Raw genomic sequence first — 71,450 nt, 5'->3', positions numbered from 1 at the left:
ACCTCTAATATTTCCACTTTTAACCTTGCGACGTGGTAACGTTTTAAAATGTCCTTAATAAGCCTAAACGAGTCCAGCTTGGATGAGCTCGAGCCGTCCTAGCTCAAATTCGAATTCAAAGTCTATTAAATCAAAATAGTATCATTTTAAAGGAAAATTTAATTGATTTTGATTTATTAAGATAACCCGTGAACTGGACTCTTCCATAAAGCTAGTTCATAAGCTGGCTTGAGAACTCAGCTCAATAAAACTGACTTGAGAACTAATAACCCGAGCTCAAGTTTGACTCATTTATTAAATGAGATCAATAGTTTAACTCGAACACAGCTCGATAAGCTTAACAAATGAGCTCAAGTGAGCTTTTACCAAGTTGAGCCTCGATTTGAGGACAAAAAGGCATGGATTCCAAGGAAAAGTAGTCGGTTTCTAGCATTCAAAAAGGTACTTCAACTTTTAACAAAGATTTGAGGATAAATCTTTTCGAGAAAATGGGAAATGATATGGATCAGCCATTGCTCAACCATGGAACTCAAGGGAGCATGGGTAACAACTTGGGAAATCCATTGGTGCTTCATAGTAGGCCAATCACAAGACGTTAATTTTAGGCTTTTGTAAAAGCCCTATTAAATTACATGGCCTTATTTAAGTTGTTTTGGGCTGATTTTATTATGCATGTAATTGGGCCTAAACTAACTTATTTATTTTGGGACTGGAAATGACTTTATTTCTGTGTTTTAGTTAAGCCCATGTGTTTGGGTGCTAGGGCAGCCTAGTTAGATACTTTTCTTTAAGATTGGGTTTGTTTGAGGCATATAAATAGCCTCCTTAAGATGTAAAATGAGATAAGTTGGATTTTATCAAAATTGGTAGTTGTTTTGCCTTCCTTTGATTGAGGAGCTTGTCTCCTTCAATTTTTGCAACAAAAATGGATTACTTATCAAGATTTCATCTTATGGCGTTTTCTTTCTTGTTTAAGTCTGCCCTATAATCCATGTTCTCAATCCTTATTGTTTGGGGGTTTGGTAGGGTTGCATCAAGAATCAAGGTAAACTTATCAACTTGTTGTGGCGTTTATCTTATTCTTCTTTACTCTTTTATTTGTGTTCTTGCTTCCTTAAGTTTTGGGTGTCATCGAGGAGGAGTTTAGTTTGATCTTTGAAGCTATTCCAATCTTGTCATAGAATTCTTGGAATTAATTTTCATAGGGTTCCGTATCACATTTTCCTTAACCTAAAATCAATATTTCTATTTTTATGCCTCATCTAAATAGTTCTTCTTAAGATTACATAGACACATTCTCACCTTCACTACCTACTTTTGTTTTAATTCCACCTCTTTCTCATTCAGATTCTTTGTCCATTCAAATTGATTCTTCAGCCTTACCTTCTATTTTTGCAAAATCAATTTCACATGCACTTAGAAAATCTAATAGAACCAACAAACAATCTTTTTATTTGCAAGATTATCACTGCAACCTTCTAATCACCAAAGTTGCAATTAATCCTTCAATTAAGTATCATATTTCTGATTTTCTTTCATATACTTCTCTCTCTTTACCTCAATTGCATTTTTCTTTAATCATTTCTTTTTTTATTGTACCTACGACATATACTCAAGCATCTAAAGATCCTTTATGGACGGGTTATGACTAGTGATGTTGAGTTATTGGCATTAAAACAAAATAGCATTTGTACTATTATGGATTTACCATCAAGGAAGGTTTCTATATATTATAAATGGGTCTATAGGTTTAAATACAACTCTGATGGTTCCCTAGAGAGTTATAAGGCCAAGCTTGTGGCCAAAGGGTACACACATGTGGAGGGAATTGATTTTATTGAGATTTTTTCTTCTATTATCAAAATGACCACAGTTAGAATGTTGTTGGCTCTTGCTGCAATTAAAAGGCTATCACTTACATCAATTAGATGTTAGCAATTGCTTCCTTCATGATGCCTTAATCAGAAGAAATTTGTATGGTTTCACCTCATGGAATTTAGTGTTCAGGTTCTAGAAAAGTTTGCAAACTACTAAAAATCATTGTATGGTTTAAGGCAAGCTAGTAGACAATGATTTACAAGATTATCCATAGAACTCATTGATTCTGGTTATTCTCTATATTCTACAGATCGTTCTATGTTTAGTCTTCTAACTACTACTTCTTTTACGGTTCTCCTTGTATATATGTTGATGACATCATATTAGTAAGAGATGATCTCAATGAAATTGCCAAAATCAAGTCTCATCTTGATAATCTTTTCAAAATCAAAGATCTCAGTAATCTTCGATACTTTCTTAGGCTTGAAAATCAAAGATCTCCTATTGGTATCTATCTTTATTAAAGAAAGTATACCTTGGAGCTTCTCTCTGATGCAGGTTACTTAAATTCAAAGCCTATTGATACACCTATGGATTCTCATCTTAAACTTACTGATTTTTCTACTGCAAAACACTTTTAAATTCTTCTGTTTATAGGAAGCTTGTTGGTCAATTACTTTATTTGACAAAAAAAAAAAAACAAGACTAGACATTCATGTTGTGTTCACTCAATGGAATCAATTCATGGATAAGTCCAATTCCATTCATTTACAAGCTTTGCATCATATTTAAGATAACTTAAAAATGCTCTAGGCAAAGGATTGTGGTATCCTTCATCTCCAAAATTACATTTAAACCTTCTCTAAGTTAAATTGGGTTAGTTGCCCTGAAACAAGAAGATTGATAAATAGTTAACTTAGCATAAAATATTCTTTGTTTAAATATTATCTATGGATACTTTTGGTTTAAAATGAGAATTTTCATTTGATTTTCATATTTTCCATAGATTATGCTAAATTCATTTGAAAAAGAGCTTTGGAAGTCAATTCTTGGAGTTCTAAAGAAGTTTACCAAGTTGGAGTTGAATTTCTAGGATGCTCCTGGAAGTTTTCAAGTTAAGCTCTGGCAAGCTTAAAGGGAGACGCATCCAAAGCGGTTTGGAATTGAGATGCTTTGCTAGCTAGAAGGAAATCATTTAAAGCAACTGGTCCACTATTTAGGGGATTAGGAAAGATACTCAGATTTGAATATTTGATTATAGGATTTTCTAAAGATATTCAGATTTTGTTTTCCTAGTTAGGATTTCTTTCCCTTGCTATAAATAGATCCTTAAGTTATTGAATAAAGATAATCTCTTTCTCATCTTTAAAAACAATAATGATTTTAGGATTTACTTTTCTTTGTGTTTTCTCCATGGCCATGCATGGCTAAATATTTCGTTTCAGTTAAAGGTTGATTTCAAGTAGAAATTCCTCAATGATTGTGAGATCTTAATGCAATATTATCTTCTTCTTTAATTTCAATTGATCTTTGTATATTTTCTGGACTTGATGAGAAACTCCATCTCTCTTGTCTTCTTATTATTTGTTCAATATGGGCCATTGTTCAACTTAATAGGAATGCATATAGCTATCAATGAGATTAAAATTTGCAATTGTTTAATTGAATTGATTCAAGTAGCAGATAATATAATTTAATTACAACCAGGCTTTTGGATTATATTATGAAAACTTACAATCTAATTTAAATGAAACTCAATTTTATAGTTTGTTAATTAGGACAACGTCTTTCTAGTTTTTGTTGCTGTTAATAAATTAAATTTTATCGCTTGTTTTGGATTATTTGCTAGTTAGGATTTATTCTTAGCGCTTGTCTTATTTAATCTAATGATTTGAAAAGATTTTTCGACGATGCTTGTTCAAGGATTATAACCTGTCGATCTTTCGAATTATTGAGCAACCTCAGTATCCATGATCAATCTAGAAAATTTCATACTAAGAATCACCTTTGACTGAATCTTTTCCTCACTGATTTAAATCATTCATTTTTATTGCACTCTAGTTACTTTAATTGCTTTGTGATTACTATACATTCCTTGATAAACAACACCCCACCCCAACCCCCCCCCCCCCCCGGGTTTTCTTTAATTGTTTGATTTATTGTTCTACAATTAAAAATCAATTTGAATTAGTCTCTAGGGTTCAACCCTTCTCACCATATCTACAAATTACCTAGGTTAGGAAGAGCAAGAATTATTTTTGATGGCCGACACCTATCAAAAATCAATTGCAGGGTTTGGCATTTATCTTTTAATTCTCTTATCAGTTGGAAATCTAGGAAACAACCAACTATTTCTAGATCTTCCTCTATAGCATAATATAGTGTTCTAGCGGGCACAACTTGTGAAGTTCAATGGTTGTTTTATCTTCTTAGAGATTTACATTTACCACATCCAATTCCTTATAGTGTTGTTGTAACAATAGATCAACAATTCATATTGTTTTAATCCAATTATGAACACGCAAAACATATTGATTTGAATTATCATTTGGTGCATGAAAGTTGCGAACTAGTGTTATTATTTACTGCCTATTTCCATTACACATCAGTTAGCAAACATCTATACTAAACCACTTCCCTCACCACAGTTTCACAACATATTACTCAAACTGTCTAATTTTCAATTTCACCGCGAACTTTTTAAATGGTGACAATTTCACTCTAAATCGATCTTTGTATCCTGAGTACTCTGAACTTATCAACTTAATTGCAATTACACTCTAATTTGAATTATATCCAATTCATTATTTTTGCATCTTAAAATTAATTTAATTTTAAAATCAAATGCTCAATCTTAATTTTTTTTTATTACTTGAGTTTAATTTTATTATTTATTGTTTAAATATGTGGATATGAAGTCCATTTTTTACATTATTTTAATTGAATTTTCAACCTTAATTTACTTTTAGGGTGCAATTGCAATAAATTCACAAGTTCAGAGTATCGTAATTCTCTTTTAGGGTGCAATTGCACCCTAAAAGCAAATTATGGTTTAATTACAACTAAGTGATAAATTCAAGGTGTTCAAGGTACAAAGTTCGATTTAATTTGAAAATTTTTGGGTAACAATGAAGGTTAGACCTTACTCAAGCTGTAGACTCCATTCTCGAGCTTGCAGAGGGATGTTAGATGATAAAATTGTTAAATACTTAGTTGGATTATAAATTTTATTAGTTTGTTAGTTTGTTATACTGAGCTATTAGACAGTTTCTAGTTTCTCGATATTTTCTTTCCTTGTATATGAGCTGTAGTTTCTTCTCCAACAATCAGAATTTCAATTTCTTTTCAATTAATTTCTTGTTTTAATAATTTTATTTATCTAATCTACCTTTATTATCGCATGGATAATCTATAGTGAATTTTTAATCTTTTCATCAAACTGCATTTACCCATAATCTTATAATTCTACGAATTCTGAGTTATCATCATTTTGCAACTATGTTCTACCAAATCCAAATTTTACAAATATATGTTATTTTGTAAATTACATACCAATAACATAGAAGATAAAAAAACTTGGAGATCACTAAGAGTTTGCTCATGCAAAGTTAAAGTATTGATTGAAGTAGTAAGTAACATCAATTTCATTAAAGTGATAATACTAATTTAATTTTCTAGAAACATATTTTATTAAAAGGAAACGTATTTTATTAAGAGGGTAAAAATCTTTACATTTTACATTTTGAAGGAGTATACATCCCGGTTGTAAAAAAATTTAAAAAAAAAAAAAAATTGAAGTTGGACTGTCATTTCATTTTCACAGATAAATATGGATAATTAGAAAAATGGTCCATTTCCTATTTCCCAAATTAGTATTGAATATTGGTCCACTTTACAAGGTTAAACATTGTACATGTGTTGAACTTGCCTATGCGGACAAACACTTTAAATGCTGTAAGGTTACAATCCTTGTCTTTTTATTGCCATATTAGATGTAACTTGAATATATATATATATATATATATATATATATATATATATATATATGCTGGTAAATTTTAATTTTTACAGAATAAAAATAAAAATAAAAATATTTAAAAAAAAAACTATTATGGAGTTTCTATTTGCCCTAAGATTAAAAATACAAAATTCTATCGGAATATAATTTCTACTAGAACACCCTAATGATTGGGATTTGAGATCCTCTATAAAATCTCAAGTCCAAATTTTAAATAGGATAAAAAAAGGTTTATAAAGCAAAAGAGAATTACATATAACGAAAATATCCAACATACCGAGTGTTCTTTTTTTATTATGTTTAACTTGAGAGTAAAAGAAGGGAAGGGATGATATAGCTCTACAATTTTTTTTTTAATTAAAAATATTTTTAAATGGTTAAAATAAAGAAATGGAAGTTCACCCTCAATTAACCCCTCAATCTTTTATTTTCGCATTTAACTTCCTTTCTTTGCCTTCCTTTAGAGTTTGTTCAGCAAAATTAGTTTTTTTTTTCTAAATGTAAATTGTTTTGACAGCGTTTAGCTATTAGCAATTTGAATAGTTTTTTCATAAAACACTAAAAGTTAGACATTCTCTAAAAAACAGCTAGTTCAAACGTTATGTTACCGAACACTATAAAAAATAATATTTAACGTTTTGATGGGTCAAAATACTAAAATCTACTTAAAAAATTGTTGCCGAACAAATCTTAGTAAACTCTCTTTTCCTTCACCCCATCTAATTAGAGTGTTAGAAATAAAGTTTTCTTCATAGTAATTAGACTTTTCTGTTGATGACAAGAGTCGCATAATTTTCCATTTGACAATAATACTTAGTGCTCATCCTAACACCACAACTTTTACCGTTTCATCACTAATTATGTTGATTGGTGAAGAACAAGGGAAAATAGATGTGTTTGCTAACCTAAGTTACCATCATCTCTTTTATTCAGTAAGTTTAAGATTGCATATCTATACTGAATATATATAAAAATTAAACTCTAATCAATAAGATAAAAAAGCAGATTCATTTTGATAATTAAGGGCATATTCGATAAAATTAATTGTTTTGATAGTTGTTAGTTATTTCAGTAGCTAGTAACTCTTTGAGTAATTTTTCATAAAACTTTAAAAACTAAACGTTACAGTGATTAACATTTTATAAAACGCTGCCTTGTAATATTGCCGAACACAATGTAAATCAATGATCAGAAATCAAAATTCAAATTTAAACTCGCCTTAAAATATATTACATTTTTTAATAATTTATAAGGAAATGAAAAATTACATATGAAATAAGTGGAAATTAAGTACCCTTGTTTGCCATTTCTCTGGCTTTTTGACTTGGGTTCAAACTAGCAAAGGGCTCAATGTCTCTAAATTATGATTTTCTACATTATCAATAAAAGAAAAGAATTCAAAATCATATAAAATCCAAAAAGATTGGTATTTATATCTTTTGTAACAATGTTGAGATAGTGATAAATATAGTGAGAAAGAAGAAAGGTGAGATTGACATAATTAATTGAATTTGGAAAATTTTATTTCTTGTCTATTGACAATGATATTGATTCCACTACTCTATGCAATACAACACCTAGTACTTAGTATTTTGTTAAATATGAAATGTTTTTTATGAACTTTTTTTTTTTCTTCCTTATCATCTATTTCCTAAGCTATTTGCAGAATCACCCATTTCACTGACATTGCATGTGTTATTGCAACCTTTCTTTTCTATATTTGATTAAATAATTTTCTTTCCTTCCTCCAATAATCCCTTTCTTTGCCATTACTTTTCACCTTATAGGATTTTTGCTTTGCCTTTTTGCTTTTGTTTCCTGAAAATAATTATACACCCACTAATGATTTCTGTCACTTATGCTCAAAAAATAAATAAATAAATAATCTGCTCCCATATTTTTTTTGTCTTGATTATGATAAAACACTATTACAGATAAAATTTCCAACAAGTTTTATTTGGAAAAATAGTAACATGTGAAAATGTTGCGATAAAATCTAAAGATTTTTTACTCTCAGAATCTCAAGAAATGTTATTTGTGTATTTAAATAAAGTACAATTTATACGCGAAAATTATTAAATTTATTAATTGAAGTCTGAAATTATATCTATATAATATATAACATTATAATTATAAAATTTGTGGCTCTTATTAATTATTGGAGCTTGCAATGATTGATCTTCATTAATTTCTATTTTAAACCAGAAAAAATAAAATAAAAATCATTAAATTAATAAGAGAATGGTATTTGGCATAGCCAAAAAACACCACACATGCATGAGATATATGTGATTTATTGGATGACGCAAAAATGAGGGAAAAACAGTATTTTCTGAGAACCTAACGGTCCACAGCTATAATAAATTTGTAAACCTAGAAATAAAGATATTTTATTTAATCATTTTCTTTTGAGAAACTGAAAATTTGTATGCATAATAAATATTGCAATTGCTCTGTCCCTATTTCTGTAAAACCTCTCTCTATTCTTTTGGGTATTGGGCAATAGCCCTATCTTTATAAGGAAACCCTACCCTACAAGAGTTGGTTATACCCAGTTACAATTCCATTACTATTACACTCTGCTCCATCATCAGTTTATAGTTATAGCATTCCATGTGTGTCACTGAAACGGTATTTATGTTCACTTCCCTCTAATAATGGGCAATTGGAGACTAGAAAAAAATTGCAGACCGTTGCTTTGAATATGTGAACTCTCCTTCCTGTGCAATTATAAATTTATACCGTTGGAAATGTTTTATAAATAATGTCCTTAAATGCATTTTGCGATATGGAAGAATATATACTTTTAAGATCACTAAATAAAAGAATTTAGTTTTAATGTGACCTGAAATTACTTCTAACTGTGAGTGGAAAAAAAAAAAAAAGATTACGGCTGTTTGGCAAAATTAGCTATTTTGACAACTGTTAGCTGTTTTAATATGATTTGAGTAGTTTTTCATAAAATATTAAAAGCTAGACGTTTTATAAATTAACTTTTCACAGAATGCTACTTTAACCTCTAAAAGTTAATTCAAACGCCATATTACCGAACACCATAAAAAATAACATTTAGCATTTTGATCAACTAATTAAAAAATTGCTACGGAAGAAGAAAACTTGCGAACAAAATTTCTAATGGGAAAGGACTTGCGAATTGTGCGTGGTCTTTTTCTTTGATTTGAGACTTGGGTTTATGTTAATAATTAATCTATCTGTTGCCTAATGCTTAAAGCCTATTATAAACTCTCTGTCTATCATTAAATGTATTAATTTCCTAGTAGGAATTAGAGGCAATATAGGAAAGATACCCCATTAATAAAGGTGTATAACTGTCTTAGCATTCATTAATAAGAATAGGAATTAGTGGTCAAATTTTATTTTGCTTTACACTTTTTTTTTTTTCTTAAACACTGATATCCGGACCCTATTATCAGGAACTGCCTAATTCAACTTGGGGCTTAATCACAGTTAAGACTCTTCGTCCCTTTTTATAAATACATTTAATGGTGATCGAACCCAAAGTTATTTCTATATGTCCAACCTGTATTGCCAATTAAATCATAATTTATAGGTTTGATGTCTTTACACTTTAGTGATGGTTTGTAGGATTAAAGAGGTTGAAGCTAACATTGATTTTGAACACTTAACTGCTGATTTTCATAGTATATAATAGGAAACTATCATTTTAAAATTTAGGAATTAAAATCATAATTGAAATATTAAAAAGAAATAACATCATCTCAAAACGCATTTTTTTAGAAGTTCATGTGAGGAGTAACAAAATTTCAGTTTCAAGGAAAATGTTGTGAGATTTTTTTTCTTTTAATGTAAATGCGATCATGCAATATTTTTTTCTGTTGAAATTATAAGATCACCTACTTGCCTTTTATTTATGTAAAAATGAAAGTTATTATCTCAGTTCTATAAAATTTTATAAAAATCATTTATAATGCCATCATAATTCGTTTAGTATTCTACGTTTTTTATTTCTATAAAACTGATTATATTGGATCCTTGTTACTGGTTATTTGGTATAAATAAATTTCAAGTAAAAATTCACATATAAATGATAATATTTGGTTTAATTATGTTTTTTTTTTTTTGAAATTTAGTTTTTAAGATTAAAATAAATATTTTTATTTATATCAAATTGATATTTTTTTTTTTTTTTTGATGTACCTTTATCCTTTCTTTCTTTCTAGATGTACCTTTAATTGTCTTCAAGCGGTACCTAAGAGGCATGCAAAAGTGCAATGCTGTTGAATATTTCTTTTGGGACATATAATTATAACTTGCAAATAATTTAAGTTTGATGCAGAAGATGAAATAATTTTGGTTATTGGAGAAAGAAAGGTACAAACTACAGTAGCAGTAGGTGAGGGGGCAAAATCAAACGAAGCTTTCCCTCCTATCAAATGTTAGCCTCCAAAAGATATTCCCATCTCCAATATTTCTACTCTCAACGCAAAAGTCACATCTATATTCTAATCATTTGTAAATTCTAGTTCTTTTGCAATCAATCAAAATAATATAAAATAATTATAATAGGTCTATACCATGCAAAAGCCCAAACCAATAAAATATATGTATAAGTTGGACTTAACCCAATTGTTTTATAGTATATGCTAGCCCTCTTCAAAATTTTGAAATTGAGTCTATTCCGGTCCCAACCCATTATCAAAATTAACTTAAGGCCCACATGCCTTTTTGTGTCTCCAATTTCAATTTTTGCCTAAAAATAATTTAAGTGTTTTATGTTGTGTTCGACAACAGCTTTTTAAATAGCTTTTAGCATTCTGACCAATCAAAATGCTAAACACTATTTTTTATAGTGTTTGGTAACATAGCGTTTGAACTAATTTTTTAAAGATTAAGATATCGTTTTATGAAAAGTTAACCCTGGCAATATTTAGCTTTTAGCGTTTTATGAAAAGTTATTCAAACAGTTAATAGCTAATAGCTAATAAACAACAGACACTTAGTAATTAGTATATCCAAAATTCTTTTGGGAGGTTATTGCCAATGCTATTAAAATTATGAATATAATATTTTAGACCTTTTCTATTTAAAAAAATGTTGAAAATTTATAATTTTTTAAGGGAAATGTAGATTAAGCTAAAAAAAAGCATAATTCATAGTTTTTTTTCCCTTTTTCTCAAGAATAAAGCATATACTAATATAATATTCACATTAAAGCTTCTAAGAAATTATTAAAAAAGAAAAAAAAAACGTAAGAAATTGAAAAGCAAGTCTTATACAGTCCTTTGATCCTAAATGCTAGTTTCATCTTGAAAGTGATTATTATGCCTCATATTCCCTACAAATGTAGGGTTTGGTATTCCATCCCCACATTGCTAATAATTGATATGAAAACATTTGCATTATTTTCTAATCTATACAATTAAATATCATGTTGAAAGTAAGTAATTAGCATCTTCTAGACAAATTATCTCAATTTTGACACAAAAAGAGAAAAAAAAATGTAAACAATTAACAAGATGCTTGTGTTTAAAAGTTAGTTCAAGGTTACAATAAGAAGGAAAATGGTCTGCTAATACTTTGACATTCAAGTGGACTAGTGTCTTTCCTTTGGCCCCTTATGCCCTTAAAAGTTAGGGCTAAATGTACAATAACAAAGACATTATATATATATATATATATAATAGAACAAAACCCTATTGTTTATAAGCTAAAAGGATTCATAAATGAAATGAAGTGTCTTTGTTTGTGGTGTATCCCCTTTTGGGAACAATAGATCCGTTTTGGTGTAGTAGTTTAGTTTTATAGCTTATGTTTTAATAACACTAAGAACTATGCAGACATGTTACTTGTTCCTATGAAATTGTTGTTTAGGTTATACTCAAATGCACTAATATCCATTGTGGGATCATTGCGACTTTTCTTCTTCATTTTTTTTTTTTTTTTTTTTTTTATCTATCGGATAAAATTGGCTATTTTGCTAGTTGTTTGCTATTTTAGTAGTGTTTAGCTATTAGCTGTTTGAGTAATTTTTTACGAAACGCTAAAAGCTAAACGTTATACAAGTTAACTTTTCATAAAACGTTATTTTAACTTTTGAAAACTAATTTAAACGTTATGTTAGCAAATATTATAAAAATAGCGTTTAGTCAAAAAGCTAAAAACTACTTAAAAAGTTATTTCTGAACACGGTCTTTGTTATTGTCTACTCACCTTAATTGAATGATCGAATGTTTTTCTTATAATTTAAATGGTTAAATATTAAAACTAATTTCTTTAATTTATTTTTTGATAGCATGAAAAAATTATATTGATAGTATTATATATATAAAAGGTATTAATTATTAAAATAATATTGAAAATATATTTACTAAAGCTTATAGCCAATGGCTGCCACATAAAATATTGGACTAGTGGACCGCAAATTTTAGTTTAGTAGTTAAAGGTGAGACTTGTGATTTAAAGGGTTTAAGTTTGATTTCTACTCGCATTAAGTTTTGAATTATATTTATAATTTCTACCTTCACAAGTTTAATTTACTTTAATTTTATTGTAATAATATATTATATGCTATAGCAAATATTATTTCATTTAACAATATAAAAATAATATTCTAAAATCATTTCGTTTCAGATTCAATACTATCCCAATCAATCTTTATTAATGTGTAATTTCTACTTTTAGATGGATTTTTCTATCTTTATTAATGTTGCACACAGAAAATCTATAAAAAAAAAATTATATATTATAAAATATATGTCTTGAATAAAAAAAATGTCAGGGTAATAAGTTTTAAATTCATGATCCAAAAGTTATGGACCACATTTTTGGAGTTTGAGTACTATTGGCTGTGTCTGCTTAACTATATTAATTCTTTTTTTTTTTTCCTGCTAAAAAGAATATATAATAATTGAATTAATTAACAAATAAAAGTTGATTCTTCTGTGCATTTACACCTAATACATGATCATTTTCTTCATGGAATGAATATGGAGACCCCTTCGACAATTTTTACCCTACAAACATCTCAGCACTCTACATGCAAATTATTATCCTAGCTAGGCTTTATTTTGTTCATGTATCTTAATTATATTTTATTATTGTTAGCATTTTAATTCTAATTTTATAATGACCTTCAAAATGTTTTATCCATATTTAGTTGTTAAAGATTTATTTTATTTTCAATTATATTGATTTCTCTAATTCTGAATTCAGTAAGGTCCTTAGATTTCAAATGCAAAAACATTTAAATTCACTCAATCAAAATTTTAGGTTTTTCTTCTATAAATTCAAATTATCATTGAATTTTTTATTTTATAGATTAACATGATAATATTGGAGTCCTAATGGAAAAAAAAAATTGAACATTGAAGATTTCATTAATTCTTGCCAGTCCTTTTAATTTTATCGATTAATATCGCGTACTTAATTTTTCATATCAATTTTATTTTCCGTATGTCTTTCGTCAATCTTATATTTATTGCCTCTCATCTCTCACGAGTGGATCATGCAATATCAAAAGTCAGTGCCAAATCATATATTCATGTAGAATAAAAGCTCAACCAACCTCTAGCTTAAATGACATTGTTTCAAGCCAGGGTCATAATTTTTTTTTTTAAAACGTTCAGCTTCAAATGTTTTCACCAAAAAAAAATATATATATATATAAGGATATTTCGAAATTTCTTTTATAAAGAAAGGATAAATTTCATTACGGTCACACTAATGAAAGTACATTACTAAAGGGCAAATGATCTTGTATGTCGAAATGGGTAATGGCTAATCATGATTTGACATTCAAACTTTCCATTGTCCCCTTAATATCATGGGATTCCTAATCATTTTTCTAAAGTTTTTTAAATTATTTTTGAAAAATCATGATATGAAAATGTTAAGAAATTTAAATTTTGTTAAGTTTTAAATAATTGAAATGCAATAACAACATCAAAAAAAGCAGAAAACCTCATAACCACTAGCATTGGAGTTGGGGGCCCTCAAGTGGTCTTAATATTGATTATGAAAGAACTTTTTTTTATTAATTACTTTAATAATGATAGAAGCAAGCATGAAATCAGGGATCTTTTTGACATGTGGAAATCTTATTATTGTTAGTTTCATGAGTGATTATGAGCTTGTAAATTGCAGGTCACCAGCAAATAAAGAAACTACTCATTTATTATTTGTTTTTTACTTCTTTATTTTTCACTTAATAAAGAAAAAAAAAAAAAAGTCGAGTCTATGCATGAATCATGCTTCTTATGGCAACTTTATAGTTCAATTTATTCCTAATCAAATGAGATTAAATATAAACATATACAACCAATTTTGTGAGGGATGAACCAAAGATCTTGAGTTTGAGTTTTAAATATTGAAATTGCTATGTTGGAAGAGTGCCTTTTAGATAAATTCTATAATATTCTAATCAGATGTAGTTGGAGTCTAATGAGCTTTCGAATACCGGTGTAAAATATAAATTTAAAGTAATAAAATAAATGACTTTATTAATTAATATTACCGATCATCTATCAATTATTAATAATTAAAAAATCAACAATTGAAAACTTCAAATATTAGTGCTTAAATTTTATAATTTCAAATATAATTAAGTGCAAGTAGATACTATAAACAATCAATAGAAATCAATCAATCAAATTAGATTTTAATAAAAATTATTGGAAATGTCATGTCAATTTAGTTGAAGCTCAAACTCTTGAATAGAAAAAGGTGAAAGGATAGCAAGCCTTGACTTGACCGCCTTGACTTGACCACCTTGTGGATCTATGCTTTCAATTTAAGGGTAGGAAAGCTAACACGTAGGACTCCTGATGAGTTGGATAGTCCTCTCCTCTTGCCTATTTGCCTTTAAGCCTAATCCACCATGCTATTGGACAGGCCTGTCATTTGGGCCCAATTAATTACATCAAGGAAAATCACCATTGTTAGTAGGACCTACTTGTGTCTCATTAAAATTTGGGGAAAAGACTTGCATACGTCATATGTATACATTCAATAAAGTTAATAATAAAAAATTGGCATGTGTAATTATATAAATTTTTTTATTGGAAAAAAAGACCAAAAATTGATAAAGAGAGCATTTTTTAAAATTATAATTTCAAACTTTTTCTGTTAAAAATATACACTTGGTGCAAGCAATCTTTCCCACATAAAAGTATAATCTTTTGAATTTATAAATAATAAGCTCTTAAAATTACTTCAATTAAATCAATATATTTTGACTCAATTTGGGTCATTTCCAAACCTGAGGGAAAATAAATGTAAATTTTAGGCCGTGTTTGGTAAAAGTGTTTGTCAAGAGTGTTGGCGCTAGCTTTTAGCATTTTTATCAAGTCAAAACTCTAATCATATTAATTGTATTGTTCGGCAATATAGTTTGAGAGAGTTTTGTATGAAACGTTAAACACCCTAATGTTTAGTATGAAGTTTCACAGAGGTTAATTGAATTTTTTTTTACGATTATACCTATTGTTGTTTCCCCTTAAATTTAATTAATTAACAACTAATGTCATTTCTTGTCATTTTAAATTAAATAGTTAATAAAAAAAATTATTTTTATCGAACATTTTTAATTTAAACTGTCATATAAACAGCTACCGACTGAAAGCTAATAGCTACATGCTAACGTAACATCAGTTGGACCCTTAATCAAAGTCAAAAGTTTACCAAAAAAGAAACAGAAAGAAAACTTCAACTTCCATTTTATATATATATATATATATATATATATATATATATATATGTCCTGCCTAGTTCAATCCCTACTCCTATCACCAATTAACATGTAATTATTGTTCTTAATGGGCTGCGCTGCCTCTTAATGTGTTTAAAGACGTACTATGAAATTGTGATTGTTTTACAGCTTTGTAATAGTATATTTTTATACCAGAAAAAAATATTTTCAGAAGAAAAGAAAGGCCACATGAGTCATGCCAACTGGGAAAGTTTAATAAATAAATATTTGGTAAAGAAGAAGATGCATATGAATACATGATAATTGTATCATTTGCACTAATTGATTATTGGCATGCCATAGCTACAATCTCTTAGCCAGCCTAAGGATTCCAATTCTATGTTGTTCATATTGGGATGCCAAAGGGCATAAAGTTACCTTAAAATATAGGGTATACATAAAAATGCAATGCATGTGCCATAAATAACTCTTAAATTTCTCAAAGCAAAAGATAATTTCTTTATTGTAAGCAATTAATCATTATGGTTGATGGGTATGTCACAAAAAATGTTGAATCATAGTCTATTAGTTCATAATTAGTCCATATCATGGCCTCCTTTTGATGGCATGCCATATCCTAATCATCTTTGTATTTTGCTTAATTAGTTTTAGTTGTCACTTCTTAGGATCCAAGTTTGAAGTAACAATGATCTGCTTCTTTGCCATTGATTCTACTTCCACTTTAGATTCTAATGAAAATATCTATGTGGAATTATATCATTTCTTAAAATATTTTTAGTGAAATTTAAGATATTTTAATTTAAAAAAATATATAATATTTGATTATAATTTCAAATTTTTAATTTAAAGGAAAAAATATTAAAGCTGTTGAAATATATTATATTTGCTCAAATAGTAATCTTTTTGGGCTACTGATCGTTTGTTGTCTTTTGAAGTCCATGAAGTACTGGAAAAGAAATGCTGGCAAGATAATTTAATTTAGTTTGAGAAGCCCATGAAAGTTGTTGGAAAGCCCATTTCAAATTCCAACTACTAATTATTCTCTCATATTAGTGAATCAAAAGCCCATTAGGACTTCTCCCAAGTCAAAGCCGATTGGGTTATTGTTTTTCTTTTTTTTTTTTTTTTTTTAGAAAAAAAGAAATATATTAGAATTTCAATTATGAAATTCGAAATGTATAATTAGGAATTGGTGACAGTATCTATTAATTCAAATGATTGGGCATAAGGAAGACAGGAAGAATCTGGCTTCAAAAGGACAATAGGGAAGTTAGGAGGAAGATGATGAATACTAGTTTTTTATGCCAATTTGACTTATTTGTTTTTGTATTAGCTAGTAGGTCATAAAAATTTAGTTCATTTGAATAATTAATGGAACTATGTCGAGTTCAAATTATAATTATTATATTCTCATAAAATTTTAATTTATATACAAATATTACATACCTGCAACGTGGTGGTTGTAATATTCTATTCAGATTCCCATGATTAGAAACGAACATAAGAACAGAAAGTTCTAACTAAGATATAACAATGTTATTGGTTATTAAATCTATCATTGTTGTTGTTTGATGGATTAGACAACAAGCCAAGGAACTTCCTATAGCTACACTAGATTTCGTCTATGGGATAGTATTCCACCGTGCTTGTTTGTATTTTATCGTTCCTCTCATTAATCTTATGAGTTTTTCCCTTAAATAAAAAAAAAAAAAACATTCTCTGTTTAAAAGTAAAACTTAAAATTTGACCCTTTAATCACAAGTAATTACAATTATTGAATCAAACAATCCCTAATTTACCAAACAAACCAAAACACGTTCCAACCCAACTACCCTTTGGTTGCATAACACCATACATGTTTTTAATTTGCCAATAACAATATCTAACAAGAAGATAAGAAAAGAAAGTTCAAAGCTAAAATAACCAAAGAGGCTCAAATAATTAAAAAAGGGGACCCATTTGTCTCCAACTATAAAATTGGGCCCCCACTAAGTCCTAACCAACTAAAAATTTGTGTTGATTTGTTTCCTCACCAAAGTACATTCCTTCTCTACATAAATTCCTTTTGCCTTTAAAAGCTCCAAACACTCAAGAAACCTCTGCCTCTCATCAATGTCTGCAATGAGATCAAACCCTAAACATGAAACTGAAGCTCAGGCTCTTATTTTGCAGCTTCAATCATTATTATCTGCAGAGGAACGCCAAATCACTACCACTCAATCTAAGGTTTGTGTCAAAACTTATGTAAGAAATTAGTTAATTTGCTTAAATTTGATTTTTATTGGCTATAATTATTTATTTTTAGGTATCATTAATGGAAGTTTTGGAAGAAGCATGCAATTACATCAGAAGGCTAAATGGTGAAGTTCAAGAACTGAGTAGCAGAATAACAGGGCTAATGGCTTCTTCTGATACAATACCAAGAAATTTGAAGTAATGGATGTTGTGTTGTTATAGTTTAATGTAAGTTTTCTTATATGTAATGCATATTCTGTTTTATATTTTCTTTTAATTGATAATAAATCAATGGACTAATATAAATAAATATGTAGAGTGTTACAATAAGTTTGTAAAAAATATTTTTCTTTTTTCTTTTAAAACAAATTCATGTTCTTTTAAAATTACAGAATTTTTCTTTAGTCGGAAAAATGTTTTCTGTTAACTGATTTTTTAAAAAACAAACAAATTATTTTTTGGAAATAAACGTAACTTAAATTTGCATTTTAATAGAACAGTTTGCTCTAAATTTACGGAAATGCTGGCTTATAAACCAACTATATGAATCGACTTTTTATCAATTTCAAATTTTAGAAAAGAAACCAATCTAATAAAAATCAGACCAGTTAATATTAGTTTCGATAGGTTAATATAAATGAAAAGAAAATATATGATATTTAACAATAAAATTAGGTTAATTTTAAATAAAAAATTATATCTATTGAGAATGTAAATTCTGAAATAATTTTATTTCTATTATAAGTTTTCTTTTTCTAAATCCATTCACATAGAAATTAGAATTTATTCTCGTGATTCAATCATTTTTTTTGAATAAATTTTAGTAAAAAAATTTAATAATATTTGATTTAGTAAAAAATATCAAAGTAAATATTTTAAAATTATATTACACTCAATCTTATTTTAAATTCTCTATTGTTTAATGTAATTAATGCCTCTTAGAAAAGAAAAATAAAAAGAAACTACGGATTTTCGCAAGTACTGTGATGAATAATTATGACGTGTAAAAGAGTTAGTTGAATTTTGAATTAGGTCAATTCAATCGATTTATTTAGTTTTCGCATATATTGTTTTAGGTTAATTAAATTTTCAAAAAACGAGAATACACTAAAATAAAATTTCAGATTATTCATTTAAATCGGAAATTAAAAATTATGTATAAAAAATCGACTCAATTTTAATTAATCTTAATTGGTTGAAGCCGAAGTAGAGGGAGCTCTAGGAAGGAGCCTTAAATTCATTTTCTTCATTTAAGAATGATAAAGAAATGTGGACCTTCAACATTTAAGCTTGACAAGGAAATGTGGACCATTTCTTTTATGTAGTTAGTTGCACTTGTAACTTTGCATAATTATATAAATTTAATAAAATATTCATTTTACTTTCTGTAATTTCTTTTTAATTATTTAAAATTTTAAATTTAGAATAAACACAAATTCTTTTTGGTATTAGCCACAGGTATTTTCAGTTTACTGGACTTGAATTAGGACTAAATCCTTTTCACGCAGGTCGATCGACTAAAGAATAAAGTGCTTTAATAAGTATTTACTTCCTTTATCAAGATTAAATCATTGATATGACTTAAAATAAGAGAATGTGAAATCATTGATCTCAATATTCATTGATAATAGATATAAATATTTTAATGCATAAAAAAAAAAACAATAGAGTTCACAAAGTTAGCTCAAGTAATTAAAAAAGAAAGTTAAATCTACATCATATTCCCATGATAACTTAATTTGAATTATCCTTGAATATACTTCGAATTGAATTATTTATAGCCATTATACTCATATTATTTAATGATGATAGAAAATTAATAAATTAATATAATTTTTAGCATAATATTCGTTTGTGTGGAGAAAAATAGAGAAATCAAAGTCAATATATCAATTCAACGCTCAGGAGGGAGATAGGATATTAGGGAGTTTGATTCTTTCTTTTTTTAATCAAAGGTTTTGGCTTTGCCGCATTTTGTGGGTCTGCCCAGCTTGAATTTGGATTAGTCCCCACTTTGTGCACTTACCTGGCATGAATTCTGATTAATTGGGCAGTAGGCTTTAGATACCAGATGATTAAAAATCAATCTAATTTTATTATATTAATCAATATGGTAGATGAAATCTTTCACTACAATGTGAAGAACCAACTTAACTTTTAATTTTCACACGAACTTTTCGAGTTGTTGTAATTTCACTTTAAATCAATCTTTTTATTCCGGGCACCATGAACTTATCAACCTAGTTGCACTTATACCTTAATTTGCTTTGAGGGTGCAATTGCACCTTAAAAGTGAATTACAATACCCTAAAATTGTCGATTTGTTGCAATTACACCTTAAAAGTAAACTAAGATTAATTAAAATAATATAAAAAATGGACTCCATACACAAGTATTTAAACAATAAATAATAAAATCATACCCAAGTATTCATATAATAAATAAAAAAAATCAAAATTGAGTATTTAATTGTAAAGTTGAACTAATTTTAAAATGCAAAAATAATGAGTTTGATGTTAATTCAAATTAGGATATAATTGTGACTAGATTGGTAAGTTTAGAATGTGTAAAGTACAAAAGTCGATTTAAAATGAAATTACAACTACTCAAAAAATTCGGGATGAAATCGAAGGTTAGGCCGTAAAAAGCCTACACCACGGATGAAACTAGTTGGAGATTTGGCGCTCAATAATGTCATCCGAAGTGCTTTCTAAAAGGTATTGATTAAAATTTTAGAAATTATACTACTTACTAATCGGTGTAAATTTGTTTCTCTCATAAACTTAAGATAAAATGAAAATTTGAGAATTTTATTCACTTAGGAATTATTTACTGATTTTTTTTTTTTGAAAGGATTTATTTAGTGTTAAGAAACTAAAGCTACTTTTCATAAATTATTATAAACATGATATATAATATAATTTAAATGTTTTTTTAGTTTAATATTTATGTTAAATATATATTCAATTATATTGTGTTATTATTAAATAACCAATAATTGCTAAACGTATATTAAAAATGGGGAAATGGATGAATTCAAAATTGTTCACGATTCTTAAAGAACTTTATTTGAATAAAAGAATCATATTGAATTGAGCTAAAATTGAAAATAATCGAGAATATAGAGATTGAATACATAAAGAGCCAATTTACAAATATGTTTTTTTTTTTAAATTTCTTGCCTATATTATTTTATGACAAACATTGTATTTTATTATTTAAAGAAAAATCTTTATTAGTACTAACAAAAGTAATGTGTTAATTGAAATTACTTATCTCAGTCACAAATTAATAATTGAAATTTCTTATTATATTTTATTTTTTAACAATGACAATTCATAAGTGTATATACATTTAATCTCTTATTATATGTATCCAACTTAATATAATAATCTACAACTATAAACGTCTTTAGATATAATAATATATTTCAATAACTCTCTTTTTTCTATCTGTCTCTAACACACTCACACAAACACACGCACAAACACACGCATATATAGAATTTGAATAGAAAAGGGATAATTTTACCATTAGTGTCCGACCTTTCACGTTTTTTCTATTTTAGTGTCTTAACAGAAAACGGTAATAATTGAGTATCTAAACTTGTAAAATATTATAATTGGCTATCTCCAGTTGACGTGGCAAACCGAAAAAAAATAATTATGCACTTGTGAGATCTAATTTTTATGATGTGACAGCTGACTTGGCGACAAATTGCTGGACTTTTTACCATGTAACCCGTTAAGAAAATAGAAAATGATAGAGCTTCAAGTATCACATTGTAAAAGAAGCAATATTACAAAAATTAGAAATTACATCATATAAGATAAAATTGAAAATTTTTAATTTTTAAATGTAAAATATTGATTTGATGTGTAGTTAATATAATGTTTGAGATAATAATTTTTACATTTTTTAGCTATTTAATCAGTGTTTAATTGATCTAACTAAATAAGTTGGGGTGTTTAATAGGTAAAAACAAAATATTTGATAAATTCAATTTTATAAATTACAAATTAAAATAAAAATTGAGGGTCCTAGAAAATTTTTGGTAAAAAGTACTATGTTAAATTCATATATTGAGCATTATTGATCCTTCATTCTTCATTGATCAATTATCACTAAGCCAAATATATACAATAAAGATATTTGGCTCATGTTGAACCCGACATAATAAGAATCAATAAGAATCTTGACTTATTGAATCACAACAATGCACCTTCTTGAATTTGAGAAAGAAATGATGGGAGAAAAAAAAAAAGATTTCTTTTACTGGATAAAGTGAACGCAGATTTTTCACATATTGCGCACAAAAAGAGCGTAGGCTATATGCTACACACGTGACATGTGGAAAAGGCACGCAAATTTTTCACCCGTTATTTTCTTAGCAGCAATATGAATATTCTATATATAGATATTTTTATTGTACCAGGACAACTTGAGCCATCTAGCATCGCTAAAATACATATATGCGCTTTGAAACTGTTTTAAGGATTGCATGACATATATGTATATTGTAATATCAATATATGGATATTGACATGACATGCCTCTACTAATAACGTGATACTTGGCATTAATTATATTAAAGTGTCCTAGCATGCATAATTGATTGTATTTGATACGCTATTATTGGCAGCATGTTGTGAGTTTAATCTACTTATGGTTTTTTTTTTTTTTTTTTTTTTGTGTTATAATATGTTGCACGGAAACGGAAACGTGGAAGCGTGAAAATGCGAAAACGGGTATGGGAAGCGGTATTTTTTAAAAATATAAGAAATGAAAACGTGGAGAAATGTGTAAATATGAAAAATATACGGTTATATTTATAAATATAAATATATAAATTATTATAAACAATTAAATATATTTAACAACAAGTTAAAGTCTAATCAATATTTAAACATATCCAAAAAAATTACAAGTTTCATACTCGTAAAAATACATGTTTTATGAATTTGTATTTATTTATGCATTTATTTTAATTAGAGAAATGAGGGGAAAACGTATTTTCCAAATTGCTCAATTTACAGAAATGGATCCAAAACGTTTCCAAGCGTTTCCACACGGGAAATGTTTTTCTGAAACACGGAAATGGCAACCAAAGGAAGTTTTCGTGTAACATAGGTGTTATAAATAGTTTATGATATAAGAAATAATAATTAAAATCAAATTAACATAATTTATTAATAGAAAATTGTTATTTTTTCTTATATTTTATATAAATATATGACTTTACCTTTGTATTTTAATAATTATATAATTTGCCATATTGCTTACTTCTTCGATTACACTGTTATATCATTTTATCAAATTTTGATATTTTTTGTTTAATAGGAAAGATTAATTAATTTTGGTACAATACAGGAACAAATAGTAATTTACTGACAAGTATATATATATATATATATATATATATATATATATATATATATATAAATTGAGAAAAGTACATATAACATGTTAACAGAGGTAAAAGATATAACAAAACTGTATTTTTAAAGATGTGTTGGCAATGTTGTATATAATAGCAAAATACAAGGGAAAAATCGTAATTTTTCCTTTTTAATTGTATTAATTTATACATTAGTGGCATATATGACCATATAGATAAATATATGGCCGTTAACTTTATAGTTTTAATCTTGTAACATTTTAAACTTTTAAAAATAATCTATACTGCCATATATTTACAAATTTGGATAACATTATGAATTTTTTAATATTATCAATAATAATTTTTTGAAATTTTGTGTTTTGTACGTGTAAAGTTAAATCTCGTATTAGATTTTCTGGTAAAACGTTATACTTTTGGCCTTACATATGTCAATAATTAAATTGTTTTTAAGTATGAACAACATACCATAACGTACCAGATACTTCTCCATCGTATTATACATTTTGAAAATTTTCAACAATACGACTATAAGTGGGTGAGTATACTTGGTTTTATCTTTCAAAGGAACTTGTTAGTTTGCAAAAGTTTAACAATTAATTATATATTTTTAATATCTTTAATATATTATTTAAATAATATAAAAATAATTATTAATATTAGTAAAAAATTAATGTTATATAAAAAATGAATTAAAAGAATTAATTTTGTATAGAAAGAGAAGATTCGAGAATTCTTCACACGAGCTGATGTATTATATTAATTCATTCACTGTACAGAAGATGGTTATGAGCAAAATTCTCCCCCTTAAAACTCAGCTCTCGCCGCTATTCACCCTTTTCCTAAACCTATCCTTCTATAAAACGAGCACAACCTTAACCAGGACAACATAAAAACAGTAACCCAACACTTGGATTCATTTTTTTCTTTCTCGTTCGCTTTCGTCACCATCAATTCATCATCTACTGCTGTTGCTCCTGCTACAACAAACACCCTTCAGTCAGTGGTCCCATCATCCTTTTCTAATAACCAGTCAAGAAATCATTTCTGGTCTCAAACAATTATAAATTATTATTTATTAATTTTATATGTTTAATTAACCGCAAGAGATAAAACGACATCATTTTAACTGAGACGTTAGGTTGTAAACATTTTCGCGGGAAAATTGGCGAGAAAAGGGGAAGGAAATGTAAAGGAAAGGAATCATATCAGATCATGGAAATTCAATAGTTTTCTAGGAAAATTCTAATGGAGAATTCCTTCATCAGATATTAATCTGAATTTGTTTTTAAGAAAAAGAAACGTGTAAGGTTTGATTTAGAAAAAAAAATCTCTTTTTCTCCGTTTTTTGAGTTTTTTCTACCAGTTTTCTAAATATCCAAACAGATCATTGAAAGAAAAAGAACAATGAACCTTTGATGGACTGGAGTAGTTTATTACGGCGAGGCCTCGACGGCGGTTTTTCCACCGAGAGGAGAGCAAGGTAAGACCGGTCTCGTAAAGAACACGACATCAACCGCTGAAGCTACGCGTCGAAACTGAATATTCTGGCCAAAACCTCCATTGATAACCTTATCTTTAGCGCTCAATCCTTCAACAAAATCTTCACCGAGATGTGAATCTTCCTCTCTAATCTTCAAAACTTGGCTATGCACAAACCCTAACTTCTCCATGTTCCTCCATTTTCCAACCGATTTTGGCGAATCCTCCACATCCTCCGACGACCCTCCACTTTCTCTGTCCATCTCCGACTCTGTAAACACCTTCACTCCCATCTTTCCGGCGAGATCATCGGATTCCATCGCAATATTCGGCAACAGGAAATCTTTTGATTTCTGTTGAATTTCAAAATCAGAGACTCGATCTTGAGTTTCTTGGATCGAATTCGCAGTCATTTTTATACAATCTTGAAGAAACAGCGAGGGAGGAAAAGGAGCTTTGTGGATCAGGTGATTCTCGTGGTGTAAAAGCGAGAACAATAATGGAAGAGTGTAGACGCGGTTTTTGAAATTTGGGTTTCGTGGTGTATTTATATATGTGAGGACGGCGAATACGATGCGTTTTTGGTCGGTTTTTGAGTGTAAGTCAGGCCTGGTACGTGGTGAACAGGTACCTTAGATGGACGACACGTGGAGCATGTCTGAGGGGTAGATGGGGCCATCAATTCTTGACTGGTAGGACATGTGGTGAATAAAACTCTGTTTCGGAGTCTAGCGTGAAAACCGTTGCCGTTTAGTTAGCATCAAGATTTGTACAATTGTACTCCATAATTGAATGCCACGTCATCTAGCTAAAAAAGACTTAGGGTGACGAGGATTTTCTTCCCTTATTTAGACACATAAGGTGTTTTTTTTTTTGTGTTAGCAGTGTTATACTTATACAAGTAACATACTTTAAATTAAATATTGAAAAATAGGTTAATTATTTACAATTTTTTAAATAGAATTAAAGTTTTCTAATTTTTTATTTTTCAAGAAAACACATATCAAAACCATGAAAACTTGGACAAATTATGTTAATATTATATCTCTCTTACACACGCGCGCGCATATTCAAGAAGATATGAGATCCTCAAGAGTGAAGAGAGGGGAGCCCCAAGCTCATTCTCCAATAAAATTTATCTTATTAAATAGAGAAAAAATCTCTTTTTTTTTTTTTTTTGGCTTCCCTAAACTTTTGAAAATTTTTATTTGACCCCAATTATAGATTCTGGCTTCACCTTGGAAATTTCGAAGAATCAGCCACTATTTATTCTATGGAAAATACTTGGGTACATATATCTAATCATACTTGATTTTTATTTAAAAATTTGTCACATTTTTTTTCTTTGTTTATTTTTTTTTAGTGAAAAATATGGCTCAGTGATATAAACAGTGCTAGTTCATGACCTGTACAAGCTCAGCACGAAAAAAAATTCAAAAAATTCAGCTCAAATCGAGCTCAATGTTAAACTCTAACCGATTCGTTTAGCAAATAACCCAAGCTCAAGACTTAATCACGCTCAACATGAAAGATCTCTAAACCTTATCCGGCCTTTATATACACAAATTAGTCTTCAAATATAAGCATCCTTCATATTTAACTATTTCTAACTATAATTATTCAACCGAACATATCCGAAATTATTAATAAATTAATATAACAGTAGCAGAGATATTCAAGTATGAAGTGGAAGGCAAGTATTGGGTGCATGTCAACTTCAAAAATCAGCTTTAACGTGCATGATTTTGTAGTTGAGTAGAATATAATTAGGATTAGGAGTCCAATTATTGAAGGGTTAACATCAGAACCAGTGGCATCCACGTGGCAATAAGATAGAAAATAAATTATAATACTAATAATAAGTAGTAGAAGAAGGATGTTGGTTAACAAATGGCAAGCTATAAAGGGTTTTTGTAGTCAAGTTTTGGGCGTCTAGTATGAGATTGGAAGGAAAGGTAGGGTTGACGCTTGACAACGTTAATGGGAGATAAAAAGACAAGTTAGACATGGATTGTGGAAACATAAACGTGGTTAATTATTATTTGTTAAGTAGGCAAAACTAATTCACACGTGGCTTCTACTAATCACACCTGTATTTCATTTTGAGATGATAAATAATCCTTATCCATCCCGTTAAAATATCAAATTTCAATCGCAATGGAAATGCCACGAGGCAATATTCATATTCTTGTTCATTATACGAGTCTATTCAGCGAAATTAATTGTTTTGATAATTATTAATTATTTTAATAGCGTATAGTTGTAGTTGTTTAGATAGTTTTTCATAAAATGCTAAAGTTAATTAAAATGCTATGTTACCGAACTTAAAAAAAAAAAAAGTCATTTAATCAAAATGATAAAAATTACTTAAAAAGTTATTGTCCAGTACAGACTATATATACCATTTCTTCAAAAAAATATGTATATATTCATTTAAAAGGTCAATATACTGAAATAATACAACGAGCTATATAATAAGGGTAGCCGTCTATTAATTCACTAAATTGGTCCTCGGAAAGAAATTCATAATTGAAAAGCTTTCCCTAGAAAGAGCTTTTGAGGTTGAGCTAGAACGGTTTATTCTTGTGGTCGAAATAATTCGAACTCGAAATTTTTCACTTCTCATATTAGTGACAAAATCAACTAAATCATAACGGATTAACAAATATTATATACTTCAAATAAAGCTAATTTACCCACTATATATTTTTATATATTTTTTATTATTTGGCTGATATCTGTTTTATTAATGTAAATTTTGTATAATAATAATAATAATAATAATAATATAAATTACTGTAAATTGCTATTAAAAGAAAAAACGGTAATCTTAAAACTTTTAAATATTCTTTTTTGTATATAAAATTTTTGGACTTTGTTGATTTATATTGTAGTTTCTTATTACGTAAATTGAAAAGTGCCAATTTTAATGAAACAAAGGAAGTCTTACATATTTTTGCTTTGGTTATTTATATTCTACCTTTAACTTACTACCATTAGCTGTGTATAATCTTATTTTGTTCTTTTCATAGTATATAGTTGAAATTAATCATTTTGTAAATAATTTTGGTATGCACCTAACTATTGCAGTTGTAGCTAGATAAAAATCATTATTAATTACTATTTCAATTAAAATTATCTATTTCAGAAAGCTTACTTTACATACATATTACATTAATCAATTCATTTCAAGAAATTTTATAATATAATTAACCAAAATGATTTAGTGATTTCTTCTTTAAAAATTAAATTATCATAATTGATCTATCCATAAACAATATATAAACACCATTTATGAAATTGGTTTTTTAAATTTTCTTTCTAATTTCAATTAAACAAACTAAACAATATATTAAGTCATATGTACGAAAACATTCAATTATTTTCTCCACAAGCTAGCTATTTCAGAACATAAAGAAAAATATAAAATTTTTCATATAGACATGGAATAAAGATAGTGCAAATCATTATTATTATTATTATTATTATTATTATTATTATTTGAAAAGTATTTATTTAGTAATCTCTTGAAATCCTTCATTTTATTATGTTTTAAATGTAAAAATTTTAAAATTTGAAAAACAAGGTATTACATTTTTGGCTATTTTTATTTCAATTTGATATATTTGGAGGCTTTGTTCATTATCCATTATCCATTAACAAAATTTATGATCCTTCATCGTCATTAATTTAATGAATACTAACTTTTTTTTTAATATTTAGAAATAAAATAAAATATTTTAATTTATATAAATTAAAAAATGAATTTTTATTAAAGATCAAAATGATCAAAATTAATTTTAAATAGCCTTGACTAGACCTGTTCATGAGCAAGAATAACTGCTCAACCCGCTCGACTTGCCCGACAAAAGTAATGGGTTGGATAAGCTTTTTTGAGCCCAAACCTAATTCGGATCAGACCGGCAATGAACTTGATTCAACTCAACCGGGTTTAAGCTTGCAAGACCACCGAAGTTCGGGTGTATCTATGGGCTTAATTGTCAAACTTGGACAAAAGTTTTCAAAATTGAGTTTAGACATGATTGAGTAGATTTAGAAAGTGTTGAGGACTATTTGAACTTTAATCCTCTAGTCTAAATGCTTCCTTGGGCCGCGGCCTCCAATTCTTACGCTGCCTTTCCCGCTCTGCCCTAAAACAAGTCTCAACTGACAATAGCCCCTCCGCCTCCGTTTTCTCCGCCACCGCACCTCCCTGAACTGAAGCGGAGAGGGAGCTACATAACAATCAACCAAAAGAAATGTCAGCAAAATGGCGGGCATTGCAGCACAGGCACCGTTACACGTACAACGCAGTCATATTCCCTTCGTCTTTCACAGACTTCTTATCTCAATCTCCTTTGCACTTAAACCCTAAATCTTTGTCCTTCTTCACCGAACTCAGTAGCCTAAATTCGCTTACTTCAATCTACTCTCAAGTAACCCATGCCAAAAATCTCGCCTCCTCTTACTCCCACTTGTTATCGTCCTTAATAAATGGAGATGAAGGTGATTTATCTCTTTTAAAAGTTGCTTCGCGGTGTTATTTACAGGTTTTGTTTTTGGAAAATTCTCTGCCCTTGCATCGAACTTTAGTTTCTGCTTTATCGAAGGTTAATAACAGAGATTACCAGTTTTTGATTGGTAAGTGTTTTAGGGAGCTTTGTGAGGAGTATGATAGTAAAGCGAAAGGGAATAAGAGCCAACGGTTTTGTTTATCGAGAGTGGCTTTGTCTGTTCTGGGTATGCCAAAGTTAGGGTATTTGATGGATATTATTGAAGATTGTGCCGTTTTGGTAGCTTGGGATATCATTTTTGGGTTGGATAGTGTAGTTTCGGAGACTCAGGAATGGGCTAGGCCGTCTCCAATTATTATGGAGCAATGTCAAGAGGCTTTGTCTTGTTCTTATTACTTGCTTCAGCGGTTTCCGAGGAGGTTTAAGGAGGATTTCAATGGTTTTGATGGTGAAGAATTGAATGTTATGGAGAGGATTTTAAGGGTTTTGATTAGTGTTTTGAAATCAACGGCTTTTTCCAGAGATTGTTTTGTGGCTGCTGGGGTAAGCTTATGTGCTGCTTTGCAAGTGTGTCTTAGTGCAGAAGAGCTTGGTTTGGTTATTATTAAAGGTATATTTAATCAAAGTTACTGTAGTTTTCGCGGCCAAAATTTTGGTACTGGGTTGAAGGATGTTATTTTGAAGGTTCCGTATAAAGGGGATTTGCTGTCTGAAATATATAGTTTTTCTGTTTTAAGTAGATTGTGCTTGATCAGAGGAATCCTTACTGCTGTTTCAAGGACAGTATTAAATTTCCATTTTGTTGTATCAAGTAATAATATGAATAGCCATGAAGAAAATGGAATTTGCTCAAGTTCTGTTAAGACCATTTTGTATGATGGGATTTTGCCTGAGCTATGTAACTATTGTGAGAATCCTATTGACAGCCATTTTAATTTTCACGGATTGACTGTGATGCAAATTTGTTTGCAACAGATGAAGACCTCAATGTTAGCTAATCTAACTGATCCATCAAATAATTATGATCCTGTCCCGGAGGAAATAGGGACACGCATACTGAGGATCATATGGAATAACTTAGAAGATCCTTTAAGTCAAACAGTGAAACAAGTTCATCAGATTTTTGATCTCTTCCTAGACATTCAATCAACTCTTCACATGGACGAGGGTAGTAAGAGGATAAAAACATTTCTGCAAAAAATTGCTATGGACCTTTTACGACTAGGCTCACGTTGTAAGGGGAGATATATTCCTTTAGCTTTGTTGACTAAGCGGCTGGGACCAAAAGCTATGTTAGAAATGAGTCCTGATCTGCTTTTTGAAACTGTACATGCCTACATTGATGATGACGTGTGCTGTGCTGCGACAACGTTCTTGAAATGTTTCCTTGAGTACTTGCGTGATGAGTGCTGGAACAACAATGGTGTTGAGAAAGGATATGAAGTTTATAGAGGGCATTGCTTGCCCCCATTTCTATATGGGCTTGCATCTGGGGTTTCAAAGCTTCGCTCAAATCTGAACACTTATGCTCTACCAGTTTTACTAGAAGTTGATGTAGATAGCATATTTCCTATGCTGTCTTTTATCTCAGTTGGACCTAGTGAAGCGGAGAATATACTGTCATCACCTGAGATTGGCTCTGCAAACATGCAACTGTCAGTTGAGCAGAAAGTGGCTATTTTTGTCTCTTTGCTTAAGGTATGCCGTTCACTTGCTTTGATTGAAGGGGAAATTGATTTATGTGACACTTCAGCCGCACTTGCAACAGAATATGGACTACGAACAGATATTATGGATCTTTATGCTTTTGTCTGCATAAAAGGGGTAAAGGTTAAGGTCCTTGTTGAATGGCTAGTGCTGGCATTGACCCATTCTGATGAGTTGCTGCGTGTAGATACTGCAGAATCCCTCTTTTTAAACCCCAAGACAGCTAGTCTTCCTTCCCATTTAGAATTGACTCTTTTGAAAAAAGCTTTTCCACTAAATATGAGAAGTTGCTCTTCAGGTTTCCAGATGAAGTGGACCAGCTTGTTTAGAAAGTTCTTTTCCCGAGTTCGAACAGCCTTGGAAAGACAGTTTAAGAATGGGAGCTGGCAGCCCCATATGAACAACCATAATAATGAATCGCACTCAACTATGGAAACTGAAGAAGCTGTAATTAAAAGGGCAGGGGATCTTTTTAATTTTATGAGATGGTTGGGTTGTTTTCTATTCTTCTCATGCTATCCCTCTGCTCCTTACAAAAGAAAAATAATGGCCATGGAGCTCATACTGATAATGCTTAATATTTGGTCTATAGTACCTTCTTCTCAAGACAAATGTGATTCCAATGCTCTTGAAAGCTGTCTCTCTCCTTACAGCAGAGAAATAACTTTACCTGATTCAACTTTGTTGTTAGTTGGATCTATTATTGATAGTTGGGACAGGTTGAGAGAGAATTCTTTTCGCATATTGCTATATTTTCCTACCCCACTTCCTGGCATTTCAAGTGAGGACATGGTCCAGAAAGTGATTGCATGGGCTAAGAACCTAGTTTGCAGTCCACGTGTGAGAGAAAGTGATGCTGGGGCTCTGACTTTAAGGCTTATATTCAGGAAGTATGTCTTGGATCTAGGATGGATTGTCAGAGCCTCTGCTGATGTCATATGTTTTCAATATAAATATGGATTGGTCAATGGAGATAGTCAAACAATCAACTATAGGCCTCCTGTAGTAGAGTATGTAAGATCACTTATTGATTGGTTGAGCGATGCTGTGGAGGAAGGGGAGAGGGATCTTTCTGAAGCTTGCAAAAGCAGCTTTGTTCATGGTGTATTGCTTACTCTACGATATACATTTGATGAATTGGATTGGAATTCTGATGCTGTCATGTCTAGCATTTCGGAGATGCGAGTAGCGTTGGAGAATCTCTTGGGATTGGTTATGCGAATTACTTCATTAGCACTTTGGGTGGTTTCTGCAGATGCTTGGTATCTCCCTGACATAGATGAAATGGCTGATGATGATTCTTACTTGATGGATGAAGTGGATATGGTAAGATCATCAGAAAATGGGGACAGTGATTCAAAAGCTGGGCAGGATAGCAGAACATCAGAACAGATTGTCATGGTTGGTTGTTGGCTGGCTATGAAAGAGGTATTTTTGCGAATCTGTTGCCTGATCACTCTTCTTTCATCTGAATATGATTATGAATGTCACTTCTAGGATAATATCTTTTGTTGACTTGTAGTAACTTTGGCCATTGCTGCAAATGAAGCATTTCTGCCATTGATATACATATCTCAAGAATGAATTGACACTGGAAGTTATTTTAGTTATATATTATAACTTGCATGTCCAGGCTTTATCTGATGTATTTGATCATAAAGTTGATAGAAAAGTATATTTGTTGATTTTCAGGTGAGTCTTCTTCTAGGAACCATCATAAGAAAAATACCTTTACCAAGTAATAGTTGCTTAGATGCACTAGAGGCCCCTGTTTCTGGTCCCATTGATGCCTCAACATTGAAAATCTCCAATGCAATACTTGATGTGAGACAACTTGAAGAAATTGGGAACCACTTCTTGGAAGTCCTTTTGAAGATGAAGCATAACGGTGCAATTGATAAGACAAGGGCTGGATTCACAGCTCTTTGTAACCGTTTACTTTGCTCCAATGACCCTAGGTATGTTACCACTTGGTGTTCCTCTCTCCCAATTCCCATATCTCCCTCCTTTTTTTCCTTCTTTCTTATTCTATGTGATGTTGGATAGATTTATACTGCAAGAGAGTGAATAAGTTTAGAAATAAGAAACAATAAAGTAAAACACAAGAAGAAATCGTTGGATTAAAAATAACTTTGACAACGAAAGGAAATGTGCCCCAAAAACTAACTGCTTACAATTTCTATATCAGAAAGCTTAAAAACTTGCTAGCTATATAGGTATTCATAATGTACCTATTAGGTTAAAGGAGGGAAAGAAAAATCCACAATTTTAAAATTTTATTGTATTATTGTATCAATAACTAGTAATATTAATTAACATTGATAATAATAACGTTATAGCATTTCTCCTTTTGTTTTATTTTTTAAAAAAATATCGTGCCACATTCTTGATCTTTTTTAATTATTACACCATTTCTACTTGTGTGACTGTTTAACACAATTCTTTTAAGACTTTAACCTTGAAAAAAGCACCCCTATGATTAATTTTGTTTTTTCACATCAATATAATTATATAAATGCCAGCCAACTTTCTTACACACCTGAGCATTTGTGTGCAAATTATCATGCATTTAGAATCACTATTCTCTTTTTTCATATACAAGTCCATATTCTTATGTGGGCTTTTCCTTTTAGACTTTGTAAATTGACAGAATCCTGGATGGAGCAACTTATGAAAAGAACTGTGTCTAAGGGACAAATTGTGGATGATTTGTTGAGGAGAAGTGCAGGTATTCCTGCAGCATTTATTGCTCTGTTTCTCTCAGAACCTGAAGGGGCACCAAAGAAGCTTCTCCCACGTGCTTTACGTTGGCTAATAGATGTAGCTAACAGCTCTTTTCTGGGTCCGGTGGATGCCAAGGATGCAAATGCCAACTCATGCAAGTTTTCATTAACAAAATCAGACCAAGAACTTGATTCTGCAAAACCATTTGAGATGCATGTGATGGAAAGTACTTCAAAGATCCGGGATGAGGGTGTAATTCCAACTGTACATGCATTTAATGTTCTTAGAGCTGCTTTCAATGACACAAACCTGGCTACTGATACATCTGGTTTTGCTGCGGAATCATTGATCGTTTCAATTCGTTCTTTCTCTTCTCCATACTGGGAGGTCAGAAACAGTGCATGTCTAGCATATACTGCCTTGGTAAGACGCATGATAGGATTCCTGAATGTTCAAAAACGAGAATCTGCACGCCGTGCATTGACTGGGCTCGAATTTTTTCACAGGTATGAAATCTTTCACTAGGAGATGTCATAATATTATTTCTCTTTTTTATGTGGCATATTTTGTGGTTTTATGATGTTAAATTTTTAGAAGGTTGTGCCCTAACATCAAATCTGAGAACTTCCCCTCCCACTTGAATGTTCAATTTTGAATCTCCAAGAACTCGTGCAAAATTTCTGCCCCTTTCCATTTGTATCACATTCTCTTTATTGTGTTGAATATGCTACTAATACCAGGGGTGAGAAGTGGATCATCTCCTTTGTGTCCTTTAGCTAAAATTTTAGTCGCTGTACTCCGGCTATTGCATGTTTCATTCTAATTTAAGGGCAAAGTGAATAGCAATAATTGGTAATTACATAATTGATTTGTCAGCTTAAATGAAATATACTCCTAAGCATTTTAGTCTTTTGCATTACTTGGTATGCATAACATAATCTAAGCTATGATATCATCATATATTTTATGCATTGGCTGTTGGGATTATTATCACTTCATTATCCAATCCTTAGGACCTTAACTAAAATTTAGCAAACAGTTGAATCCTTATGTTTGTTAAGAATGTTTTTGTGGAAGTGCAAAGAAATGAAAAAATTACTAAGAAGAGGAAGATTCATTCTTTTTGAAGACGAACTAAGAAATGATTGTATTCTATTTGTAACTGATGTTATATAAATTATATGTGAAAGACAAGGAAAATGGACAATGAAATTCATTATTCACATGGAGATCACGTTCTTTGTTCTTGAAAATGCCAAAAGGAAATGTTTCTTAGATACTCACTGTATTACTCAATAATAATTTGCCCATTTGGCATTGTTATTATACATAGCAGATTTTGGGCAAAATTGTGAGTAATTTTGTTAGCCCAATGTGTGTAATTACTTGCAAATTTGTAATATAGTTTTCTATGGGTCCAAATCTAGAGGAAAAGCTCACATTTGAAGCTTTTCTAAAATCAGTTTTGAGCCCATGGAAAACTTTACATCCATATGCCAATAGGATTACTCCTAAATTTCCCCAAAATCTGCTACTTGCAATGGCAATGTCAAATGGGCTCTTTTTCTCTTTAAACATAATGGGGATTTCCCCCTCTACAGTACATTTTGAAGGTCATTATTCTTGGCTGAAATTCTGAGGGTTAGAATCTATTTGTGGAAAATGTTCTGCGCTCTGATTTATAAAGAGCTATACCTGTCATCTGGACTTTACAATGTGGGCATAATTTCATGGCTCCTGTTATTATCTCAAGTTCTGCAAGTAAAATATTGGAAATCGATATTATGAGCTGCTAACAGCATTTTCTTGCCTGAAGGTATCCATCGTTACATCCATTCTTTTACAATGAACTGAAAGTTGCAACTGATCTGCTTATGGATACAACCCTTGGCCATTCGGGATCCAACCTAGCAAAGGTTGTCCACCCAAGCTTGTGCCCTATGTTGATTCTGTTATCCAGACTCAAGCCTTCAACAATTGCAAGTGAGAGTGGAGATGATCTTGATCCTTTCCTCTTTATGCCATTCATCAGGAGGTGTTCAACTCAGAGCAACCTTCGAATTCGTGTTCTTGCATCTAAAGCTTTAATTGGCCTTGTATCCAATGAGAAACTTCCAATTGTCCTTTTGAATATTGCTTCTGAATTGCCTTGCATGGATAATCAAATCACAGCTACTAACGCTTCCTGTACCATGGCGGATCCAACCTGTGGAACCTACCATACTTCCTTTAATTTGATTCATGGAATGCTTTTGCAACTAAGTTCTCTTCTGGATGCAAACTGTAGAAACCTGGCTGATGTTGCAAAGAAAGAAAAGATTCTTGGAGAGTTGATAGAAGTTCTTTCTACACGTTCATGGATTGCAAACCCCAAATGGTGTCCTTGTCCCATCCTTAATGCTTCTTTTGTAAGAGTGATTGATCACATTCTCAGTATTGCGAGATCAGGCAACATGAGTAAAGATTTCTGCACTATACGTGATCTGCTGTTGGAGCTATCTACAAATTGCTTAGACGTTGAAGATTCTTATGGACTTTCATATTATGATCCAACTATAGCAGAACTTCGTGAACAGGCAGCTATTTCCTACTTCAGCTGTGTGCTGCAGGTATCTAAAGAAGAAGAAGAAGAAGAAGAGGTGCTTCAGATGCCACACTTGCATGTGTCACCTGAATCAAAGTTGTTGAACCTACCTGAAACAGACATTTTTACAGGACTGCAGGAAAGGCTGATTCGTTCCTTGTCAGATTCATCATATGAAGTTCGACTTGCAACATTGAAGTGGCTGCTGAAATTTCTGAAGTCAGTGGAATCTAGCAGTGAGACTAAAACTATTCAGCAGTGGACAAGTTCAAGCCTCCAGGAAACCATGTTGAAACTCTTGGACTCTGAGAAGAATCATAGATGCATGAATTACATTCTCAGGATTCTCTATGTATGGAACTTGCTGCAGTTTAAGAAACTTGGTGATGAAAAATGTGCTGACACTAGTTACATTGGTACGTTGGATTTTGATTCCATGTTTCAGTTTTGGGATAAGCTGATATCTTTATACAAACTTGCAAGACATACAAAGACTCGAGAGATGATCATCTGCTGCATGGCTATATGTGTGAAACAATATGCAAGTTCATTAACTAGTTATGTTCTTGCCTGTGTGGAGAACCCTGCTGGATGTTGCAAATCAGATGAACTGGAAAGATCAGCCCTCTTGTACAAATGTATTAGCTTTTTTGTTAATGTGGTTAAAGAACATAGTTCTGCATCTGAGCCAGTGAACATGCGCAAGGCAGCTGCTGAATCTATAATTGCATCTGGTTTGCTGGAACAAGCTGAACTTATTGGTTCTTCAGTGTATAATGGGGGATTCCCCTTCAAAATTGGAAATGTCAATTTTGAACCTAAAGAAGCTATTAATATGTATGCTAGTCAGGTGCTGGATATATGGTTTATGTGCATCAAGTTATTGGAGGACGAAGATGATGGGGTAAGACAAATGCTTGCTGTGAATGTGCAGAAATGCTTTTCTTTGAAAAGATCAAGTAGCAGCTCTAATGCTGGAGAGGTTCCAACCCAAGTGGAGAGAGTGATTGAATTGAGTTTTGAGCATCTATCTTCTATCTTTGGTCACTGGATTAATTACTTTGATTATCTTTCAAATTGGATACTCAAAGCAGCAAATTATGTGGTATCAAAAGGAGATCTTGTAAGGCGAGTCTTTGACAAGGAAATTGATAATCATCATGAAGAGAAGCTGCTAATTTGTCAAATTTGTTGTTCCCATTTGGAGAAGCTTCCAGTTTTAAAGTTGTTGTCAGCTCCAGCGGCAATCAAACAAGAATTCAAGAAATTCTTAGACAGCTGGAGAATGAAATTTCATAATCAGTTGATATCATTTGCTCAAGTACATGTTGAGAAACTTGGAGTTGATTGGATAGGTGGTATTGGTAACCACAAAGATGCATTTTTACCTCTATATGCAAATTTGCTTGGCTTTTATGCTCTCTCAAACTGCAGTTTCAATGGGAAAGTTGAGGATGATACGACTCTACTTGCCGATGTTGTTGAACTTGGTAAAATTATCAATCCCTTTTTTAGGAATCCTTTGATTTCTAACCTGTATTTGTTAGTTGTGAAATCATACGAGAAAAAGGTCGGTGCAACTTCTGACCACCCGATTTACAAGTCGATGGATGAATCAGCCTGGAACGGTTTTGATCCTTATTTTCTTCTTAGGTAAAGTCAAATTTGTACAATAGCTTCATAGTTCATATTAAGTGGTTCTAAATGATCAAGGCCAGGCTACAATATCCTACTCGGTTCAATGTATCATAATTTTTGCTACGCTTGTTAAAGCTTATTTGTAGTAACTTCCAACTTTTTCTTAGTTTTCTGCAGCTTTATGTGTTTCTGCAGCTTCTCTGCTGCTCACAGGTGGATTGAATGTTAATATGGATGCTAAAGTTTTAATTGATACAGGAAGTTTTTACTTTTTTGGATGTAGATGTTTCAGTAGCTGACATTGTATACAATGCTTGGCAATAGAGAATTTCAATTTTAATGTTAAAAAAAGAAAAACCAACCTTTCTCATGTTGATAGTAAAAGTAATTTAATATTTGTGTTTTAAACTTTTTTTTATCATAATTTATTTTAAGAATTAATTAATTTTTTTATCAGAATTATTTAAATAATGTTGTAAGTTCAACAATTTTAATCTTACTGATTATTTTGGTAAGAAAATATTAAAGAGATTATAAAGTTATTTAAGGGGCAGTATTTGATAAAATAAAATTTAATTTTCTTGACGTTTAATTATAATAGAAAAATCAAATATTTTAAATTAATAATGTAAACCGAGGAAGTATTTAAGTTAAAATTCGTGTAAATAGAAAAAAAAAAAAATCGTGTAAATGTATGACAACTTTAGTACCAACTTATATCAACAGAACTAGACTTTAAGACTTTGTTTACCCATGAAAGAAAAAAAATCATCCAAACTGCACTTCTTGAACACTTTTAATTTATAAAAAGATCAATTAAAACATTTATCAAAATAGTATAAAAAATATAAAAATTATTATTTCAAAAGTTGTTTTTGCCATAACAAATAAAACTCTATAAACTGTTATTTTTCGTGTTGTAATGTAATATAACCAAAATCATAATTTTAAGAATAAAATAGTTCTTACAGAGTAGTACAAAATTTTTTTATGAAAAGTCCAAGGTGATATGTATTACACCAATTACCAGAGCTCCAAGAAAAACAAGAAAAACATATATATTATAAAATCATTAATAAAACAAACAGGATCAATTTCTACAGCTTCAGTAGTAGATGCTTCTACCATTTTTTTGAAGGCAGGCAATTTTTATTCATACTTCTAGCAAAAATTTAACAAAAAATCTGAAAGAAAATTGAAAATTTTGAGAATAATTTTTAATACCTAAATTTTAAAGAAAAATTCAATTAGGAAGTACCAAAAAGAAAATTAAGTGGTTATATTGTAATTTTAATTTGCTTTTGTTAAATTATTTGCATTCAAACCAAAGTAAATCAGTTCGATTATCAAACCGAGTATGTAATAAGCAAATGATATATATTTCATTTTCCATGCAATTCGATTTTAATTTCAATTTCACCCATATTCCGAAGCCGAAATCAAAAAGGGAATCTACATGAAATGCATTGGTTGCATGACTGCCCTCTACCTGTTCTTAAAATTTTCTAGCACTTGCCCAAGGAAATAAAGGAATTTGTCAAAATACCTTAAAATTTAGATGATGGAAAAATATATTGCCCCTTCAACGAACATTTGCAAAATTTATGTTATGCAAAATGCATAATGCCTTGACTACCCAACCAGCTCCCTATATCTAGTTTTGTAAATTTAACCTCATCGACAGACAAAAAAAGTGAATAAAACAAAGCAAGAAACTTTAGTTTTCTTCCTCATTACCATCTTCATCTTCTTCTTCTTCATCATCACCGGCACCATTTTCCTATCAAACAATATCATTATGGTCAGCTGATGCTAATCTCTAAACAAGCAACAGAACATGAGAAAATATTATGACAAAATATTTTCAATCCGGCTATCAATTTCAGTGGACATTGAGTCAGTTGAACTGTAGACCAAGCAGTTTGTAATTTAAGCTCAATAATTCGAAGACAGTAAGCAAATCAGAATTCAGCTGCGCATTAGAATGATCGAGTCTTACCAAGGCACCTGTGCATAATAATTTTTGGTAGACACTGGTCATACTCCGGGTTCAAATTCTGAGCCTATCTGATTTTTCAGGTGAGGGAGAGAGGGTTGTGAAGGGGGCAGAGGGTTCACAATGTCTAAAAACATAACTTATTTTATAAGAGAAACTACAGACATTATTGAATCTTCGCAGTATTCAGTGAACCCTAATTTTCATCATATTTGCAAGGCTCTTATACATGTTAAACAAATGATTTTATTTTTATTTTTATTATTATGTTTAATTGTACAAGCAGAAATTTACATATATTGCTGTACAAGATTACTGACTATATGGATGAAGATAAAAAACCATCTATTAGATAAAAAATAACTGACTATTGTTGATATTTATCCTAACAGATCACACAGTCAGCAATATGACATTGTAGTGCTACCAAGACTTTACCTTTTACTGCAAAACAAAGTTTCAACCTTAATTTGGGTAGATAACCAGTCAAAAGTTAAAAACAGCACTTGGTATCATAAATTCTGGAATTAAATCACCAGTTTGGGTTTGACGTCTATATCTTGTTAACTTAATCAATGGTGAAAACATCAGATTCATCATCTTGCAGTTAAAGATATTCCAGTATGTCTCCATTTTAGATATTGTGATGCTAGCAGCAATCTAATAAAGTAACAATATTCCACGGTACTATAATTTGTAACAATCTAGTAATCATGTTAATGCTATTAATTTGGACTTCAGATAACCCCAAATTCTCCATATGTCTGGCAATTCTCAGTTGCTTTCACACTCATTAGACCATATTTATTTCCTGAGACCCACTCCCTGCCCTGCCCTGCACGCCACAGCCACCGTCCAACTCTGGAAAATTTTCGCTTTGCTCTGGGAAAATTGACATTTTTCTGTAGTAATTTAAGTGATTGCATGAAAGTCATTTGTTTGGCTTTTCGACAGTTCCCAAAATACTACAAACTGTTGGAACTACTAAGATCAATTGCTTTTGCACTACTGCACCCTCTTTCTTTCCTGGGGGTCCCACTCTTTCAACTCACACGCCTCCCCCTGCACATGTCTTACTACTACTTCCAAATATATTTGTTTTACTCAAGTTGCAACCATTTGATATTTGTCTCTCAACCAGACTTGCAATAGAACTCTTATGCGTAGAAACCACAACAAAGATAGTGAAGTGATTCGGCTGTGAATATCCATGAGTATAAAAGACTCGATGGCAATAAAGCATAGCCAACAATAAGATTAATATATAAATAACATGCTTTCATGTGTCTTCATGTGCTCTCATGCACAAGGGTAGGTAACAAATCTTCATTACCTTTTCATCTTCATCTTGATCAGAATCCTCTTCATCAGCCTCCTGTCATGCCAAAGTAACAATTATACAATATGAACATCCAAAATCATGATGAGAAACTTCAATTTTGCAATCTCAGTCTAATCACTAACATGAGTAAAGGAAATCCAACAAGATAATGAAAAGAAAAATGTAAGACATTACATTGCTGAAGTACTTCAAAGGATTGGGCCATAGGTCCTCCTTAATTATGTCTGCAACCTGTAATTTTGAGTAGAAAACTGTAGTAAGAGTGCAAAATAGCAGAAAGAAATCAATTTGACAATTTCAAATTAACCCAGCTACTCAAATCCAAGTAAATACCAGCCAAAACCAAAAATATTTATCTATAATATATAGTAAACTACAAATAAATGGGAAGCATTTGAGTGATCAAAAAGGGCATAATTGAGTTTATTATGTACAATACAATGAAGGATTAAATAATATAGCATAAAAGCTAACTCTCATATTTACATGAAAATCCTATTAATAATATCTAAATATGCACAAGATAGATACAGCATGTGAACTTGAAAGCAAGCTAAAGTTACAACACATGATGTAATTGTAAGGCATGAGTTATGATCATTTACTATTATTTTTCCTGCATGCATGATAATATATATACACTCTATTTTTTCTATTAGGAGTTGAAAACTAGGATTGCTGAAGTCCTTCTGGTATCAATTGTCCTTCCATACTTGTATAAATTTAAAGCAAAAGGAGGCTCTTACATCATCTTGAGGCTCTGATGCATTCCATTCAGTTTCATCAAACCAACTGAAAAAGCTGCTGCTTGCATACAATATGAATGACACATCATTGACGACACAAAACAAAACAGCATTCAGTTAAAAAGGAAAAAAAGGATAAAATTCAAACCATGTTTAAAAACAAAAAGGCCTCAGTTTCTTTCTTGGAATTCATTATACCAATTCTAATAAAGGATATAACTATATCAATTGGATAGCTATGATATGGAATACTCGGATTAGAGAATAACTTATCACAATATCAGATTACTTGAGTAGGAACTTCAGTGTAACGTGTTATGCATCTCCATTTTACTGTGGAAGATCCTGTCCCTTTTATATTTCACTAACTGCTCTCAAGTGTCAACAGATCTAGATCTTTAGATTTCCCTTTTTTTCGCGCATTTTGCATTGTCACAGATGAACAGAAAAAGTACAAACAAAAGTTAGATTTCTTTGGTGCATGAATTTTGTTCATGACATCGTGATGGTAGATAAAACCTAATTTGGCATTAAAGAGAAGCTTGAGCAATGAACAACTCCTAGAATAATAGTTTTTGAAGCTAAGGACAACCAGGGCAAAAATATATGCATTTACAGTTTTGGTAATGGAAGGAAAAGTGCGTGAACCTTAAGCCAGATATAGCATGGACCAGGGAGGCTTTACAAGAAAAAAGGCTACTCCCCATGCTACAGTCTATTTTTTGATGGGCCTTCTCGTGAACTCGAAAAAAAAAAAAAATAAAGAGAGAGAAAAAGGATAACTATGATACATACACCAACGTAATGCAGCTTGAACCATACACTGCACCCAACCCACTCTATTTTCAAACATGAACAATCTAAGAAGAATATAAGAGGGTATAATCTCATAAAACAAACTGAGATTCCAACGGACAAATTACCAAACAAATATGCAAGTCCATCCCCCATGCGAAGTTGCACTTCACATCACCAAGACTCTAGCATCCAAAAGTGCAAGCATGTGAAAAGATCTTAGCTTAAAAAATTGCTGTTTAGTTAACCAGATTTAATTTAAACAGAGAATGAGTTTACCCTTCTGGCATATCCCCTAGACACTAACATATAGTTAGTTATGTTATTAACTAATCCTAAAACATTTTTTGAATGGAATGCTCCAATTGCTCGATCAATTTATCTTGTAAGTTTCTATATTTCAATTATTGTTCTACAAGAAGGCCTTACATTTTTTTGCTATAAATAAGCAAACATATTCAGCTACAGGCACAGCCTAGTGTATAAAGTTTTGTACCCTCAATAGAGCAAAAAGTAGTTAGGAAAGCAACCTCCTCTGAGCCAATGGTCGTTTATTTCCTTTCTTCTCATGGTTAACTCCATTCGCAGTGCCCTTCACATGTTAGAATTAATTATCAAATGTTGTTCAAAGTATGACAGAGAGATGGTAAAACATGTTAAAGGAGTATTACCATGCCTTCCTTCCACTTGATGTTTGTACCAGTTATCTTATTCGTCCCCTCATCAGAAAATGCAAAGGTTTTTGTAAGCTTTGTATCTTCAAAATGAGGATTTTCTTTGAAATTCTGAAATTTACGAGTGACTGAACATGTTAAAGGAGGAAAAAAAAGAGAGGAGGAAAAAAAAGAGGAAAATCAAGTCAAAATTGTCACATTTAGGCTAGAAATAAGTGCTGAGTAGCATCACAAAATCAACAAACTAAACGAAAAATAATTGCAATATTACAATAAAAAATAAATGATAAAACCAAAGGATGGAATCTTGGAAGGAGATACTTACAAATGTGATGCAAAACCCCGACTTCACATCTTTGAAATCCTCAACGTCGAGAGAATCTAGATACTTGAAGATCTATATCACAATAACCGAATGACGTTATTGAGCAAGCATATATTATTAATTTTATCAAAGAAATAAAATTCTTATTATTGCAAAAATGTTGAACTAATCCCCCAACCACACAAATAACTTCATAAATAACAAGTGTAAATCCACCCTTTTAAAAATTTGGAAGACAACAACACAAAAATGCAACAAATTCCAGCTAGTTATAAATAAAAAGCAAGAAAAATTAAATTTCAAATCAGGCTCCGAACCTTTTGGTCTTCCTCCGTCAAAAGATCACAAAGAGCAGGATGACTAAGGAACTGCATGATGAAAGTATCACATAAACACAAGAAACCAATAGGCACTAATGAATAAAATTATAAATTTTAGGACACAAAAGTATCACTTACAGCAGTTAACCAAAAGTCAGGAATTTCTTTGATGATCTCATTCCGTTTGAGATAGACAGGCCTACGGATCTCATTATACTTCTGCTCAACTTCCAGCACTTTGTCACAAGCTTCTTCATTGATCTTTTGGTTTCCAAAATAAATACCATAAGTCCCTAAATATTATATATACTAAAAGAACTTAAAGTTATCTGTGTACTCAGAAATAAAATTGAGGACATTCAATCCCGTGTTCCATCAGGTTCCATGCTTATGCAAATCCACTCATTTGAATGGAAGAATTTAAAAGGAACACTATCTCCATTACCATGGAGTTGCTCACCAAATAAAAAAAAAATGAAGATATAAAAGAGTAGAGCAGATTAATGCCACCGGAATGAAATATAAGGAAACGGAAACAATCAACTTTAAAGCAAAGAAACCTTCAACTCTAAATTCCTGAACAATTAAACAAAAATATTCAAGCTTTAACCCTTGAATTGCTATATCAAAGCACATTTCATCCGTACAAAAGAAAGAAAAGGAAATGAAATCTTCTTTAATCAATCTTAAGGAAACAAACGCTGCATGCACAATGGCCACGGTTATAAGTATATTCTAATACATTACACAAAAAGGAAAGGGAAAGAACCTTTTCGAGCTCTTCCTGGGTCTCCTGCAACTTCTCGACAGAAAGAATGAGGTCCCCGTCTGTTTGATCGGAATCGTCAACTTCAGTAACCTTTGATTTCTTTCCCTTGTCAGCCACCATCTGTTTTAAAAGAAGAAAAACCCTATCTTTCTAGAGAAAATGAGCTTCGCCTAGAAAATCCTGTAAGTGAACGTTTCCTTCAAACCGGAAATGTGAAAAAGAAAAACTGAAAAGGCGAATTCAAATAGAAAGTCTGGTTATTTATAGGTCGAGAGACTGCACATGGATGGGTCCCCCTCTAATTTCTTTCTTTTCTTTATTTTTTTCTTAATAGTATTTGTTTATTCTAAATTTTCCAACCTTTAAAAATACGTTGTAATTTTAAATTTATTATTATTTTTTAATTTATTGGAGTTTTTATGAACCGAAATAACACTGTATAGCCCTCCCTTCATTCACCAAATTGATGAAAATAACTGTAATCGAGAGTACTCGAACTCAAGATCTCTCACTTCTTACACAAGTGAAAGACCAACCACTACTTGATTGGCTTAAATTTATTATTATTATTAGTAGCCATTTACAAATTTACAATTAATCACATCTTAAAAAAAATTTGAGAAAAATTCTGCTCTAGATCGTTCCTAATTATTTCATCTGTGTTAAATTAAGCCCATAACATTTTTATTCTTAGGTCCATTAAATTTAATTTTATTGAAACAAAAAAATAATTTCACATTTTAAAACATAAAAAAATAAAAGAAATTGAAATTACAAAATATAAGAATAACAAAACTTGAAATTCAAGGCCAGTAATATTATTTTTACATTTTCAAAAGATAAAAATTCAGGAATTGAAAAAATTGAATTTTGAAATACAAAATTAAAAATAACCAAAATTAAAATTCAGGTCTACGAGGAAAAGAGTTGATTCCAAGCCATTTAAAAATGATTTACTTTTTTACTTTTTGCATATTTTTATTTTTGAATCTTTGTCTTTTAATTAGATATGGTTAAAATACGTAATAAATAAATAAATATAAAAAACTATGATTATTTTGAGTTGATTATGATAGAATTAGAATGTTTATCTTATTTTAAAAGTGATAACACTTCTAAATATCTACTTCATTCTTTTATTTTAATTTTTCTTGGCTTTTATTTTTTTTAAAAAATTAAATTTTCTCTAATTTATATTTTGTTTTTGGAGAAAATTTCATAACAATGAGAGAAAAAGTAAATAAAAAGAAGGCAAGTAGAGCAATGAATGAAGTTGATGACGTGGGTAAAATTAATAATTTACTTAATCTTTTCGTCAGAAATTTGCATTAGATCATTTAATTAAAAAAAATATTCATTTAACTATAATATTGATAAAAAATAAAGTTCAAACACTTAATTTAATCAAAATTTAGACATAAACTAACTTTATGATTATCTTTATTAATTTCTTTTAAAATTAAACATTAAATTGGAATAATAAAGTGATATTTAAGAATTAAAAATAATAAAAAATGAAACCTAAAATAAAATGATAATTTGCATTTAAAGGCTAAATCCTTGTCCGGATATTAAGAGCGTGTTTATTTACAGAAACAAATTTTTTATTTTATGTTTTCAGTTTTCTAAAAAAATACATTTCTTAGAAAATAAAAAATGGAAAGAAAATTCATTCATTTATTAATGATAAAAAATAATATTTCAATTAAAAAAAATATTCATAACTTTCATAACTAAAAAATTATTTAAAAACTATGATATCAAGCGCTCTCTTTTTCTCTTTTCTCTTTTCTTTTTAATTGTTTAAGTCTAATTTTAATTAAAAATATAAATAAAATTAAATAAAAAATAATGCAGTAATTAAAAACACTAAAAATCTTAATAAAAAAACTATATTTAAAATAATATAAAAATAAATAAAATATCAAAATTAGGGATTTTATTTTACAAGAGTCACTATCATTAATAACGCAAATCCTAAATGCTTTTGAAAAGGATTATGATAGTTGGGCAGAAGAGAGTAGAGACAGGAATCGCAATCTAAGGGTAAAAGCGTAATATATAATTAATTTCTTGATTAATCTGGACTAGAATTAGCAGTAAAGTAAATAAATTTTTATTTTGTTTCCAATGAATTCTTCAGTTAGAGTACCTGCGGCAATAAAAAATGCACAATTTGTTATCTTCAGGGATAGAACATGTATGAATATATAGCCAAGAAAGACGCCTTCTTGCTTTGATAGGAAATAAACTTGCATGATGTAGCACAATTTGGAGTAATGCACATAGTAGAATAGAAATAATCAAGAACAGAAAACATTAATAAACATTAACGCAATTGGAATCATAAGACAGAATTTGCTTTCAACCTGCTACAAATCTAGGAGACAATGGGAAGAAGATAATATATAATTACTCTCTGTTTCTTATACATTTTCCATAATAACACATCTAACAGGACAAGAGAAATAAAGCTACCAACTGAATTTAACTGATAACTTTCGAAAAGTATCAATGATAAAGTAATAACATGCATATGTACAATTCTCAATGAAATTGAACCACCTTTGCCTCCAATATGGATTGATGTAGAGAACTGCAAACAAACACAGCAAGAATATGGCGTATGTAGATGCAAAACTTGCGGTGAAGGCCACAGGATCAATTTCATACCATTTCTCTTCACTCAAATCAGAAACTAATGTTGGAGGCTCAACAACAACACCGCAGCTTTTCTCTAATGGAGGTCCACAAAGGAAAGGATTTCCTTCATAGGTACTATTGTCAAATGTTGAAAATTGTCCTTTTTCTGGAGTTTTACCTGACAAGTTGTTGTGAGCCACAGAGAAAAATTCCAGAAAATGTAGACTGATCAATGCTGATGGGATTTCTCCGCTCAAATTATTGTAGGAGAGGTCCAGGCTCTCTATTTGTTCCAAGTTTGAAAAATTATTAGGGATAGAACCTGCTAGTTGATTGTGGGACAAATTTAAACTACATATCCAACTTAGTTTTCCGAGTTCAGGTGGTATTTCCCCAGTGAGATAGTTACAAGATAAATCCAGTCCAGACATCCAATCAAGGATGAAACCTTTAAAAATGTATGCTATAGTTTTTGTAATAAACTCAACTGCAACTGGTTCAGTAAATTCATGGTCTCGCAGCTCATGGATGATATCTCGATGCAGAAGACTCTCAAAATCATAGCCGATAAGCCTCATCACCGAAACATCGTCTGACCAACTGAGGGAAGAGTCATGTGCTTTTATGTTTCCGAAAGAGAGATTACTCAAACAATAAGGTATTGGCCCAGAAAATGAGTTCTGGGAGAGATCTAGCATGGCCATCTTATTAAACTGACATAGTTGGGCGGGGATCAAGCCACTTAAGGAATTCTCTCCTAGAAGAAGGACCCTCAAATCAGAATTCTTGACAACAAAAGTTGGTATTTCACCAGATAAGAAATTATTTTTAAGGTTGAGAATACGTAAATACGAGGAGTTAAACAATGTCGTTGGAATTGAACCTGTGATTTTGTTTCCTTGCAAATTGAGATAATTTAAATATGAAATCTCACAAGATGGTAAAGGGCCTGAAATAAAGTTATGGGAGAGATCCAAGAACTGTGCTGAAAAAATATTACAAGTTATTTTACCTTTAAAGGCATTATCTCGCATGTTGACTGAAGAAGGGAATGAGGTGTTGCTAAAAAGGCCAGCAATCTCACCTGCCATGTGGTTGTCACTGATGTCAATGCTAAAAGAATTTTGAGTCTGTGAAATCCAGTAAGGCACTGTTCCCGATAAGTGATTTTTACTTATATCAAGGAACCTTAAGCTGCTCATATTGGTATTTGGCATTTGTCCGCATAGTCTATTATTTGATAGGCTCAGAAATAACAAACCAGAGCAATTTTGTGCAAACTTGTCTGGAAATTCTCCCGAGAAATTATTGCCAGATAGATCTAAATGCTTTAAATTGGGTCCATTGCAAATTGAGGAAGAAATAGTACCTTCAAAAGCATTTTGAGACATATTAAGGTAAAAATCATTTGGAAGAATCTCCCCAATATTTTCTTGAAGCCGGCCATTAAAATGATTATCTGAGATATCCATCCGAGCAATTTTGCTACTGAAATTGGGTGACAAATAAAACTGACCAAAGAAAGAGTTACTTCTAAGAATCAGATAGTCCAAATTAGGGTTGTTTTCAAGTAGCCAGTTAGGGAATGTTCCTGCTATATTGTTGTGGGAGAGATCAAGCACTCTTAAATTAAGCATATGACTGAGAAACTCTGGAAGCTTGTTAAGGTTACAGTTTGGTAACATAAGAACAGTCAACTGAAATTTAGGAAACCAGCTTGAGCATTCAGTTGCAACCTCTAGCTTATTGTTATCGGATCCGAGCATTACCACTTTGAGGTTGGTGTGATTGGCAATTGATTCAAAAGAGAATGAGTCCTCAAAAAGATTATGGCTGAGATCAATGTACTCAAGGGATACCAAGGAAGGAATTGGAGAAGAAGAAATTTTTCCTTCAAATTGGTTAAATGAGAAGTCTAATAATCTAAGAGACGTTAAGCTTCTCAAACATGGTGGAAGGACTCCAGTAAGATGATTATGACTGAGATCCAACTCTTGAAGATTCTTCAATTCACATAAACCTGAAGGAAACATAGAATCTTTGGTTAATTGCATATGTAAAATGTTGAAGCATAGAGAGGGAATCAACAACAAAATGCTCCTCATATGATTTTCCAATTGAGTAATTAATTGATCTTGGATCGAATATCTAAAAAAACGTTTGACGATTTAAGATAAGTAATAGTGAAATTTACAAATTGAATAGTTCTAATCAATTAACGAGAAACCTGTGGAATTGATTCAATTAATCATTATTCGAAATATAAAATTATAAAATATCTTAATAAATTTAAATATCAATTTTCTTTGGCCATGTTAATGGATAAATGCAAATATATTTACCTGGAATAGGTAAAGAGCCGTTCAGTAGGTTGTAGGATAAAGACAAGGCTTTGAGAGAAGATAGGGTTTGTATAGAATTAGGAATGCTACCAACGAAACTGTTGTTACTAAGATCTAAGATCTTCAAGTTCCTGAAATCAGTTAGCTCTACAAAAAAGAATAACAATAAAAAATGTGAGTTTAGTGATAATAGTAATAATAGCAGCAATTAACATATTACTTTGACTTACCTTGTATTAGCAGGGTATCATTGAGTCTATTATAACTTAGAATTAGGACCTCCAAATTGCTCAATTCAATTAATCCTGCACAATTGGAAGAGATAAAGATATAAAACACTATATGCATTAAAATGTAACTATGACATTCCGACTCGGCAAAACGATCCTAGGATGGCAGGCTAGCTAGGGTAGTGGAATGCGGGATACAGGAATGAATCGAATCATATATCGAAAATGGGAAAACTAATTATTAGAGGTGCCTTTTGGTGGAATGACTGGAGAGTTGGAAGAACTCCAGGGTTAAACGTGCTTGCTTAACAGAAATCTTATGATGTGTGACCTCTTGGGAAGTTTTCCATTTCACCTACAGGACAAAACCATGAGGGCGGGTGTATGTGTTGGCCGGATTAGGCCGGGGCACAACCCCATGGCCAAAGCGGACAATTCCTCTGGTGATTAGAGTCGGGGGCGTGACAGTAACTCGTGCAACACATAAATTCATCCCCGTATTTTTTATGAAAAACCTTGTGATACCCTTAATTTTCACTTTGAACTATTGAATACTTCACTTTATGAAATTGCACTATTAAACATTTAATTGTACTATTATATAAACACTTAAATTTATAAAATTAGATCGATCAAACACTTATTAGATAGTTGAAAAATGTAATTAAAAAAAAAAAGAAATTATAAATTACCTCCATTTTCCACACAACAGCTGAATCCATTCTCAGACAAATCGAGACTGAGAAGTTGATTAAAAGGAAGAAATAACGAGGCATTTAGAAGTAAAGGCTCCGAGTCAAAATCATTTTGAGGTATATCTATAACACTATTAAGGTTCAGTTTGGAGACATGACCTGGAAGGTTACAAGTGACTCGCTCCCAATCACAACATTCACTCTCCTTATCATCAACCCATGAAGGAAGCACGTCCTTTGCATTATCCTCGCTATTAGACAATAGAAATCCTTTAAATTCAAGTAGAGCAACTCTCTCTTCTTCAATACAACAATTACATATACCTATTTGGTATACAATCAGAGACACGAAAAATAAATACTTCAATAAGACTTGGAGCCACTTCATTTTAATGAAGTTGATATTAGCTTGTAATGAGATGTCAATAATTCCTTTTATAATCTAACTAATCCAAGTTATTCCAAGTAGTTGCGTGCCATAAGGTTTGATGCTTCAGAGAGTGACAGTATGAATGTCCATATTAAAATCAATTTGGACGGAGGGAGGTAATTATATAACGGACTGTTAATTTAGGAAGGCGTATGTTAAGCTTAAAACATAGAAGGAGGTATGTGTCAATTGCATTATACGTTAGGAATGTATTTTTTTTTTTCCTCCATAAATAGTGTGATGTATTAAAAATTAGTGGAGAAAAAAATGGGATACTACAAAAGATACAAACCTACCGTATATGTAGAAACAAGAAAATTCTCACGCGGTAATGAGAATTCTAGAACGACTTGACTTGTAAAATTGAGAAGTTGCTTTTTGTTTTGAAAAGACAGAACCTACTGCATGTATTGCGAAGAAGTTGCTTTTATCAGAAGAATAATAAGATGCTTTCACTTCTTAGCAACTGAATACTTCCAATTGACTGACCCTGAAACTGCATTCTTGCACAAGAATGTGACATGAACGGAAATATTTCTGCTTGATATATGACAATCTTCCTATTTGTTGGAGGACAAATAATGACTGGCAACTTGTTAGTTGTGCCATAAATTAATTCTTATACAGGTGTCAGAATAGATTGGTGCGACTGATTCGACGAAGCTGCCTAACACGCGATATGATTAGAATCAACACGAATATGAGCAGTTTAATAATTGTGTCAAATATTTGAATACAAATATGATATGAAAATTAAACAAATGACACGTATAATCTATTTAATTAAATAGGTGATATGAGTCAAAGAATTCAGCCAAATTTAATTAAATGGACCGTCTACAGGATAGAGCACCCACGTATAATATGTATAACCCGTATAACTTATTAATATACATAATATACATATAAAATTATATTTCTATCCTTAAATAAACAGGTTAAACGAATCAACCAGTTATATGATCTATTTAAATTTGTGTCACGTGTATATACGTCACCCATTTATGATCCATTTAAATTCGTGGGACCCACACTATCTCCCATAGTTAGCTTAACCAAAACAATTATTTAAATTAAAATACACAGTTTTGTTTTTAATTTAAAAAAAAAAATCCAAATCATACGCCATTGTCGTCTTTATTCTACCTCTCTCTCTCTCTCTCTCTCTCTCTCTGTCTTTGTGGTCTATCTTCCTCTTCTGCTTCTCTCGCTCTCTCTCTCCTCTGCAAAACCCACTTTCTGATCTGTAATGTAGGAATCAACAACCTGCAATTGGCATTTCAGTTACCACCGGTGATAAAGAAGATGACAGTAAGAAAAATAAGTGAATCATGAAGCTTTGCTTTACTTCACTTAGACTTGCACGCTCACTTTCTGTAGACCCCTCCTTGCAAACAAAAGGCACAGCCTGCAAAAGGAATAAATAGAATGATTTCGTTAGGAGGAAAATAATGATGTAAATGCAAAAACTTTTATGAGACTAATTAGGTCCTGATTATAGCATTCAAGATATGGGGCAATTAATTCTATTAACCCTAGTTTTCCACCAGATTATGCATTAGCAATTTTAGATAGTTGTTTATTTTCAAGAGAAAAAAAAGGGAAAAAGTCTCTGGGCTATCTTGGTTTCTCCATAAATGAAAAAAAGTGATTGAGACGGAAAAGAATGAGATTTTACTTTTGGCTCAACAACATGAGATAGACACAGAAAGAAAGGAAGATAGAGCAGAGAGAGAGAGAGAGAGGCGGAATGAAGACTACAATGGCGTATGATTTGCAGATTTTCTTTTTAATTAAAAATAAAACTGTGTGTTTTAATTTAATTAATTGCTTGGATTAAGCTAACTATGAGAGAGCGTGTGAATCCATGAAAATTGAATAAAATGAATTCAATTTCAAATTATGGTGTAATTAGAAAAGAGTTGTAGGTGAGGTACAATTAGAACAACCTAAAGTTTGGGATTTTTTTTTATTTTAATTTTTATGGTTTGATGTCTAATTAAATTAGTGCCGATATCATAAATGACTTGACCAATATTGATTATGATTTCTTTTCATTGACTATGATTTTTTTTTTTTTTTCGAAGAGCGACTATGATTAATATTAGTCTTCTCCTATCTTTGTAAAATGTATTGGGAATAAGAAATTTGGAGTTCAAAGCTTTCTTTATTATTTATTTTTGTAGAGACATAATGCAATTTACCTATAAATTTTATTATTTTAATCTAATGTCACCCTTAATTTTAACTTTAATTTATTGAATACTTCAATTATTTTATTGAATACTTTAATTTACAAAATTAATACAATTAAGCAATATTAAATAATTGAATAATATAACATCATTGTTCCGAAAGTTAACTTAACTATGCGTCAAAATAATATTTTAAATATAAAAGCCAAAAACTTTAAAACTGTTGTTAGTAATATGGAAAGGGGTTTGTGTGTCTGATATGTAGAAATTATGGAAGTCCTTGCTTTGTTTTCAGAATTCTAAAATTGAGAAGTTGCTTTCTTATTTATTTATTTATTTATTTATTTATTTATTTATTTATTAAAAAGATAGAAACCTACCATATGCATATATTTGTGTTTGATATGTAGAAGTGTTGAAAATTCTCACGCGGTAACGAGAATTCTACGAGGACTTGACTTGTAAAATTGCGAAGAAGTTGCTTTTCATTTTGAAAAGACAGAATGTTATATGTATTGAGAAGAAGTTGCTTTTTATAAGAAGAATAAAGAGACGCTTTTACTTATGGGAAATGCATAAATTTCTTTAGCAAACTTAATATTTCCAATTGACTGACCTTAAACTCGATTCTTGCACAAGAATGCGACATGGATGGAAATATTTTTGCTTGATGACAATCTTCCTATTTGTTTAGGATAAATGATGACCACCAACTGGTTAGTTGTGCCATAAATTCATCCTTATTCTTAATCAATTCTCAACAATGAATTCTTGAATTTCTATTCCCGTATGGCGGGCAGCACCTTGTATGCGCAACAAAACTTCATCTCCAACTTTCAGCGAAGTCACAGGAATAGCTACTTTTTGCAGTCCATTTCCTGCAGAAGATTGGAGCGCGTATCAAATCCCAAAATGAGAACAAATAAAGGAAGTGATAGTTTTGGAATTAAAGATTCTAATCATAATATACCTTCGCATGGAGGCACTAAGGCAACTGTTTCTGCATTTTGCAGGAAGATGCTGTAAACTTTTTGATCATCAGAATCTATCTGTGAGACCAACACATCAGCATCAGAAATGATAGAGTTTGTTAATAATTAATAAATGAATCTAAAATATAAAATTCACGTGGAAATTATAGAATTTGGTTTGCATATGCTGAATTCCATAGAATTAGATTCATGACAGTAAAATGAAAATTTCATTCATACTACACATGACAAAAATGAAATTTCAAATGAATTCCACAAAATTTTGTAGAATATATTTTGTACCAAACAAGACATCAATATAATTTCAAATACATATTCAGAAACAACCAATCTAACATGCAAGCACCAGATAACTTTAAAAGTAACTTTATTTCCCAAAATAAAGAAAATGTAGAACTTTCCAAGGAACCAAGAGAAGAGATGACTTTCAACCACAAATTTTCCACTCAAATCTATTTGTACTTGGTTTATTTGGCTGTTTTATCTTTTCACTTTTACCTTTTTGGCAATCAAGTTAGTGCAGAAAACCTATTATTCCATCTATTTCTGGCATTACTTTTTCCAGCATGAACAGTGATCTAGTTATGTTTTGACTGTTTCCTAGTTCCCAGGTCCTTCAAGATAATCAGTCATTTCAATGCCAAAATCAAGAAAGAAATGAAACAATTTTGGTAATTATTCAATGCACCAATCAATTTGCCTCATTTGATTGTATTTTCAAAAGTTGATCTGCAATGTTTAGCACTATAGGGAGCTTCAGATCTGTTAACAAGATTCTTGTTACCAGCTAGATATGTAATCACCAAAATTTTACACCATATCTCCTTTGTCTTGTCAGAACTAAACTTAAGAAGTCAAATTTCTTGTGAAGTATGTGAATCGGTTGTGTTTCGTTCACTAGAAAGAATAAAGTCAATTGCATTTCTGTTTGACCATTCAATTTCCTGGATAACAAGGAAATCAACTTACTGAGAGTGGGAGGGACAGCAAATTCAAGTATGAGTAAATTTGCACGAGATTATCTAAAATAATCTCAAATACTTTTCTAAATAAATTATTTCCAGGTAGTATGGATATTATATATTCTTTTCTACTATCCTTACCAGAAAATTAGTAAATAAAATCTGCAAACTAGATCCTAAAAATTGCATTTTTCTTGTAAATAACATTCCATAAATACCAGTTCCAGGTCAGGAATTTCCTAGAAAATAGGAAAGTTTTAAGTAAACAAGGCCTAAACAACTAAACGACAGTTTAACTATCTTAAATGCAAAATCTACTCACTAGCAGGGATTTTTTGAGTCAAATGTACTTCATATAGATAAAATGTTGAGATAAAGGATTTATGCACTAAGTAAAGGATTTAAAAAACTTTTAGATGAAAAGATTGTGTTTACGATGATGGCTTCAGCTACACAAACCTTTGCCTCCAGAAAGATAAGTGGTCTAGTCTCTATCTTTACACGGCCAACAATTGCTGTTCGTTGCTTGCCCTTCTGGTCAACTATGATAACTTCTCTGCCAGCTTTCAACTCTGAGAGGTAGCATGTCTTTCCTCCTGGAATAGAGACATACGCATGCACTGGCCCCTAAATATTTCCATCAGAAACTTGGTAAAATTTAATGAACATTGTAAACTACTGTTCTATATTGTTTATTGTAACAGGACAATAAACTCGTGGAATATTCTAGATGCTGATTTACTCTAAAATAATGAACTATTATTAAACTTTCTTCTTGTCTAACTTATAATCAAAATAATGCACAAGAATAATTTATACAAGTTCTATACAATTTCATATGCCTCAGGTTCATCCAATAGTCACATACTCCACACATCAAATTTATGGATGGGTTTGGGGACCAATGTCAGCCGCCACAACATGGAGGATGAAATCCCGTTGGCTTGTGAGCAAGTACAGCTTTTTTCAATACAATACTTGAAACAGAGGGGAGAAATATCCTTGATTTATGGCAATGCACAGAATTAGAATTTACAATAGAAATTTGATCTTGAGTTCCACAACATATAAGAGGAAAAGTATTCAAACAAAAGCCTACACACCAAATTTGGCAGGAAAAAAAATAAGAACAAGAAGTTTCTTGAAATCCAAAATACTTCTCAATTAGGAATTGCATTAATCAAATTATATATACATACAACAAACTCAGAAGATTAGACAATTTAAAATGTATAAACAACTAGGCTAATTAATTTTACTGTTAGATGGCTGCTTTCAAGTTTCTTATGTCAATGCCAGTGCTGAAGTTTACAGAAAATAGAAATTTTTAATGAGTAATATGGTTTCAAATATCATCTCCACTGTTAGAAAAATAACTCACCGCATTGACACGAAAGGGCCTGCTGGCAATGTAACTTGACTCCAAGCATTCAGAGTGAACAAGGAATAATCCTCTAGCGAAGGAACCAACCTGTGAGACAATATTCACAGTGACATAATTGGTCATATCCAATCAATTAAATAATAAATCATGGGACTCAAAACACCAGATAAGAAATTATGAGCTACCATAAGTCCTTCACCAGGTTTCATGAGGCTGCAGAGATCCACACAAACTCGATCACCCATTCCAGCTACTTGAATTCTAGTTATAGTGGCTTTTGTCAAGCTCAATAGATTGCTTTCTTCATTCCTTCTGTCAAAATAGTCCTGATAATATTAACCAGGATAAGGAGCAATGCTTCACAACTCAAGGAAACCAAGTCCCCTCACATGAAATGAAATTACCTTGAGCTCGAAGACAACATTGACATCCTCAACTTTTAGAACAACTCCACCCAAACCATGCTCCAAAGCCTACCAGCATAAAAGGGGTCATATATAGGCGAAAACAGAATGCGACTCAAGAGACAAATGGTCAAGAATGTAAGAAACATCTCAAGCATTAAAATTTCAATTGTCCTTAACAATAGATGATGTGATAGTTACCTCGAGGAAGATTTGTGCCTCAGAAGGATTATTTGAGATGGCAAACACAGTTTTTTGACTGCCTTGGAATGCAGCAACGATATTCTCTGCAGGTATTATCTAAAGACACATAATTATAAGAACTTCTTAGAAGTTCAATCGTATAAACATAAGAAGAAAGGTGATAGATTTTCTGAATGACCGAGTCCGTTACTTCTTATGAAAAGAACTGTCTCAATTGACAAAATTCAGCAACCTATTCTCATGAAATATAAATCAATGAATCATGTCTAACACATTTAATTATAATAGCCTGACCAACACTTAGGTGCAACATATATTTCTTCACTGTAATCAATTACACTGTTCAACGAAGTGCTGGAAATTTGATATTCCCATTAGACAGTCAAAATTTCATCCAAGAAAATAAATAAATAAATAAAAACATTTAGAGGTTCTTAGTTTTAGGGAATTCATTATGAATCGCATAAACTTTTATGGAATTATTTATGCGGACAACAGCAGAATTTTATATTGTTATATCCATGGAATTTATTATACTTTCAATTCTATCAAAATTGATAGAATTTGCAAATGAATCCTAAACTTAACGAGGATATAAACTGGTAACTGCATTTAATCCAAATATTAAAATTCATTCACAAATCAATTTTTTTAAAATGAAATTCATCTGCCGATGAAATAAATTCCACGATCACTTATTCCAATCAAACAAAATAAAATTGAACGCTATGGATAATAAATTCTCAAGTAAGAGAGAGTCATGGAACACCTGCCAATCCAATAAGTCAATAACAATATTCTCAGCCTGTGCATTTTCTGGTTGAAGTTGCTGTAGCTCTTGGGGAGTTGAAACCTGAAAAATAATGGCAACCCTTTTGTTCTCATCGCCTAAAACCTCTCCTTCTTCAATAAAAAGGGGATATATCATTGCAATTGCTGTGAATCCCATAAACCAAAACACTTCAAAACAATAAATTACATGTCATATTAAAAGGATAATCGTGCAGAGGCCTTACATGACCAATCATTGACAAGTTCTTTATGGTGGGATGAGAAGATAAAGGTGTTCCAGCCTCTTTCAACAGCAGCAGTCATCACTTGCTTGCTTTGTGTCCATATCCATACTCTCTTTGATTTCTCATAAGCACCACTTGATGCCATTGTGTAATTTAAAGAAGCAGAAAATTTTATCTGACTGCTATTTGCTTTTCTTGAATGAGTTTGCCATGAAATTAATCTGCAAATGTTGAATTTATCTGCATTATAAATTGAGAAAATCAAGCAAAATTAAGCAGCTTAAAGAAAATAGAGACATGGGTTTATGTGTAAATGGAACGAAGAAGTGGAAAATATCAGAAAGAACCTGTTTTGGGAGTGAAGAAGCAAGGGAGCTGCTGTTTTGGGAATCCTAAGAGAGGAGCAGGAGACAACGACAACAGACTAGCCATGTTTTTCAGTTTCTCGTTTTACTTACAGGTGGTTATGCTATGATCTGTTTGTTTTGGACTTGGGCTTGGATTTATTCCAAGTTAACTTGGGCCAAGTTTGTTTAGAGTCTGACCCAAAAATTGAATCTTGATAAATAAAACTAATATTTAAGAATAAAAAGAAAAATGTTTTTAGTATGGTAGTATCTTATTGTGATGTTTTAGGTTTTTTTTTTTTTTTTTTTTTTTTTTTTTTTTTTTTTTTTAAACTTAATGTTTTTATTAATAAATCAACCAAGAAAAACTTAGCAAAAAGACCCAAACTAATCTGACCAATATGTCCACTCCATCCACCCAACCTTGGATCTCAATGCTAAATCTGAATTCAATTGAACTAAAAAAAAATTATAAAAGAAAATCGAATTCAATCAAATTAAAACTATAGAAATAAATAACCAAACTTATCGAAACATATTAAAAAATAAATACAAAATACATGTAAAAATGTATTTAAAAATTTTTATTTATTAAAAAGATATATGAATATTTTTTATTTATAAATATATATCATCCAGTTCGATTTAGTTAATTATCAAAATTAAATAGAACTAATTAATTGAATGATTAAAAAAATCAAATAAAATATTCACCCCTATATACAAAATATATGACTAATTAAAAAACCAGAAAATCAGTGGCACTGCGATTATTCATTTCCCAGATCATGCACAATATTACAAGATCAGTCAAATGATAGCAAAAAAAACTAAATTAAACTCCCTATCTAGGTTCATTTTACTAAACAACAGACTTAAGTAAAACAAAAAAAAGCATAAATCATCATTATTCTACTATCATCTCATGATAGTTTTTATATTTATGTCTTTCAAATTAAAAAAAAAAAAAAAATCAGTGTTAAGAAGCAATAGAAAACTTAATCAACATATAATGTTTATAAGCCTTCCCTGGATAAACAATGGTGGAAGGAAAGTTAGGGTGATGTACTGCATCAGGATATCCTTGAGTTTCCAAGCACAAAGCTGCAAAAGGTTTATAAACATACCCACCTTTTCCCTTTTGAGTTAACGTATTACTTGTATAGAATTGCACTCCAGGTTGGTTTGTAAACAAATGCAGAGCTCTTCCTGTCTTCTTATCATACACAATCGCAGCTTTCTTCAACACCTTGCTGCTACCCCTTCCTGTCTTCTTATCATCGAGCGCGTAGTTTATGTCATAACCATTTGGAAGCTTTCTTATTTTGCTTCCAATGATGTAGGGTTTCAGGAAATCGTAGGGCGTTCCTTTCACTGATGCGATTTCTCCAGTAGGGATAAGTTCGCTATTGAGAGGAGTGTATTTGGAACCGAAGATTTGAATTTCTTCGGATAGAATATCCCCACTGTTATGGCCGCCGAGGTTCCAGTAGGCATGGTTGACTAGATTCACTGGTGTAGGTTTGTTTAGTGCTTTTGCTTTCATTGTTATGCTTAACTGGTTTTCTCCATGTAATGTGTAAGCTGTAGTTACAAGAAGATCGCCGGGGAATCCTGGAGGAGAAATGTTTGGCATAAATGAATTTGAAGTACACAATTTCACTATAAATTATGTTGATTTCACAAAATTAAATTCTAATACTGAAATGAATATTTTCAATAAGAAATATGGAAATACAAAATTTTTGTTTTTTCTATAGTATAGTTGAAAAAGAGGAATAAAGAATGGTAATAGATACTGACCTTGTTCACCATCAAAGCTGTGATAGGTAAAGATAATGTGAGGAGCATCACCTTCTGGTTGGTATTTTTTCACTTTCCATACAACCTTACTGAACCCTTTTGGGCCACCTGATAATTAATCATATGCAAGCAAAATTAGACTTAATATGCATTTATACCACAAACTTTGGAGTTTGTTGGAGGAACACTATAATTTGAACTTTGTAACAACTATACCCTAAAATGAAAAATTAAGAATGCTTACATTCTAAAATTAAATTTAGGGTTGATTTGTAATAAAAAATACATATTTATGGACCTAATGGAGATTTCATTTTCTGTCTGTGAACAATAAGAAATATCATCATTAACATCATTACCTTTCCACGTTGCTCATTGGCTCAAAGTATAAAGCAAAACTAATTAAATGGATTTTTCGGTTTAAATAATATTAATATATGTATATTCTGAAATTAATGGGCTGATGTTAGTTATAACATAAAATTGTAAATATGCATAAATTATTCTAAATTCATCATATCCTAGATTATCAAATTGTTAAAATTTTTGTTTTTCCAAAATTTATTTTCAACTATCCTTCTCACATAAATAAATATATAAATTAATACAAAATATCACATGTGTTTATCACCATACATAAACATAAATGAACAAAAATGAAAGAAATCAACGTATCAATTTTGAAGCCATTGTCCGAACTCAAAGTGCTTTTTACGAATTAATTGCTTTTTATGAAAGCAAATTTTGCAATAATCAATGATGTACTCAAGTGATAAATGAGAGCTATTTTAAATTTGATTTTTTTTTCCTCTTCAACAATACTGTTTTGAGTTTCGGTTTAAGTTCTAATTAAATTAATCTAAGCTCAGTTATGGTTGCCATGAAAATATATTTTTTTATTACAAATCAACCTTTAATTTAATTGTGGGGTGTAAATAATCTCAACCTTTCATTTTAGGGTGTAGTTGTCACAAAGTTCAAATTAGAGGATAAGTGTCACAAACTCTAAAGTTCAAAGTATAAGTGTATATTAAGCCAGCAAAATTACCTTAAATCTGTTTAAAGAGTATTTAATTTATTAGTTACTAATTAATTAATTAATTAATTAATAGCCTCTAACTAAGGTTATTAAACTAGCAAATGATCTCATAATTTCAGACTACTAAGTTAGTGCTAACCAGGTTCGCTTTAATGATCAACTATAATCTATTAGTTTCGTATTACAATTATTAATCAAATAATTAATGAAGTTATTTTATCTTAATTCTACTAATTGGGTTGGTTTAAATGATATGTACTTTGTATCTTCTTCTACTAAAACATGTTCTTTTCAGCGAGATTAGCTATTTTGATAAATGTTAGTTGGTTTTCATAAAAAGCGGGTTTAATCTTTTTATAAAATGCTACTTTAATTTTTGAAAACTAGTTCAAATACCATATTATTGAATACTATAAAAACTATTTAAAAAGTTATTACCGAACACAGTCAAAGCAGCAAATGAAGGGTTTGTGGTTGAAATTTAACTTACCATGAAGGGTGTTTTTCCCTTCGTTAGGAATTAGTTTATAGAGAGTTCCATTCAAAGTAAATTGAGCACCAGCAATTCTATTAGCAACCCTTCCTATTGTAGCTCCAAAGCTTGACGTGTCGTTCTGTAACAAAATGACCATTTTCATGTAAAAAATTAAAACACAATTAGAAGAACAAATTAAATAAAAATCGATAATATGGTTCATTTACATAATTAGAATAACAAACAATATATTGTCAAATAATAATTGTTACTTTTTTTTTTAATATCAGCAACAAAAATAGATTTCATTATATAAGAAGAAGAATAATATAGGGAGATATTAATTAATCTGAACCCGAGCCAATCCGATACTGTTACCCTTTTTTTTTTTTTTTTTTTTTTTTTTTTAAGAATGATGTTAATTTTTTTTAATCTCTCCCTTTAAAGTATAAATTTCATTTTTTTTTTAACAATTAAGCATTTAAATGGATATTTTTCCGTTAATGTATTTGGCCAATATACTAAGATGGACACTTTTTTTTCCATCCCATCATTTCACGCATCAAATTCTTTCTCATTTCTCTAAATCTTCTTGAGAAGATGAAAGAAAATTTAAGAAAAAAATTGAATTTTATAAATAAAAAGGATAAAAAAAATAAAAAAATGGAAAAAAAAAATCTTTAGACCATGTTAAAGTCTATGGACCCGCATATATATGAGCTTATAAATGAAGAAATATTAAAATTCATTTATACAAAATTAAATAACTTGTGATAAGTCCATCGCGATTCAATTATAAGTATTTTCATTATTTTGTTACTAATGAATAAATTCATTATTTCATTATTTTATATATAAGGTTTTATATAAAATCCACGTCATAATACTATTTTATTGCTAAACAAAAAAATAGTGATAATAATAGAAAGTAGATAATGTTTTTTTTTTTTAGAAGATAGAAATTTGAGAAATTTGTCTTTTAGCCATTCCACCAAGTCAAATCACGTGCTTATACTTTGTAATCAAATAGTCAATAAGCATTAAAATAAAGAAAAAAGGAAAAAGAAAAAGATAAGATGGACTTTTCAGTCATTTGTCCAGCCTGTCACCTCTTGGAACTTATTATGGTATCTAGAAAAATAAATAATAAATATATTTGAATAATCATAGTGCTACGGTTGAATAATAAATTAGAAACTCAACCGGTGAATAATTGCTTTTTCCGTTCATAATTTTTATCGTGATTTGATTAATAGATAGATTAAAAATTTAATTAATATATTTAATATATAATTTTTGCTTGTTTTTTCCTACCTTTTATTAATAGCTATTAGAATTAAATCCATATCAAATTATTTTTTAAATTAATAAAATATTTAATTAAACAAAATTTTCTTGAAAGATTAAAAATTATCTTAATTAAAAATTAATACACATTTATTTTTTCAGCATAAATTTAAAAAATAATAAATCTATCACCAAATTTTCTTCGCATTTAATCTACATTTACATCTGCGGCTACTTTGATAATCTCTCACAACACAACCATCATAAAGAACAAAACAAGCATAATATGACGTTTTACATTGGCTTTTTTTTCATGTTATCAAATAAAATAAAATTTCATATATAAAAAAAATAATCCAATATAAAAGTTTTTCTATATAAAAAAAAGTAAAGGAATATAAAAATTTTCCTATATGAAAAAGTAAAATATAAAAGGTTTTCTATATATTATCATTATTATGGGACCACCAAGCTTGAAATCAAGAAATTTTGTTATAGAGACAAAAAGTACCTTTGAAAGGGCAATTATCAGCCTACAAACAAAGGCTAGGAGCTGTTTGATTAATACTTCACGTTTTGTTTGATCATTGATGGTAATGATATAGGAGAACTTGAGGACCCCTTTACAAGAGTGCTCACTAAAATCTAAAAAAGCACCATTAATTCTATTATTATGTCTGGATAGAGATCAGATTCCAATTTTAATCTATGTCAATATATATTAATTAAAAACAATAATAATTAAAAAAAAAAAAAAAACAAATGAAGCAGGCCTAATAGAAAAATCAGAGTTGTTAGATTTTGAAATGTATAGCAAAATTGTCTAGAAAGAAAAAAAAAAAAAATCAAAGAGATGATCAAACCAAGGTTTAGTAACAGCCCAAATTGACAAAATCAAAATCAAAAATCGAAATCATTGTTCGGAAATCGCTAGGTTTGAGCGTAAGAAGAAATCTATCGTATAGAATTATTGTTTGGATATATTAAATTTTTTCAGACAATAGATAAAATTGTCTTTGCTGATACAAAGAAATCAAAATCATAGAACAGGCACATTATACTGAACACCAAGCTGTAAAGTTATGGGTCATATATATATATAGAGTGGTTCCCCATTACTGGAAACCACAACCTAGTTTGTGAAAGACTGGTTTTAAAATCACAGTTCAAAGAAAAAAAAAAAAAAAAAAGGAAACACTTACCAGGTATTCCTTAATAGTATCATAGCCCAAAAGAACATCATCCAATTTTCCTGTTAATTAATTAATTAATTGTCAAATTAAAGTAAAAACAAGAAAATTAATTACCATTTTATAAAGCTAATTGTAGTTTCCAAATAATGAAAGAAAATAGGAAATTTTAAATAATTAATAAATGCATACCATGTTTGTCTGGAAGAAACAGAGAAATTATATGAGCACCATAGTTAGTGACCTTTATAGAGAGATTCCCTTTCTTAAGCTCATATATACCAATCTTCTCCTCTGCTATACACCCATTGATGATAAACCCAAAAGCTATTACAATGCAAAAGCAGACCAAACCGCAGAATTTAGCCATCTTTTGGCTTTCTGATCACTAAATGTTAACTATGGCTTTGTGTGTACGTATATATATTGGAGAGAAGAAGAGAGACTTATGGGTAAGACTTGAAAGATAGAGAGAGAAAGAAGAACGAAGAAAAAAGGGAGTGGTGAGTTTCATCCAGAAGAGAAGAAAGCACTTTGTCTCTAAAATAGTTGATAACAAGTGTCCCAAGATTCTTTGGCTTTGTCCAATTCATAACCCCACTTGGTTTTTATTACATAGAAAAAGATTTAAATTTTTTTTTTAATCAAAATTTTTGGCATTTAATGGATAATGAAAATCTAGCTATTTTTAGACCGTTTGATGCAATATAATATTGCTTGACACTTTAAATTTTTAAGTCTAGTTTCATTTGTTTAGTATTTTATTTTTTGAAATGAAAAATTAGATGAAATGGAATGGTGCAAAAATTGAATAAATTAAATCAAATCTATACAATTTCAAGAATTTAGTTTTTTTTTTAGCTATTTTTATAGTTTATGATTATTTTCTGGGTCCATGAATACTGAAACTACTCGAAAAACTTTTTATTTTTTATAAAAATTAAAATTTAACTATTTTGTATTAAAAATCAAACCAAATCAAACTAATTTGATTAGTCAATTTAATAGAAGCATGCTTAGTCCTAATCAATTTAAACTAACCCTTTAATACAAAGATAAATCTACATAATCTATTTCTATATTTAAGAATTATTTTTTAAGCGTTGGCTAGAAAAACCAAATTATAATATTTTTCAAATTTTATTTTAAAAAATTTTTTAATTTAATTTAATTTAATTTAAATATATAAAATATGTGTGTAATGTTCATTCTAACATTTATAGTTACTAGTTTTTTTTCTTTTTTGACGTGTGGTGCACGTTGACTATACTCGTTATATACTTATTTTTTATGCTCGTTTAGCTTTTTATTTATATAATTAAACTATAAATTCTTATTTAGATCGCAATAAATACAGTGATTTTTATATATACAGTAAAATATTCTTTTTAATCATATATCTTGCACTGCAATTTATCTTATTGAAAAAATTGATATATTTGTTTCTCTCTTTAAATAATAATTTATGTAACACCCCTTCCCGGTCCACCCGTTAACCCGAATGAACCGAGCTGAGACGCTACAATCTGGTTGAACTTATATCCTGTCATGCTGATATCATACTGTATGCAAAATAAGAATATAAACACTCCCAGTTACACTCTAAACTTCCAACATCTCCAAGAATCATCATAACACAATAACCCTTTATATATATATCTTTACATAATTGTATAAATCCTCAAAAGTATTTAATATCTAGCAATTAATTTCATTCAGAATCTATATCAAGTTTTCATGACCTAATCATACCAACTATAGTAAACTATTTCATCTTCGATCATTTCATAAATATTATTCTTATCTCCAACTACTTACACCAAAATAATTACATGTTTCACTTATATTTACAATCACATAAGCTCTAATAATAAAAGAATTATACATGCCATAAATCTTAATACATGCCATAAATCTTAATACATGCCATAAATCTTAGTTATACATCTCTCAATCTATTATGACCAAATTAAGCACTTCTGCTTTGATAGGACTCCTCAAGTCTTCAAGTAGCAACCACGATCTTCAACCTGCGCGTAATGAAAATCGACGCGCTGAGTATAAAACTCAGTGGTGCTCATAATTCACATACTAAACAAAGTGCGATGGCAACTAACTTAATATACCAATTTCATAAAGCATTGATACTCATAGAATCAGTAAATTTCAACATAAATGTCTCTTTATAGCAACGAATAAATTTCTAATTCATAAACATCAATAATTGAGTTCTAATTTCTCATAAAGCATTTACATGAACTTAAATCACGCATTATGATGCTATCATGATCTTACCTGCTGTTACCTGCTATTCATTATGCTGTGTGAATGAAACCAATAAACATGTATGAATACATAACATTATATTTCCATTTGTCTTACTTGCTGTTCATTATGTTGTATGACTGATGCACTTTAGTCACAGCATATAAGGTATGATTAACAACATTTCATAACTGTATGGCTCATTAAGAATTAAATAAATAAACTTGTAAGCATATATAACATGATACTTTCATAATCTTACCTGATGTTCTTTATGTTGTATGAACTCTGCAACTTTGATTAAACTCAGTGAATATCACAATGAATGAAGAAACATATAAGCACATACATATGTAGAACTAAACATTTACTCACATATGGAATGTAAGCACACATATCATGATACTTTCATTTTCCCTTAATGATCTTTCTTGCTGTTTAGTATACTGTATGATTATGCAATTTGTAGTCGATATAACTGTATAGCTCCATAAGGTTATAGTGAAACCTAAGTGATAAGATAAACTGTATGAAACTGGATGAAATTGTATGTTATAGGCCCCGAACCGGATTCGCCTATGCCAATATTGTCCGTTTTGGTGCCCCTAACCGGATTTGCACCGCACGGTTCCAAACTGTATGGGGCGCAGATCTGCTATTCTATGTCGCGACATAGCCTTATCTACATGGTTTCTACCTAACCTCAATGGAGCTTAAGATTAGCATGTCAACAATGTAACACAATAGCACATAAATGGTTTCACAACGTCATAGTTCATCATATTGATTTGATTTCACACCATATAAATGCTTACATGTTGTTTTAATCCATGTTCTTATGTTGTATTTTTGCTTTACAATGATTGGATGCATGCATGATGAGCAAAGGAAGTTAATTGCATAGGAAATGAAGACAAAAAGAATGTCAAAGCATCAGTCGCGAGCGCGACATGCCAAGTCGCGAGCGCGAGTTACACTGAAGAGGTAAGTCGCGAGCGCGCTTTTGAAAGTCGCGAGCGCGAGAATGTCAAATGAGAGTCAGAGAGGTTTCTGGCTCAAGTCGCGACCGCGCAACACAAGTCGCGAGCGCGAGATGAAGTCGCGAGCGCGCTTGTGGAGTTCGCGAGCGCGAAATGCGCAAACTGAGAGTCAGAGAGCTTCTGGCCAAAGTCGCGACCGCGCATGTGGAATTCGCGAGCGCGACACGCTGCCCAGCCTGCGTGGCGCGCGCGACGTGATTCCAGACTGTACAGTCTGTATTCTTTTGGCCATAACTCTCAATATACAACTCCAAATTGAATGATTCAAAAGCCCACGTAAAGATAACACATAGAGGAACAAATAACTCTTCTATGACAATTCCTAGTTCCATCATTAAATGGGGTCAAAATCAAGATGAAGTTGCTGGTAAAATTTCCAGCAAACTCTGGTTCAGCATAAACTCATTCCATCCCCTGTTTTCTCACCATTACCAGTCCTCCCACTCAACATGAAGCAATATTATCTCATTAACAACACACCACACAATTTCTCATGCAAAGATATTGATTAAACTAAAAGAGATAGCACACCTTTACGCCAATAAGCTTAAGCTCTTCTTTTAGCTTCCTTCTACCTTTGGCTCACCTCTCCTATACAATAAAGTTCTTATAAATTATCTAACAGGATCACCAAATGAGTCAAGTATGAAATTCAAGAAGGTTTACTTACTTGGATAGAATAGAAGTTGAATTAATGCTTAGCTCCCATTAAAATCTTCCCCACCATTAAACGTGATGGAGAAAAGAAAGTATAAGAGGAAAGTAGAGGAAGAAGATGAAGATAAGGATGAAGAAATGAAAATGAAATGGAATCCACGGGTAGTCTCTAGAACGTCATTGATTTTTATATGAAAATTACCAAATGGTACCTCAAGTGTCAAAATGATACAACTCAATACCTCAACTTTACACTTTAGTGAAATCAAGTCCTAATCCTTATACTTTGATCTTTTTGTTTCCTTCAAGTAGGTCCACTTCTTTTCCTTATTTTAATTACATCCCATTCTAGCCCACTCTAGAATCTAATGGATCGAACCGGGTTTTGGATCAGCCCGACTCGACTCTAAGCAACGACCCGATTCAATAGAAAAATGGGACGTTACAATTTAAATATGAAAGATGTAATTTATATTCTTTTCAACATACTAATTTATATAATTTCTATTATACGCTAGTTACTTTTATTTTTTGTTTAAGTACCAAATTGATTTATAAAAATCATCATATAGCTTTTAATTTACATGTTTTATTGATAAATTTCACTATAATCTCTTTTAGTAAATATTTATAAATAATAATAATTTTTATTTTTATTTTCTTGTCAATCAAAATCATGAAATTATTTGAAAAATTTATTGTTAAAATTATATTTCTTAATAGAAAGAAATGATTTGAATTAAATAAGATATCAATATAATTAATCAAATTCGAGATGTTTAAAAATAATAATTTTTTATCTTATTTTTTGGCCAACCAAATTAGAGTGCAATTTGTAATTAAAAGAAAATAACCATAACTTTTTTAAATCAAAATCTTAATTATCTAGATATATTTATTTAAAATAAGTTTAAAAAATAAAAATATTCAAATGCCTCATATTTACACATATTCATTTAGAATAATAATGTTGAAGATAAATTACAATAATAGTAAATAAAATAAAATTATAAATTATTAAAATCATTTAATTATTATTAATAATATAATGAAATAAAACATAATTAGACATAATAAAATAACAATAGTAAAATTTTAAATTTTCAAATGCTTAATTATCTATATGTATTTATCTATTAAAAAGTCCAATATTATATATAATTTATGTTAAAATTTTTCAATTGGCTATGATTAAAGTTATTTTAAAGTATCTTAAATTTTACAAAGACAATATAGAAAATCTCATTATTCCTCTCTTATTCCCACTTTAATATATAGTATAGATAGATAAATTATAGATTATAAATTTATTTTATTATCTATTAAGTTAAATAGAGCAAAATAATGTATATAATAAATACAGAAAATATACAATTAGCTCTAACATTTAATTTAAATCTTAAATTGTATAAATTAAAAACATATATAGTAAATAAAAGAATATTTAATAAATTTTCGTGTATAGCCTTATTATATAATATTAAAATAATTAAAAATAAAATATATTTATTAATATATAATTAACGTTAATCGTTTATTAAGCATAATATTTAAAATAAAATTTAATTGGTCATCAATAAGGTTATTTTAAAATATTTTGAATTTCATTAAGGGCATTATTAGAAATCTCATTATTTCGCCTCTCATTTTCACTTTTATATACAGTATAGATTTTAAAAAGTACAAATACCATAGATCGCAAAAAGAGAAAGATGGTAAAAAGGAAAAGTTAACAAGTTAAAGTTCAAAACATTAAACTATCTCCTAACCACGTGGAATCTCAAAGCTTCTCATTAGCATAAGCAACTTATGATATAGAAGATATAATCCATTGGTAAATTTTAAGTTTATGCTTCTTTTCCATTTTCGTATCTTCTCAAATAAATTAAGTTTATTGAGCAAACAAATAACAATACTTGCAAACACTTCTTTCTCATTTTTAAGTACATATCTAAAACTTTAGCCCTACAAGAATAGGCGTAGTGCATAAATTTACTCCTGAAGTATATGCGATTTGACTTGTGACACTCTTAAGTTTGCAATGACCTAATAACCCTATATTTTGACATTTCAACAGTAATTATGTCTCTCGCTAAAATAAAATGTAAAATTACAGGGTTATAATTAAACTCTTATAAAATTATTTCATTTTGACAAGGGGTACAGTTATTACTGAAATGTGAAAATATAAAATCACGATATGTCTCTTACAAACTTTAAAAGTGCCATAAGGCAAATTGGCGTATACTTAATCAGTAAATTTATGCATTTAACTTATAAAAATATAGCTGTTAGACAGATCCAATTATATATATACATTAAACCCGTAACCATTCGCGCCCAATGTATGTAAAAAGAAGAGCATTAATGGCATAGCTACGTATTTTTATGACAACCTAGTTTGCACATTTTAAACATATGGAACTTGGAAGTTGCGGGCTCTTAATTCAAAAAAATTGAGTAGTTTTTTAGAAGAAAATTGAAAATAGAATTATTTCTTTAAATTTATCTGTTTTCCATTTAAAAATAATTTTTTAATTTTTTAAAATTTAATTAAGATTTGAAAAATAGCTCTAAATTATTTTTTACTGTCTTTATTTATAATAAAAGTCATGTTTTCTAATTGTTTTTCATTTAAAAAAAATGATTTTTCATAATTAAATTATAATATCTATAACTATATTTTCAAAAAAATATCTTTATTGAAAAATAGCAAAAAAGTATTTAAATAACTTAATCAGATTTTTTATTTTTTAAATTTTATATTATACTTTAATATATAATTAATTTTATTGTTAAATAATGATATATAATATATTTTAAATCTATAAGATAAGGTAGCCAATATGCAGGCACGTAATCCGACTCTGACGGATCTTGTGTCACATTGTCTACAATAAGTCCAAGTCTTTATAAGTTTATGCAAATAAATATTATTAAATGATTTAATGAATTAAGCCTTAATTGTAACATTGTATTTAATTAATGAGTTTACATATTGTATTGTTATCTCAACTAGGTGTGATCCAATTATAAAAATATCAGGAACAAGAAGTTTGAAATGTAAGTTGTTTACG

General features: G+C 30.3%; 6 protein-coding genes across 11 annotated transcripts; 1 reads left to right on the top strand and 5 right to left on the bottom strand.

Annotated features, from left to right (window-relative positions):
- Positions 1–23,890: 23,890 nt before the first annotated feature.
- On the bottom strand, positions 23,891–25,170 carry LOC105642775 (hypothetical protein). Of its 2 annotated transcripts, none has more exons than XM_012227725.4 (2): positions 24,571–25,170; positions 23,891–24,137 (listed from the first exon to the last, which is right to left on the bottom strand). In XM_012227725.4, the coding sequence occupies exon 1, from the start codon at positions 25,050–25,052 to the stop codon at positions 24,594–24,596; it is 459 nt and encodes a 152-aa protein (XP_012083115.1). In that variant the 5' UTR covers positions 25,053–25,170; the 3' UTR covers positions 23,891–24,137; positions 24,571–24,593. The 2 variants fall into 2 exon arrangements, with proteins under 2 accessions (XP_012083115.1, XP_012083107.1); XM_012227717.4 differs by having other exon boundaries at positions 23,891–24,134; positions 24,571–25,168.
- Positions 25,171–28,722: 3,552 nt separating this feature from the next.
- Positions 28,723–38,084, top strand: LOC105642766 (thyroid adenoma-associated-like protein). The gene is made up of 4 exons (XM_012227705.4): positions 28,723–32,288; positions 32,553–32,818; positions 33,494–34,090; positions 35,401–38,084. Exons 1-4 carry the CDS (start codon positions 28,899–28,901, stop codon positions 37,823–37,825), a joined length of 6,678 nt encoding a protein of 2,225 aa, XP_012083095.1. The 5' UTR covers positions 28,723–28,898; the 3' UTR covers positions 37,826–38,084.
- Positions 38,085–39,331: 1,247 nt separating this feature from the next.
- On the bottom strand, positions 39,332–45,021 carry LOC105642751 (NAP1-related protein 2). Of its 2 annotated transcripts, none has more exons than XM_012227693.4 (10): positions 44,774–45,021; positions 44,143–44,265; positions 44,002–44,052; positions 43,685–43,756; positions 43,357–43,470; positions 43,216–43,277; positions 41,891–41,945; positions 41,319–41,375; positions 41,136–41,177; positions 39,332–39,586 (listed from the first exon to the last, which is right to left on the bottom strand). In XM_012227693.4, exons 1-10 carry the CDS (start codon positions 44,891–44,893, stop codon positions 39,524–39,526), a joined length of 759 nt encoding a protein of 252 aa, XP_012083083.1. In that variant the 5' UTR covers positions 44,894–45,021; the 3' UTR covers positions 39,332–39,523. The 2 variants fall into 2 exon arrangements, with proteins under 2 accessions (XP_012083083.1, XP_012083076.1); XM_012227686.4 differs by having other exon boundaries at positions 41,891–41,948; positions 44,774–45,020.
- A 2,052-nt stretch (positions 45,022–47,073) lies between these two features.
- On the bottom strand, positions 47,074–51,091 carry LOC105643344 (putative receptor-like protein 8). Of its 2 annotated transcripts, XM_037638340.2 has the most exons (5): positions 50,681–51,091; positions 49,989–50,063; positions 49,759–49,905; positions 48,429–49,436; positions 47,074–48,173 (listed from the first exon to the last, which is right to left on the bottom strand). In XM_037638340.2, the coding sequence occupies exons 1-5, from the start codon at positions 51,069–51,071 to the stop codon at positions 47,248–47,250; spliced, it is 2,547 nt and encodes an 848-aa protein (XP_037494268.1). In that variant the 5' UTR covers positions 51,072–51,091; the 3' UTR covers positions 47,074–47,247. The 2 variants fall into 2 exon arrangements, with proteins under 2 accessions (XP_037494268.1, XP_020538042.1); XM_020682383.3 differs by having other exon boundaries at positions 47,074–49,436; positions 50,681–51,090.
- A 960-nt stretch (positions 51,092–52,051) lies between these two features.
- On the bottom strand, positions 52,052–58,799 carry LOC105643334 (3-dehydroquinate synthase). 3 transcript variants are annotated; one of them, XR_005177909.2, is made up of 12 exons: positions 58,618–58,799; positions 58,271–58,510; positions 58,024–58,190; positions 57,252–57,350; positions 57,051–57,119; positions 56,832–56,972; positions 56,644–56,733; positions 55,722–55,889; positions 54,279–54,357; positions 53,925–54,186; positions 52,462–52,521; positions 52,052–52,379 (listed from the first exon to the last, which is right to left on the bottom strand). XR_005177909.2 is itself a non-coding variant. In XM_012228435.4 (10 exons), the coding sequence occupies exons 1-10, from the start codon at positions 58,700–58,702 to the stop codon at positions 54,059–54,061; spliced, it is 1,266 nt and encodes a 421-aa protein (XP_012083825.1). In that variant the 5' UTR covers positions 58,703–58,798; the 3' UTR covers positions 53,889–54,058. The 3 variants fall into 3 exon arrangements, 2 of the variants coding, with proteins under 2 accessions (XP_012083825.1, XP_020538662.1); XM_012228435.4 differs by lacking the exons at positions 52,052–52,379; positions 52,462–52,521 and having other exon boundaries at positions 53,889–54,186; positions 58,618–58,798; XM_020683003.3 differs by lacking the exons at positions 52,052–52,379; positions 52,462–52,521 and having other exon boundaries at positions 53,889–54,186; positions 58,271–58,491; positions 58,618–58,743.
- A 557-nt stretch (positions 58,800–59,356) lies between these two features.
- Positions 59,357–64,973, bottom strand: LOC105642743 (uncharacterized). Its single transcript, XM_012227674.3, has 5 exons — positions 64,604–64,973; positions 64,424–64,473; positions 61,950–62,073; positions 60,421–60,528; positions 59,357–60,231 (listed from the first exon to the last, which is right to left on the bottom strand). Exons 1-5 carry the CDS (start codon positions 64,779–64,781, stop codon positions 59,597–59,599), a joined length of 1,095 nt encoding a protein of 364 aa, XP_012083064.1. The 5' UTR covers positions 64,782–64,973; the 3' UTR covers positions 59,357–59,596.
- Positions 64,974–71,450: the final 6,477 nt, after the last annotated feature.

This window comes from Jatropha curcas, chromosome 11 (genome assembly GCF_041381405.1).
Source record: "Jatropha curcas cultivar XTBG-Jc1 chromosome 11, XTBG_Jcur_1.0, whole genome shotgun sequence".
Classification (NCBI taxonomy): Eukaryota; Viridiplantae; Streptophyta; class Magnoliopsida; order Malpighiales; family Euphorbiaceae; genus Jatropha; species Jatropha curcas.
This window is presented reverse-complemented; position numbering and strand designations above follow the sequence as displayed.

What these genes read in the sequence shown, in the direction of transcription:
- LOC105642751 (XM_012227686.4), bottom strand. Translation starts at nt 44,893, where the DNA reads ATGGTGGCTGACAAGGGAAAGAAATCAAAGGTTACTGAAGTTGACGAT. An exon ending in TGACGGAGGAAGACCAAAAG is followed by an intron (nt 43,757 to 44,001) that starts GTTCGGAGCCTG and finishes ATTGTGATATAG; the next exon opens with ATCTTCAAGTATCTAGATTC. An exon ending in CATCAGAGCCTCAAGATGAT is followed by an intron (nt 41,376 to 41,890) that starts GTAAGAGCCTCC and finishes TCAAAATTACAG; the next exon opens with GTTGCAGACATAATTAAGGA.
- LOC105643334 (XM_012228435.4), bottom strand. Translation starts at nt 58,702, where the DNA reads ATGGCTAGTCTGTTGTCGTTGTCTCCTGCTCCTCTCTTAGGATTCCCA. An exon ending in ACTTGTCAATGATTGGTCAT is followed by an intron (nt 58,191 to 58,270) that starts GTAAGGCCTCTG and finishes TGGGATTCACAG; the next exon opens with CAATTGCAATGATATATCCC. An exon ending in GGCCCTTTCGTGTCAATGCG is followed by an intron (nt 55,890 to 56,643) that starts GTGAGTTATTTT and finishes GGAAATATTTAG; the next exon opens with GGGCCAGTGCATGCGTATGT.
- LOC105642775 (XM_012227725.4), bottom strand. Translation starts at nt 25,052, where the DNA reads ATGACTGCGAATTCGATCCAAGAAACTCAAGATCGAGTCTCTGATTTT.
- LOC105642766 (XM_012227705.4), top strand. Translation starts at nt 28,899, where the DNA reads ATGTCAGCAAAATGGCGGGCATTGCAGCACAGGCACCGTTACACGTAC. An exon ending in CTTTGCTCCAATGACCCTAG is followed by an intron (nt 32,819 to 33,493) that starts GTATGTTACCAC and finishes TTTTCCTTTTAG; the next exon opens with ACTTTGTAAATTGACAGAAT. An exon ending in GGGCTCGAATTTTTTCACAG is followed by an intron (nt 34,091 to 35,400) that starts GTATGAAATCTT and finishes TCTTGCCTGAAG; the next exon opens with GTATCCATCGTTACATCCAT.
- LOC105642743 (XM_012227674.3), bottom strand. Translation starts at nt 64,781, where the DNA reads ATGGCTAAATTCTGCGGTTTGGTCTGCTTTTGCATTGTAATAGCTTTT. An exon ending in GTTTCTTCCAGACAAACATG is followed by an intron (nt 64,474 to 64,603) that starts GTATGCATTTAT and finishes ATTAATTAACAG; the next exon opens with GAAAATTGGATGATGTTCTT. An exon ending in CAGCTTTGATGGTGAACAAG is followed by an intron (nt 60,232 to 60,420) that starts GTCAGTATCTAT and finishes TTTCTCCTCCAG; the next exon opens with GATTCCCCGGCGATCTTCTT.
- LOC105643344 (XM_020682383.3), bottom strand. Translation starts at nt 51,071, where the DNA reads ATGAAGTGGCTCCAAGTCTTATTGAAGTATTTATTTTTCGTGTCTCTG. An exon ending in CTGTTGTGTGGAAAATGGAG is followed by an intron (nt 50,064 to 50,680) that starts GTAATTTATAAT and finishes CCAATTGTGCAG; the next exon opens with GATTAATTGAATTGAGCAAT. An exon ending in CGGCTCTTTACCTATTCCAG is followed by an intron (nt 49,437 to 49,758) that starts GTAAATATATTT and finishes TGTTTCCTTCAG; the next exon opens with GTTTATGTGAATTGAAGAAT.